This window comes from Lissotriton helveticus, chromosome 7 (genome assembly GCF_964261635.1).
Source record: "Lissotriton helveticus chromosome 7, aLisHel1.1, whole genome shotgun sequence".
NCBI lineage: Eukaryota > Metazoa > Chordata > Amphibia > Caudata > Salamandridae > Lissotriton > Lissotriton helveticus.
Genome location: NC_136068.1, coordinates 1,122,522,801 through 1,122,594,889, shown reverse-complemented (window position 1 = coordinate 1,122,594,889; position 72,089 = coordinate 1,122,522,801).

The window sequence follows — 72,089 nt, the reverse complement described above, 5'->3', positions numbered from 1 at the left end:
AGTGATTCTGTATCAGATTCCCTGGGATGCTGAGTGGTTCACTGTGATAGACCTATGTCATGCATTCTTTTCCATTCCCTTGCATCCAGATAGCAAATTTCTTTTCTCATTTGCCTTCAATGGTCACGTGTATGTCTGGAACAGGGTCCCTCAAGGGTACACAGAGAGCCCCTCTATCTTTAATCAGATCTTGAAAAAATGTTTGGAAACTTTGGTCTTACCTGGGAACTCTGTCCTAGTGCAATACATAGACGACCTCTTGGTGGCGTCTAAAAGTCATAGGGATTGTGTGATTGACACCATTGCCCTACTGAATCACCTGAGCGAGAAGGGACATAAAGTGGCCCCTGACAAATTACAGTTCTGTGCAAAATCAGTGAAATATCTGGGGCACCAGATAGAGAAAGGTGTCAGAAAAGTGACATCAGAAAGAGTGAGAATAATTCAAAAGATGCAGTTACCCCGTACTCAGAAAGAGATCAGAATGTTCCTGGGAGTGATAGGATACTGCAGGCAGTGGATTCTGGGATTTGCAGTCCTGGCTAGGCCTTTGATAAAAATGACCAAGAGAGGAACACCCGATATTGTAGAATGGGATGATGAAAGCTTAACAGCCTTCACCAAACTACGAGATTGTCTGTGTACAGCACCGGCATTGGGAATGCCAGTATTTCCAAAGAATTTGCCCTATTCTGTGACACTCGCGATAATTGCGCGTTGTCAGTCCTGACACAAGATCATGGTACAACCAGAAGGCCTGTGGCATATTTCTCTGCCACCCTGGATCCAGTGGTTGCTGGATTACCGGGATGTCTGAAAGCAGTAGCTGCTACCTGCGCAAGTTTAGAGCAGAGTGAGTCCATTGTCATGGGACATCCTGTAACTGTGTATGTTCCACATGGAGTGGTAATTTTACTGACCAGAACGAAGACTCAGTATCTCACCCCTAGTCGGCTGACTAAATACGAGAGGATTCTTGTGGGTGCTGCAAATGTAAACATTGTTAGGTGCAGTATTCTGAACCCTGCCACCTTGCTCCCAGACCCAATGGATATGGAAGGTGGGGTGGAGGATGAGCATGATTGCATTGATTTAACAGAATTCAACACCAAGCCACGTCCAGACATTAAAGAAACACCATTGCCTGTGCATGACAAGGAATTATTTGTGGATGGTTCATGTATAAGACATGAACTAGGAGGCCTGAGTGCTGCCTATGCGGTAGTCTCCTTAACCAAAATTGAAGAAGCAGGTTATCTATTTGACGTAAAGTCTGCACAAGTAGCCGAATTGGTAGCTATGATAAAAGCTTGCAAAATTGGGAAAAACCTACGCATAACAGTGTATACTGACAGTCAGTACTGTTATGGGGTTGTGCATGACTTTGGCCAGTTGTGGCTACAGAGGGAGTTCCTGACTTCATCAGGTACCCCTATTCGAAATGGAAAGGTTGTACAAGACCTTTTAGAGGCAATCCAGTTACCAAAGGAACTGGCAGTGGTAAAGTGTGTCGCTCATAAAAAAGACATGGACACTGTATCACTGGGAAACGATTTTGCTGATCGAGTGGCCCAATGGTGCGCCAGAGATCGGTATATCGTAAATCCAAAACGAGGGGGGCCAGGAACCAGCTGCCAACTTCAGGTGTTTGAAGAAGTGCCTACATGGGATGAAGTGAAAGAGTGGCAGCAGGCGGCACCTTGGCAAGAGAGAGAGAAGTGGAAGGAGGATGGGTGTAGACCAAGACGTGTGGATGGTGTCATCTTAGGTCCAACTGGTATGCCTGTGTTACCTAGACACTTACTTAGCACAATGGCGAGATTGATACATGAAGGATCACACATTGGTAGGGACGCCACGATTCTAGTGTTCCAACAGACTTGGTACAGTAAAAAGTTCAGGAAAGTAGCAGAGTCCCTCTGCCAGAGGTGCCTGTCATGTCAAAAGATGAACCCAGGCAAGAAAACTGTGGTGGAACTGGGGAAAATTGGGAGGTCAGGGGGTCCCTTCGTGAGAATACAGGTTGATTTCATCACCATGCCCCGTTGTGAAGGGAAACGATATGTCCTTGTCATGGTCTGTTTATTTTCGAAGTGGGTGGAAGCTTTCCCTACTCCCCAAAATGACGCAAAAACAGTAGCTAAGTGTTTACTAAAAGAACTGATACCTAGGTTCGGGGTTCCAGTCACTATTGAATCAGATCAAGGCTCACATTTCCAGAATGAGGTGATCGCCGAACTCTGTAAGGCCTTTGGAATCTCACAAAAGCTTCACTGTGCATACCGTCCAGAGGCTTCTGGAATAGTGGAACAAATAAACGGAACTATCAAAAACAGGCTAGCAAAACTGTGTGATGCATCTAAGCTGACCTGGGTGAAGGCCCTGCCCCTGGTCCTGATGGGACTCAGAAGTGTTCCTGACCGCAAGACAGGCCTAAGTCCCCACGAAATCATTATGGGAAGAGTGATGAGACAAGCATGGGTACCGGGAAGCAAACTGTTGAGTATTACTGATGATTTGGTACTTGAATACTGCAAGAGATTGGGTGACCAAGTGCGTTCTATCTCTCGCCAGATCGGAGAAGACGCCATCCTCAATCCAACGACTCCTCTCCACAAACTGGTCCCGGGAGATTGGGTCAAGATAAAGAAGCATACTCGGAAGAGCTGCCTGGAGCCAAGGTGGGGAGAGAAACATCAGGTGATCCTGGTAACTACCACAGCAGTAAAGTGTGCAGGGGTTCCACGTTGGATACACGCCAGCCACACCCAGAAGGTATTACCCGACGAGGAGCCTGGAGAAGAAGGGCGTCCAGCAGAGGACTCTGCAGAAGCCAGACCAGAAGTAGCTGACGACGTACAGCCCAGTACCAGTCGAGCTGCAGAATCAGCAGACGTTGGCCCAAGAACAGTTGATAACAAACTACCAAGAGCCCAGCCTGCTGAAGGGGTCCAAGAAGCTGAGCCAGAAGTAGCTGAAGACGAGCTGCCGAGCATATGGCCAGAGGAGTGGATACCATTGATTGATCTCACTGAAGACCCCATTCGAACAAGTGAGCGACTTTGGGAAGGTAGAGAGTGGAATAGAGAGGAAAAGGAAGGCACAGGCGAAGAACCTCAGGATCTTGAGATTCACATCAAAACTGAGGAAGGAGAAGGTCAGACAGGGACAGAACAAGTGATTGATACAGAACAAGTGATTGATACAGAACAAGTGGTTGATACAGAACAGGTGATTGATACTCCTCCACTGACTCCTGATGTCGGGAAGGGACAGACTAGACATAGCGTAATAGTTCGAGCAGAAGAAAATCAAGAGATCGAAGTGCTTGAACAGGATCAGATAGGATTAGAAGAACGTGTTCAGGAAACAGAAACAGAGACATTTGAAAAGCAAAAACAAAATTCTCCTGAACCAGGCCAGATTAGTAACCAGGCAGAAGAAATAGATGCTAGTCCTGGAAATAGTCAGATAGAGGAGGAAGAAACTGAAACAGAATTGCCACAAACTAATGAAACCAAAAGGGCAAGAGAAGAAAACGAAGTCTCGGTACCAACCAAAAGACTTAAGAAAAGAAAGCATATTGAGCCTGGATACATAAAGAAATTGAGACTGAGAATAAAAACAGTAGAAGAAAAACGTGCAGAAGAAAGAAGAAGTGCTCGCATTGCAGAACAACCAGAAGATACTTCCAAGAGAAGGAGTGATCGAATAAAAAGACAAAATAAAAAGTACAAGTCTCCTGAATGGACGCTTGTTTTGGAAGAATTTGAAGATCTTGATCTAACTGACGAAAGCGACGGAGAACCCGCCCCTGAGTACTCTGCTGAAGAAGAAGACGAGCCACCGTGAATTTGCACAAAGTAAGCTACTGGTATAAAGACACAAAGAGGGGTCGAGAAACTTCTTCTGAGCCAAAATGTCTGATTCAAACGTGAATGGTAGACCTAGTTGCAGTCGTTGCAAAACATGCTGCAAGGTATGTGTATGTAGTATAGTTATACTGATATTACTCTGGATAGGACTAACAGTTTTCATTCCTTTTGCGGTGAGCAAAAATACTAATATGGTTCCTACTGAGATTGTAAATACTGACAGTGAGGAGCTGACAACACAGAGTGTAGCAAGACATGAGAGAGCACTTAGACAAACAAATCGAGACTTAGAAGCATCAGATGAGGGAGGACTGCATTATCATGGAGTTAAGAACAAGACGCATTTAAATGTTTTCGCAAACTTGTTAATACACTATGTAGAGACTATGGAAATTGAAGATTGCTATGTCTGCATGAAGCTACCTACATCTGTGGCTGAAGGCGTGACATACCATCACTTGCCTCTGACATATGGAATTTCTTGTAGCATTTTAGCTAGTTTATTTTACAAAAGAGGACCGTTACAGTACTATTACTCAAACAGTGACGTGATCTTTTCTGAACTTCCTATACGTGGGAACTTGAATCCTGTACATACCAAAAGTGACGTTACTCGCTATATGGGCGAATACTTTCTGACTATAGGTAATATAGACCTAGGTGACGCACACAGAGATAACTTGACCTGTTCTTTGCGTGAGCAGGAAAAGATGTTCCTGAACATGGCAGAGAAAAGGAGAATAAAAATAAAAAGAAAGGCAGATGACGAAACACAGAAAAGGCCAAAATGGGCTGAGAACATGGAAGGCACCTCAAATGGTGGAGCGGGTCCTGCTCTGTTGCTGGATTTTGAAAAGAAAGGCAAGCTATGTCTTCACCGCGAGAAGACTAGCTATTATAATAACATTTTCATTGGTTCCAGTGAATGCGAACATAATTACAAGGTAAATGGAGGTTGGGGTTTTAAAAATGGGTCAGAGCCTGTGTTTCCTGGAATTTATTATATTTTAGGGGACAAGGCTTATTTCAAATTGCCGGATCACTGGTATGGAAGTTGCTATTTTGGCATTGTCTTCCCGAAAATATACCATGTGAACAAAGTTGCTGGAAGCAGTGAAAATACTAATGGCTTAGTACGTAGTAAAAGGGAAAGCATAGGTGAAATAATGGGTAGTATTTTCAGTGCACTGATACCTGGAGTGGGAGTTGTTCTGAACACTCACAGAATTTGTAAATTGTCCACTATAGTGGATGCGTTGTCTACTGACACAGCTCATGGATTTCTGCTGGTCAATACCGAAATGGTTGCGATCAGATCAATGGTTTTGCAGAACAGACTTGCTCTTGATACCTTATTAGCAAATGAGGGCGGAGTCTGCCGGATGTTGAAGGCGCAACATTGTTGCACTTATATTCCGGACAAAAGTGTGCAGCTCAAAAGATACGTGAAAAACATTACTAATTTGGAAAGGGAACTCAAACCACTCGAGGTTGACAGTGCCTGGAAGAGACTGGTAGATGGTCTCTCAAATGTAGGTCATTGGTTTGCTAGCTTAGGTAAAAGCTTATTGTTTAAGATACTGATGCCAATTGGAATTATAGGTCTTATCCTATTTTTCATATTTGCCTGTTGCAAATGTCGCAAGCACACTGGAAAGCATCAAGTGAATGCGAGAGGAGTGAAACGAAGTGTGGATGAACTTGAATTAGAGGAAATGAATAATCAGATATACAAAAGGGTGAAGAATTCTCACCCTACCAAAAATGAGAGAGAAAAGCTGGATAGCTTGCTGGAAGAGATAGAGATGTATAAGGTGTGACAAGTTGGCATCTGGTTCCATTTATTTTTGTGATGATAGTAAATATCATCAAAGAGGGGATTGATGAAGCAAAGCTTCGCATTTGCGACTTGTTTTTGTCATGAACCTCGTCCATGTATAATCAAATAATAAGTTGTACGTCTTACTAACGTTTATTCTATGTTTAAACGAGGTTCCCCGACGCTTGCCTATGTGTTTTACTAAAATAATTAATTCGAGTCTTTAAAATGGCCGCTGCTTTGAAATAGTGTCTGCGCATGCGTCAGTCACACTCACGTGTCCTGACGTGTTTGCAGGTTTGGAGGGAAATAGTTGCGCATGCGTAATACATAGCTTTGCCAGTAACATGGTACTGCTCGTGCCACTGCTCTTGTACTTGTTTATATGTAGCTAACATTTACACTGCATAAGTATATTTCTTAGTGATAAGTTGAAAGTACAAGCCCTGTGATGTGTTTTCATAACATTATTTCTATGTATTAATTTGTTCTCGCTTACTTTTCATGTACCGCGGGAAATGGGGGTCTGACTGAGCCGAAAGCCATCTTGGAGGGTACTTTTGCGCAGACTCGCCGAAAGTCATCTCGGCATTGAATTGCTGCCAAGGAAGGTTGATGCCAGAAGCCACCCTGGGAAGCAGCACCTTAGCCCCGCAGCATCTCGATATTGTTCTATTATGTTGCAAAAATGTATTCTTTGCCTGTATTATGCGCAGTTTCTCATGGGAACCCCAATCTTACTAGGCGGTGCCCTGAGATGTAAATAAGGCCTCCAAATAGTGTATTCTGATTGGTGTGTTACCCAAATCCTATCTTAGGACCAATCCAAATTGAGGGATTCTGACACTTTGCAACATTGGGGGGTGGTACACCGTCCCCAAACTGTATATCTACCCTGGGTTCACCTAGGGAAATTGTCCGACTTGTCTGGTTTAGCTGACCTGTCACTGACCCATCGCACTCAATAGGTGACTGAAGATACAGAGGGCTGCGGAGCACTCTGTCCGAAATTGACCATAGACTAAGGTTTTACTGAACCTTAAAGTGCTGGCGAAGCACTTTGCTGGGAGTTCGCTAACCCAATCAGGGTCTTGATCGATAGCTGCAGAGAGGGTGGAGCGCAGGCGTTGCTTCCAAACTGCGGGTGCGGTCCTGTCCTGAGCGGTCCTGTCCTGAGCGGTCCTGTCCTGAGGGGTTCCTGTCCTGAGGTCCCGTCCTGATTCCTAATCTGAGGGTATCCTGTCCTTTCCTGGGTGTCCATTCTGCATCTGCTGTCCATTGAGGGGTATCCTTCCTTGAGGGTTTCCTGTCCTTAACTGACCCGTGGCCAGGGTTTGGTTTCCACACCAGTCTAGGTAAATATTGCTCTAAATTCTTAAAACTTGCACCTTTCTATTTTTCTGTCTTTTGCTTTAATAAAGACATACCTTTGCATATGTTGATTTTTCCATGCTTTGCCGCAAACTATTGAATCATAAAGTCATTTGCATATTTTCATAACGTTTTCCCATGTTACCCTACCTGTTAGAAATCATATTTTGCATTGCAGTTTGTCATTTTCTGATATGGTCTAGAACGGCCTTACTGTCATTTTCCAAAGAACTTTTGCCCTAAGTGCATAGCGTTTCCTGTTGCATCCCATATTAGCATTTCCATGATTACCCTGACTTTATTTCTCTATAGTTATGTACTTTTCGTTATCTTGATTATTGATTGCCTTATTCTTGTAAATCTTATGCTTACCGAGAACGAACTTTAGATAAAGATTTTAAAACTTCCAGTTGTCCGTGGTCATTTACAACAGTATTGAATATCATTTTGGGTTGGTATTTTGCTGCCTTTCCTTTTACAGCTAGCTCCCTGATCCGTTGAGGTCATAGGTACCCGTGCCGGTGGATGGTAAGTCGGGTACACTGAGTAATTACAGTAGGGAATTCACACAAATTGGTAGCAGCCCGTGAAGTCACCCTGTCAATGAATATTGTGAATTGAAAGTATATGAGCCCGAAGCCGGAAACGGCGAAATTATTGGCTAGGTGACCTCGCGCGCTCTATCACTCCCCCCTTATCGGCGGGTTTAATGACAATTGACTTGTCATTCGCCAAAGTTGACAATGCTAGATGTTCACGTTTAGAAAGATTGTTGTATTGTTTGGGGATTGTGTGAAACAACCGCTCAGTATCATTGAGCACTGCTCTTTCAAATGTCAAAACTTCAGGTGGAGTAAGACTCTGCGGTGGATTGAACGTTGATTTGTTGCGCAAGCCAGTGTTCTTATATTTATTTTGGTCATCATGTGTGACAGTCGCATCTTTGAAAAAGGCACGAAGTCTTACTTTCCGAAAAAAGACAGCCAGCTCTTGTCTCGTCTCAAATGCATCACCTCTGTATGTAGGCACAAATCCAAGCCCTTTCTCTAAGACCAGAGTCTCATCTATTGTCAAGATGCGTTGGCTTAGATTGACGATTAGACTCGTGCCGTGCTCGGTCCTGGTGGAGCCGATTCCTGTTGGTTGCTCCTGGTTCGTGACGCCGGTGGAGGGCTCCAATGTACATTGGTCTGTACTGATCGCCTCCTGCCTCTGGATCGGCGTTGGCCCTGGCCTAAAAAATGCTGCTGTTGTGGGTAGTTGGTGAATGGTTGATAGGGATACATTTGTCCCGGAAAAGGTGGATAAGCAAAGTCATAAGGGCCAGGTGGCCACCATTGTGGTGGAGGAGGTTGTTGAAATTGATTTCCTCTCCTTGGGCCTCGAGATCTACGGTTCCCACCCCTCCCTTGATAGTTAGCAGAGGAGTCAGAATCTGTAGAATTCCCATCACTCCCAGAGGTAGAGTAATTCGAACCAGGTCTCCTGCCTTGCTGGTTATACACTGGCGGAACGTAATTATCACTGGTATATGGATATACCTTGTCCATTGCAAACTTCGCCAAATCCTTCTTAAATTTGGCAATCTTTGAGGCCAAGATATTTTCTTTGAACTCCTTACTGGTTTTATCATTCTCCTTGGCTTGTTTGTTATAAATGGTCGTGGTAATTATCACCGATTTAATTTGTGACTCTAGCGTTTGTATTTCTATGAGAATGTTGTAGGCTATTCTTTTGGCCGTGGTGATTATTAAAATCAACCAGTCCCTAGTGCATCGCCATGCAACTAAGGACCAGTCTTTAAGAAAAGCTTTGTCTTCAAGGAATAACCTAGGGGCATTTGTTACAATTAGACCTGTTGGTGCACAGTCTGCCCTTAGATATTCAGTCATAATCGCACCGTGTACCTGGGTACGTGAATGTGATCGTTTTAAAAGAAAGACCTTGTTCCAATCTTCATTATTGGCTAAACTCTGATTTATGGTGTTATCAATTATGCTAGGTGTAATCAATATGTCCAAAGCCATTGCATCGTCAAAGGCTAGACCCTGCCTCTCTGCCATGATCAAATCGGAGTGGGGTTTACCCGGAATGAGTTGGAAGGGAAGATTCTCGGGTCCTAAAGGTACCTAAACTGTATAATTTGGGATTATTTGGAAAAGACTAGATTCAGAAGGCGCCGTGCCGGCCCCGATGCCCCGCGAGGGAAAGTGAAGGAGCGGCCCAATACACCAAAAGATGATTGGGACTAATAGATCAGACCCGCGGCCGTGGCCGCACACAATTCAATAACAACAAAAAACTAATGGGGGTCTTATGTACATCATTGACGGATTGTTTTGTCCTTGTTTTAGAGCGGGGCCTCCTTCCCTGAGTAATGAGCCAGGTTGAGGTGAGGGCGAAACCCAATTGTTATGGGTAAGTGATAAAACTCTTGTAATGTCACCATGAAAGGAGAAATGTATAAGCGTTCTGTGACGCTAATATGCAGTGATTGGAAGTGAGTGCAGTGAAGGAGCATTGTTCTGACATATATAATATATTTGTCTATTACAGGTTCCGGTTAATGTATCCATAAAGCATTCGAGTTGGACATAACCGGTGGAGTATTTTATACACTATCATCTTTGCACAATTATAATTTTTCACTTTTGTAGCAGCAGCCGTATATATTTGTAGCCTGGTCCTGAAGAATGCCCCGATACAGTTAGATCTGAGTGAGGGCAGAAACATGTTGACCTTCCATTCTGGTTGACGTCTTGAAAGTCTCGAGCGTCAGCATTCTGCTTTTTAAATGATGACAAGGGGACTTGAGGAATAAAGTTGTTATGAGTACTCCTTAGCCATTTTTAGAACACCATTTTTCTAATTTTTTCGTTGCGCTGCACTTTTCACTCCTTTTTGCCTATACACATCTGATCCTCTCACCTTCTTAAGTGAGTCTCTGGACGCCAGCAAGGACTATGTAGGGTGGCCAGTCATCCCGTAGTCTTCCTTTGTGTCAAGGTTTTTCCGATCAATTACCAAGATCGGTTTTCCTTGAGAAGGATTGTACCAAAACCCAGATGATGAATGACATTGGGTGATTGATGGGTCTTGGCAGAAGGGTATCTCGCTCCCACTCGGAACACTGGCACTCTAGTTTTTGCTCCGGTCAGCTGACTCACTTCTCTTTCACTCTCGTGTGTAGACCCAGGGTGTTCTGTAGTTGTTAATATGTGAATAGGGGATATTCACCTTGCAGGTCTTTAAAATCATCCCTAAGACCCCCATTAGTTTTTTGTTGTTATTGAATTGTGTGCGGCCACGGCCGCGGGTCTGATCTATTAGTCCCAATCATCTTTTGGTGTATTTGGCCGCTCCTTCACTTTCCCTGGCGGGGCATCGGGGCTGGCACGGCGCCTTCTGAATCTAGTCTTTTCCAAATAATCCCAAATTATACAGTTTAGGTACCTTTAGGACCCGAGAATCTTCCCTTCCAACTCATTCCGGGTAAACCCCACTCCGATTTGATCATGGCAGAGAGGCAGGGTCTAGCCTTTGACGATGCAATGGCTTTGGACATATTGACTACACCGAGCATAATTGATAACACCATAAATCAGAGTTTAGCCAATAATGAAGATTGGAACAAGGTCCTTCTTTTAAAACGTTCACATTCACGTACCCAGGTACACGGTGCGATTATGACTGAATATCTAAGGGCAGACTGTGCACCAACAGGTCTAATTGTAACAAATGCCCCTAGGTTATTCCTTGAAGACAAAGCTTTTCTTAAAGACTGGTCCTTAGTTGCATGGCGATGCACTAGGGACTGGTTGATTTTAATAATCACCACGGCCAAAAGAATAGCCGACAACATTCTCATAGAAATACAAACGCTAGAGTCACAAATTAAATCGGTGATAATTACCACGACCATTTATAACAAACAAGCCAAGGAGAATGATAAAACCAGTAAGGAGTTAAAAGAAAATATCTTGGCCTCAAAGATTGCCAAATTTAAGAAGGATTTGGCGAAGTTTGCAATGGACAAGGTATATCCATATACCAGTGATAATTACGTTCCGCCAGTGTATAACCAGCAAGGCAGGAGACCTGGTTCGAATTACTCTACCTCTGGGAGTGATGGGAATTCTACAGATTCTGACTCCTCTGCTAACTATCAAGGGAGGGGTGGGAACCGTAGATCTCGAGGTCCAAGGAGAGGAAATCAATTTCAACAACCTCCTCCACCACAATGGTGGCCACCTGGCCCTTATGACTTTGCTTATCCACCTTTTCCGGGACAAATGTATCCCTATCAACCATTCAACAACTACCCACAACAGCAGCATTTTTTAGGCCAGGGCCAACACCGATCCAGAGGCAGGAGGCGATCAGTATAGACCAATGTACATTGGAGCCCTCCACCGGCGTCACGAACCAGGAGCAACCAACAGGAATCGGCTCCACCAGGACCGAGCACGGCACGAGTCTAATCGTCAATCTAAGCCAACGCATCTTGACAATAGATGAGACTCTGGTCTTAGAGAAAGGGCTTGGATTTGTGCCTACATACAGAGGTGATGCATTTGAGACGAGACAAGAGCTGGCTGTCTTTTTTCGGAAAGTAAGACTTCGTGCCTTTTTCAAAGATGCGACTGTCACACATGATGACCAAAATAAAGATAAGAACACTGGCTTGCGCAACAAATCAACGTTCAATCCACCGCAGAGTCTTACTCCACCTGAAGTTTTGACATTTGAAAGAGCAGTGCTCAATGATACTGAGCGGTTGTTTCACACAATCCCCAAACAATACAACAATCTTTCCAAACGTGAACATCTAGCATTGTCAACTTTGGCGAATGACAAGTCAATTGTCATTAAACCCGCCGATAAGGGGGGAGCAACTGTGATTCTTGACACAGATGCATATAACATCGAATGCAGAAGACAACTGGACAATAAGAAATTCTACCGTCCATTGAAATTGGACCCTACTCACAGGCTCAGCACTGTCATCAAGAGAATGGTGGAAGAAGCCAAGGAGGAGGAGTGGATTACGGATCTTGAGGCATGCTTTCTGATTACCGCACATCCTGTGGTTCCGTATTTCTACATACTGCCCAAGATACATAAAGGACGAATACCCCCTCCTGGAAGGCCCATTATCTCTGGAATAGGTTCCTGTTAGACCTGACACCTTTTGGCGTGGTTCTTCCCCCATCTTTTTGCCTCTGACTCATGTGTTTTGATGCTGTGCTGGATTTCGTTTTTGCTGATTTAGATGCTTTGGACACTCTGCCACTGCTGATCAGTGCCAGAGTGTAAGTGCTCCCTCTGTGAATTGTGATATTGATTGAATATACCTGATTGGCATATTTGTATCACCACAAAGTCCCTAGGAAAGTGCACTGTGTGTGCCAGGGCTGGTGATGACAGATGCTACTAGTGGGCCTGCAGCGCAGATTGCGCCACCCACATGAGTAGCTTTAAAATAGTGACTCAGGCCTGCCAGCGCAGGGCCTGTGTGCAGTCAGTGGACTGCCCTGTCCCCCTGGCCAGTGTCTCCACTGGCTGGGCCTAACCCTTCCCTGTCTGTGCACATCAGTCACCCCTATGGAAGGCTCAAGGTACCCCCCTGGGCAGGGTGCAGTGTATGGATAAGGTAGAGCATGTACTAGTGCAGGTCACATGCTCTAGTAGTGGGCTGCAGCCATTTTATGTGCTCACTGCTGTAAGGCTATCTTGCTCCATAGAGTAACATGGAGGAGGCTGGGCCCATGTGATACCAGCCTATCTTCCCATAGGAACAAGATGGGACATAAATGAAAGATATCCCTGAACTCAGAATTTAATGACACATCTTTTAGTGAAGGGTGTTTTTAAATCCTGTGTTGGAGAATAGCACTTTTAGAAAGTGGCTGTTCTCTTGTCTAACCCTTTCTGTGTGCCTGGGTTTGTGGAATGCTTGGGTGTGACAGGGGGGCTGCAGAGCCCCCGGAGGAGAGGGTCGGAGCCAGCCCGGGGATGAAAGGGCACATCTGCCTGCCTGGGAGGTGGGAGGAAGGAATGCCTGATAAGTACTGGGCTGTGCCGGCCACCTCCCCCATGCTAGCTCCCTCCTGGTGGTCAACTGACACCTCTGGCCCTGAAGCTGACAGGGAGAAGAAAACCAGAGACACCTCAGTGCTCCGCAACCCCCAGAACTGGTTTAGACTGGACCCAGGGCCTCCTTGCACAAAGACTTCAAAGGACTTCAAAGACATTGAGGGGTATAAGGAAAGGACCCCTGACTACAGAAGTTTAGATTCCGAAATTCTGCAAGCAAGAAGGAACCTTTGCTGGAAGGAGGACAGCTAGAGAACTAAAGGAAGACTGCCTTGCTGTGTGCTCTAAGGGTTGACCTGTTCTACTGTCCAACTGGAAGCTAAGGAGGAGAAAGGGACTTTGCTGTGTGCTGTGACCCTGCCTACTTGAAACTGCCAAGACTCTGCTGTGTGCTGTGTCTACAACTGAATCTCCAAGGGCCTGAGAAGAGCTGGCCTCCTGTTGGGAACCCAGGGCTAAAGGTTCCTAAAACTGTCCCAGAAAACAGCTGAAAGATTGCGCTGTGGTGACCTTGGACGAGTGGCACTCGACCGGGAGCGTGAGGAGGGGATCGGTGTGCTCATCGGCATATTCCCAGCGAGGGTTGGAGGCTTGTGGTGCCTCCCCTCGTGAAATCCGCTCCCAAGGGGTTGTGAGCCGAGAGGGGGGTCTCTTCGTGACCAGCGCCCTCGAAAACCCTTTGCCGCCAAATCCCCATCGCGGCCCGGGGCCAGGAATACCCCCCAGAAGGTCGCCGATCGTTGGGGAGCTGAAGCGGCGAAGAACGAAGCCGCCGCGCTCCCATTGGCTGAGGGAGCCGAGCCCCCTCACTAACGCCGCGACGGGATTGGCCCGTGCGGCGCAGCGTCATCAGTGGTGGTGGGCCGTGATTGGCCGAAGGAGCGGAGCGTCATCGTTGGCCTGTCCCGGGAGCCGCACTGCCATTGGCTGACTCCCGGGTGCTGCGGGATGCGCGACCCAACGCCGCGACGGGATTGGTTGGTCCCGGCGTGGAGAGGAGGAGGAGAGGAGACGACCCCTCAGCGAGAGCCGACCTCGCCGGGGGAATCTGAAGCGTCCCGCACCCCTGGCCAGCCGTCCCCCACCAGGTACGCAGCACCGCCTCCCCCGCCGCTCGTTGGATTGTCGAGAGCGGGCGGGAGAGGACAGGGGACCGGCCGGGGCGGGGACGCGTTCTAACTGCACGGCCTGGGGCGTGTGAGGCCCAAGAAGGCGCGAGGCTGCACCTGGGGAGGGAAAGAGTCCCCGAGCCTCGCGTAACAGCGCATTTGCAGCGCTGGAAGCCCCCACATAGCCTGGCACGTGGGCAGTAGCGTTAATGTTCGTTTTTAGAGCTAAGTTAACATAAATCCGTGGCATTATTTCTCATGACTGATTAAAGAGACTTGAGACATTATTTTTTTTCCATAAGAACTTCCTATTTACAAGTACCATCCTAAAGATTAAGTGCAACCCGTAAGATTGAATGCAACATTTTTCTAAAGAAGTGATTATCATGCAACTGCTTTAATTACTTGCTGAAACTAGATAAAGCTATATATTTTTATAAAATATACTTACCTGTGTGGTCTCAGTTTGTGGTGGATTGGGGATTATTGTTGTGTTAAGTGCAAATGTTATCCACATTGCCTCTGTTTAGCCTAGACTGCTCGCGCCATGCTACCTAGAGGGTGAGCAGGGGTTATCTCAGAGGGTTATTCCTTCACCCTGACTGGAAGCTAGGGTCCCTACTTGGTCTAAGGTACTTACCTCTGCCAATCAGAGACCCCGGGTTCTAACAGTTCCTTATTGGAACCCTTATCCACTTTTGTGGACTTTTTTCTCAAACCCCTTGTCAAGCAGATGCCAACATACATACAGGATACTAAAGACCTGTTACGTGTATTAACGACTATGTCATATGATGAAGACCAGGATTTTCTTGTATCCTTTGACGTAGAATCCTTATACACTTGTATACCACAGGACGAAACTCTCTCTGTGATAGAAACACTCCTGCAACAGACAGATTTAGATAGCCTGACTCCAGTTAGTTTCATTATGGCATGTGCATCTATTGCCATGAAAGAAAACTTTTTTCAGTTTGAGAAAGACCTGTTTCTCCAAGTTTCAGGTACATCAATGGGCAGCGTTTTTGCCCCCTCGTTGGCGAACCTTTATGTGCACCATTTTGAGCAGACCCATGTACTCTGTAACATCAATCCATTTCTGGGCCACATAGTGACCTGGAAACGTTACATAGATGACGTTTTAGTCATCTGGAGAGGAACAGCTGAGAGCTTAAATGAATTTCACAACTGGCTGAACCAGCGGAACCAATTTCTGAAGTTCACCTGTGAATTTTCTAAAGAGAACCTTCTGTTCCTTGATGTGAACATTTACCCTCAGAATGGGTCTCTAGGTACTGAACTGTATAGAAAGCCAATGGCGAGAAACTCACTCCTGCATTTTCAGAGCTATCACCCCCAGGCACTTCGTGAAAACCTACCTTTTGGGCAGTTTCTGAGGGTGAGACGGAATTGTTCCGACACTGCGAAATACAAGGAACATGCAGAAGCACTTTCTGGACAACTGCGGGAACGACAGTACCCAAAAAAGACCATTAAAGCCTCAATGAAAAGAGCGTCCAATAACAACAGAGATGCGCTACTGGAACCTAAATCAACATCTCTTGACGAGCCGGACAAACAGAGGATGACATGTGTGACCACCTTCTCAGGTCACTCAAATGCCCTGAAAAAAAGTATCCTCAAACATTGGAAGATTTTGGAGATTGGAGGAAAGACACTACCCCCGCCTCTTTTTGCATTCAAGAGAAGCATGAATGTCAAAGACCGGCTGGTACATACCAGACCACGAGAGCCGAAACCTGACCATGAAGTGGGAATATGGGGCTTACAACCTGTGAAGGGTCACTTTCCATGTGGCAACTGTTCAGTATGCCCCCTGACTAGTCACACTACAGAGATAGATATAGGTACTACTAGACCTTGGAGCTTAAATAAACACACCAATTGTAACACAGAGAGGGTCATTTATCTCATCACATGTCCCTGTAACAAGAGGTATGTAGGGATGACATCCAGAAAGATCAAGGTGAGAATTTCCGAACACCGTAGTACAATACGGTGTAAGAAAAGTGCCACCAAACTAACTAACCATTATATAGAGGTGGGACACTCTGACACGGAACTTGATTGGGTGATCTTAGAAAAACCATATATCCCCACTCACATTAGAGATATCCAGAAATTTCTCTTGCAACGTGAACAACGCTGGGTGTTCCGATTACGTACAGATGTAGATGGGCTCAACGAGGAAATTCCGTGGTTGGCACTACACTGAACGACCATATACATACTCAGTATTACACATATGTACAGGGTACTAGAATAAGACAGACTGGGTCGATACTTAGCCATAATAACATCCTGGGTACAATAATGTAGCGAGATTGTATGGGTATATGACCCTACTACCGTTGGTTCTTGTGCCTACAAATGATTTGAAGGGTATCCTTTCCAATACCAGTACAGGACATATGGCTTACACTAAGCTTCTATAACTAAAAGAAAAAACCTTGATAAATATGAATTAAACAACATTCTCAATTGATGTATACAGTTTGTAAACAGACACATGCTAGATCAACAACTTTATTAGAAATGACGGGCCGAGTGAACACTACCTCGGGTCCGGGCATGCTCGGATCGATGAATGGATCTCGGTCTCGCCATGAGTATATTTTCTGCGCACATGCGCGGTGCAATTGTCATTTAAGCCTGTATAGCACTAGATAGATGACGTACTATAGTAAATCAAGCAGAGCAAGCGCTTTGTAGTGTATGTTGTCTCGCGCATGCGTGGTAAAGTGGTAATGGGCGCACACATGCGCGGTGAATATATCATTGTTGCCTATCTAACGCTTGGATCAGGTAGATGACGTATTACAGCAATAAGAAGCTCTCTTCAAACGGAGCGTGCGCGATATAGTGTTAATTTTACGCGCATGCGCAGTGATGGTGCAATGACTGCAGGCATCGCCGCGGTCTGCCAGTTGATGAAGGACCCAGCGAGGCTGGGTAAGCCTTTCAAACGACATAAAAACATTCTAGAAACGAACGTCGGTACCTCCGGTCATTACTCCTGACGGCCCGGGGTACCGACGGATAGGTGAGTCATGGTGCAGGGGTAATGCTCACAAACGTAGACTCTTTTGGCAAAGGGTGACGTGCTAGTAATCTAGGTGGGGGAATACTCTGCTTTGTGTTCTATTTTGTTTTGGACGTTTTAGCCGGTCTGAGCAATAGGATACTTTACATTACATAAGGGCTATAAGATACTAAGAGGAAGAGAGGAGGTTTAGTGAATTGTTCCTCGTCGTGAAGAGGACGTTACCGGACAACCCCTGACAAACAAGAGTCTCATTCTCTCACAGGATGGGCACTCTCTTAAGATTAGACTAGAGGTGCTGTGCTAACTTTTGGCCCTAGCCAGGGGCGAGTTGAAGTAAATACAAGACTTATGCAGTCGTGGTGTATGTACATCATTGACGGATTGTTTTGTCCTTGTTTTAGAGCGGGGCCTCCTTCCCTGAGTAATGAGCCAGGTTGAGGTGAGGGCGAAACCCAATTGTTATGGGTAAGTTATGGGTAAGTGATAAAACTCTTGTAATGTCACCATGAAAGGAGAAATGTATAAGCGTTCTGTGACGCTAATATGCAGTGATTGGAAGTGAGTGCAGTGAAGGAGCATTGTTCTGACATATATAATATATTTGTCTATTACAGGTTCCGGTTAATGTATCCATAAAGCATTCGAGTTGGACATAACCGGTGGAGTATTTTATACACTATCATCTTTGCACAATTATAATTTTTCACTTTTGTAGCAGCAGCCGTATATATTTGTAGCCTGGTCCTGAAGAATGCCCCGATACAGTTAGATCTGAGTGAGGGCAGAAACATGTTGACCTTCCATTCTGGTTGACGTCTTGAAAGTCTCGAGCGTCAGCATTCTGCTTTTTAAATGATGACAAGGGGACTTGAGGAATAAAGTTGTTATGAGTACTCCTTAGCCATTTTTAGAACACCATTTTTCTCATTTTTTCGTTGCGCTGCACTTTTCACTCCTTTTTGCCTATACACATCTGATCCTCTCACCTTCTTAAGTGAGTCTCTGGACGCCAGCAAGGACTATGTAGGGTGGCCAGTCATCCCGTAGTCTTCCTTTGTGTCAAGGTTTTTCCGATCAATTACCAAGATCGGTTTTCCTTGAGAAGGATTGTACCAAAACCCAGATGATGAATGACATTGGGTGATTGATGGGTCTTGGCAGAAGGGTATCTCGCTCCCACTCGGAACACTGGCACTCTAGTTTTTGCTCCGGTCAGCTGACTCACTTCTCTTTCACTCTCTTGTGTAGACCCAGGGTGTTCTGTAGTTGTTAATATGTGAATAGGGGATATTCACCTTGCAGGTCTTTAAAATCATCCCTAAGACCCCCATTAGTTTTTTGTTGTTATTGAATTGTGTGCGGCCACGGCCGCGGGTCTGATCTATTAGTCCCAATCATCTTTTGGTGTATTTGGCCGCTCCTTCACTTTCCCTGACCCATCGCACTCAATAGGTGACTGAAGATACAGAGGGCTGCGGAGCACTCTGTCCGAAATTGACCATAGACTAAGGTTTTACTGAACCTTAAAGTGCTGGCGAAGCACTTTGCTGGGAGTTCGCTAACCCAATCAGGGTCTTGATCGATAGCTGCAGAGAGGGTGGAGCGCAGGCGTTGCTTCCAAACTGCGGGTGCGGTCCTGTCCTGAGCGGTCCTGTCCTGAGCGGTCCTGTCCTGAGGGGTTCCTGTCCTGAGGTCCCGTCCTGATTCCTAATCTGAGGGTATCCTGTCCTTTCCTGGGTGTCCATTCTGCATCTGCTGTCCATTGAGGGGTATCCTTCCTTGAGGGTTTCCTGTCCTTAACTGACCCGTGGCCAGGGTTTGGTTTCCACACCAGTCTAGGTAAATATTGCTCTAAATTCTTAAAACTTGCACCTTTCTATTTTTCTGTCTTTTGCTTTAATAAAGACATACCTTTGCATATGTTGATTTTTCCATGCTTTGCCGCAAACTATTGAATCATAAAGTCATTTGCATATTTTCATAACGTTTTCCCATGTTACCCTACCTGTTAGAAATCATATTTTGCATTGCAGTTTGTCATTTTCTGATATGGTCTAGAACGGCCCTACTTACATTTTCCAAAGAACTTTTGCCCTAAGTGCATAGCGTTTCCTGTTGCATCCCATATTAGCATTTCCATGATTACCCTGACTTTATTTCTCTATAGTTATGTACTTTTCGTTATCTTGATTATTGATTGCCTTATTCTTGTAAATCTTATGCTTACCGAGAACGAACTTTAGATAAAGATTTTAAAACTTCCAGTTGTCCGTGGTCATTTACAACAGTATTGAATATCATTTTGGGTTGGTATTTTGCTGCCTTTCCTTTTACAGCTAGCTCCCTGATCCGTTGAGGTCATAGGTACCCGTGCCGGTGGATGGTAAGTCGGGTACACTGAGTAATTACAGTAGGGAATTCACACAAATTGATAGCAGCCCGTGAAGTCACCCTGTCAATGAATATTGTGAATTGAAAGTATATGAGCCCGAAGCCGGAAACGGCGAAATTATTGGCTGGGTGACCTCGCGCGCTCTATCACTCCCCCCTTATCGGCGGGTTTAATGACAATTGACTTGTCATTCGCCAAAGTTGACAATGCTAGATGTTCACGTTTAGAAAGATTGTTGTATTGTTTGGGGATTGTGTGAAACAACCGCTCAGTATCATTGAGCACTGCTCTTTCAAATGTCAAAACTTCAGGTGGAGTAAGACTCTGCGGTGGATTGAACGTTGATTTGTTGCGCAAGCCAGTGTTCTTATCTTTATTTTGGTCATCATGTGTGACAGTCGCATCTTTGAAAAAGGCACGAAGTCTTACTTTCCGAAAAAAGACAGCCAGCTCTTGTCTCGTCTCAAATGCATCACCTCTGTATGTAGGCACAAATCCAAGCCCTTTCTCTAAGACCAGAGTCTCATCTATTGTCAAGATGCGTTGGCTTAGATTGACGATTAGACTCGTGCCGTGCTCGGTCCTGGTGGAGCCGATTCCTGTTGGTTGCTCCTGGTTCGTGACGCCGGTGGAGGGCTCCAATGTACATTGGTCTGTACTGATCGCCTCCTGCCTCTGGATCGGCGTTGGCCCTGGCCTAAAAAATGCTGCTGTTGTGGGTAGTTGGTGAATGGTTGATAGGGATACATTTGTCCCGGAAAAGGTGGATAAGCAAAGTCATAAGGGCCAGGTGGCCACCATTGTGGTGGAGGAGGTTGTTGAAATTGATTTCCTCTCCTTGGGCCTCGAGATCTACGGTTCCCACCCCTCCCTTGATAGTTAGCAGAGGAGTCAGAATCTGTAGAATTCCCATCACTCCCAGAGGTAGAGTAATTCGAACCAGGTCTCCTGCCTTGCTGGTTATACACTGGCGGAACGTAATTATCACTGGTATATGGATATACCTTGTCCATTGCAAACTTCGCCAAATCCTTCTTAAATTTGGCAATCTTTGAGGCCAAGATATTTTCTTTTAACTCCTTACTGGTTTTATCATTCTCCTTGGCTTGTTTGTTATAAATGGTCGTGGTAATTATCACCGATTTAATTTGTGACTCTAGCGTTTGTATTTCTATGAGAATGTTGTAGGCTATTCTTTTGGCCGTGGTGATTATTAAAATCAACCAGTCCCTAGTGCATCGCCATGCAACTAAGGACCAGTCTTTAAGAAAAGCTTTGTCTTCAAGGAATAACCTAGGGGCATTTGTTACAATTAGACCTGTTGGTGCACAGTCTGCCCTTAGATATTCAGTCATAATCGCACCGTGTACCTGGGTACGTGAATGTGATCGTTTTAAAAGAAAGACCTTGTTCCAATCTTCATTATTGGCTAAACTCTGATTTATGGTGTTATCAATTATGCTAGGTGTAATCAATATGTCCAAAGCCATTGCATCGTCAAAGGCTAGACCCTGCCTCTCTGCCATGATCAAATCGGAGTGGGGTTTACCCGGAATGAGTTGGAAGGGAAGATTCTCGGGTCCTAAAGGTACCTAAACTGTATAATTTGGGATTATTTGGAAAAGACTAGATTCAGAAGGCGCCGTGCCGGCCCCGATGCCCCGCCAGGGAAAGTGAAGGAGCGGCCCAATACACCAAAAGATGATTGGGACTAATAGATCAGACCCGCGGCCGTGGCCGCACACAATTCAATAACAACAAAAAACTAATGGGGGTCTTATGTACATCATTGACGGATTGTTTTGTCCTTGTTTTAGAGCGGGGCCTCCTTCCCTGAGTAATGAGCCAGGTTGAGGTGAGGGCGAAACCCAATTGTTATGGGTAAGTGATAAAACTCTTGTAATGTCACCATGAAAGGAGAAATGTATAAGCGTTCTGTGACGCTAATATGCAGTGATTGGAAGTGAGTGCAGTGAAGGAGCATTGTTCTGACATATATAATATATTTGTCTATTACAGGTTCCGGTTAATGTATCCATAAAGCATTCGAGTTGGACATAACCGGTGGAGTATTTTATACACTATCATCTTTGCACAATTATAATTTTTCACTTTTGTAGCAGCAGCCGTATATATTTGTAGCCTGGTCCTGAAGAATGCCCCGATACAGTTAGATCTGAGTGAGGGCAGAAACATGTTGACCTTCCATTCTGGTTGACGTCTTGAAAGTCTCGAGCGTCAGCATTCTGCTTTTTAAATGATGACAAGGGGACTTGAGGAATAAAGTTGTTATGAGTACTCCTTAGCCATTTTTAGAACACCATTTTTCTCATTTTTTCGTTGCGCTGCACTTTTCACTCCTTTTTGCCTATACACATCTGATCCTCTCACCTTCTTAAGTGAGTCTCTGGACGCCAGCAAGGACTATGTAGGGTGGCCAGTCATCCCGTAGTCTTCCTTTGTGTCAAGGTTTTTCCGATCAATTACCAAGATCGGTTTTCCTTGAGAAGGATTGTACCAAAACCCAGATGATGAATGACATTGGGTGATTGATGGGTCTTGGCAGAAGGGTATCTCGCTCCCACTCGGAACACTGGCACTCTAGTTTTTGCTCCGGTCAGCTGACTCACTTCTCTTTCACTCTCTTGTGTAGACCCAGGGTGTTCTGTAGTTGTTAATATGTGAATAGGGGATATTCACCTTGCAGGTCTTTAAAATCATCCCTAAGACCCCCATTAGTTTTTGTTGTTATTGATTTGTTTGTTTTGTACTTCGTGTGTAAACTGTATTCTGTCATTGATTTGATTGAGGTTGTCTAGTGCTTCCATTAGTGTTCTTTCTGCCCATTCCATACAACAAAAATGTTGTCAATGTATCGCAAAAATAGTTTACTGTGCTTTTTCCATGGATTCTTGGTTAGTATATGGTCTTGCTCAAATTGATTCATAAACAAATTGGCATACGCCGGTGCGGCGCAATTTCCCATGGAAGTACCTGTCGTTTGTAAAAACCATTGGTTTAGCCAAGTAAAATAACTTTGGAACAGCGTAAAATGTAACAATTCCATGAGGAAAACTTGTGTTTCGTGGTTCAACTCTGAGTGTAAGAGTGCTTATTCTACTGCTTCTATCCCCATTTTGTGCGGTATTGAAGTATACGGTGACTTCACATCTATGGTACACATGAATATTGTTTCATCTATGTCAATCTTGGTGTTTTGTAACTTATTCAAAAAATCTGTAGTGTTCTTTACAAATGTTTGCATTTTGAACACTATAGGTTGTAAGTATCAATCTATAAATTGTCCGATGGGTTCATGTATACTTCCTTTGGTTGACACTATAGGCCTGTATGGTGGATGTTTACGGTCCTTATATATCTTAGGAACCATATAGATGGTTGGGCTTTTGGGATGTTCCTTTATGAGAAACTTTTTTGTCCTATCATTGATTACTCCGTTGTCATAGGTGTGGTTAATTAGCTCTTTTAACGTCAAGTGAAAACTTTCTGTGGGGTTCATGTCCATTTTGATGTATGTGGTTTCGTCCGAAAGATGTTTATACACTTCCATTTCATATTGAGCATTGTTTAATATGACTAATGCTCCTTCCTTATTGGCCTTTTGGCATATTATTTTAGGATTGTTGGACACATTTTTTATAATCCCTTACTGTTTTTGTGTGAGGTTGGATTTTGTCCTTTTAAGCTAAAGATTCAGTTTTGAAAGGTCCTGTTTGACTAAGCTTTCAAAGGTATCCAATGTTCTATGACTAATGGGTGCCATGTATGAACTAGAAGGTGATAATCCTCTTAGTTGATCTGTTTTGGTGTGAATTTGTGGTGTCAGTATGTTTTCAAAGTAGTGATGCAGTACTAACTTTCTCATAAGTTAAAAAAAACTTACTTCGAGTTCCAGGTTGTTAGTGTTGGTGGTGGGAACATATGACGTGCCTTTCTGTAATGTCTGTAATTCGACTTTGTTGTATTGTTGGTCGGATATATTAATAACCAAGCTCATGTTGCTGTTTCTTTCTTAGTTTTGTCCGTCTTGCCACCTGTGGTGCTTCTCGTGTTGGGTGTTTCTTTTTCTTTGACTCCTCCTGGGTCGCCTTTTTTCAATTGGCCTTCCTCTAAAAAAGGCTGTCCTGATGTTTGTGCTTGTACTTGGGTTTGTATGGCTCCGGACGTTGGTGGAATGTTGTTTCTTGGTGGTCTCTGTGTGGTGTCACTGTCAGTGGATGGAGTATCTGTGTTTTGTGTATATGGTTTACTCTGCCTTCGTCTGCCATATACTTCAGCCCAGCTGTAAACTTCACCGTGTTTATAATCTACTGTATCGCGACGGAACTTACGTATTCTCCTTTCGTTGATTTCCTGAGAATGCTTTGTCAGTTGTTCATTTACATCCTCTAAGACTTTGGTCCATTTGTCTGCTGACATTGAATTTGTAAGTTCATTGGATAGTTCCTCCAGGATGGTAGATAGCTCTTCGATTATTAATAAAAATGAAATCTAAGGAGCATTTGTTAAGGATCGCATACCAGCGATCCCTGAATTTTTGTGTGTTTTTACAAAGAGATGGTTTTAGTTGTATTCTCAATCCTCGTGGTACACGTTGTGCCCGATGGTACTTGAGTAATGTGCTGGCATGTATTCGCTGGTTGATTTTGCATTTGGACAGATATAGGAGTTGTCTTATGTTCTGTTGTATATTTTGGTTGGTGGTTGTTTGTGATGTTTCCTCATGTATTAATCTGTAAATTCGTGACACTTCATCTTCCTAAAAAGCAAATGTTTCTGCTTTTAAGTCGGTCATGTTTGAAATCTCGTCACATGCCATGGTTATGCTGTGTGTGCTGTGTTTTGCTTGAATGAAACAGTAGTACAATTCTTAGGTTGGAATACGAGCTACTACGTTATTTATCATAAAGTTGTTTGCTTAATTTGTACTAGCTGGTGTGTGCTCCCGGGGCGGCATCTTCACTCTGGACGTCTTTATTTGAAATCAGATTTGCACTTCCTTCATGGAATGTGTCCCCTTTGGGAACTACTTCAGTCCTTCAAAATAGGCTCTTTTTTTGTAAGGAAAAGTAGTCCACTACTAGTTGAATTCAAATAAATTCATGTATTTTATTCATTCGTTATGTTTTCATTTCAAAATTGCTTTCACAACTCATAATATATGGACTATTGCTTCCAATACATTTCGGGTATTGGTTTACCCTTCATCAGGGATTAGTCCTAGGATAAATGTAAGCAACATGAGGGACTGTTTTTTGAAAACAATATTCATATCTGTTACATGCCAAATTGAGGTACATCATGCTGGATATTAATAACTACAGGTTCTGTCATTACATGCGTTTTTAGAAACATCTGATTTTCGGCGTGAACTGGCTTCAAGACGAGCATTAAAGCAAAAAAGGTGATGGGGTTAAGAAACGTGTCGCGATACATAATGTAATGTGGAGAAAATCGTTGGTCAGCGTCGGAGGGTTGAACCGGAGCCGGCATACTAAAACGAGTGATGTTGAGTGTCCAGTGAAAACGGGTTTAAAACAAACGTTGTGCTCGCTGTATTCCGTGGTAATAATGTTAGAAGATTAACACGCGGTGATGATGTTATGAGTTTAGGCGCATAACACCCGGTACATTTAAATGCGGTCAAAAAGCAAATGAAGCTTGTTCTTGGATTTAAAGAAACTTAGTGCTCGCGGTATTCCGTGGTGATAATATTAGAAGATTTACACGCGGTGATGATGTTCAGAGTTTATGCGCATGACACGCCGTATATTTAAATGCTGTCAAGCTTGTTATCGGTACAAGTTTATCGTGCGTTTTTTTTTGTTTTTTTAAAAAGGTGTACGAAGAGTTTGCTACTTGAAAAGTGCTTATCTACTCAGCCATAAATTCATCGTGCCAAGCAGTTCATATACCTTACTTTGAGTTGTTATTCCCTATTCCCTATTCGCAATCCGCTGTGAGTGCAGAATCATGCTCTGCATGTTGTGATGTGATTATAAATATCAAGGTTGTGAGATAGATATAGGACTAGAAAAATGGTAGTGGGCGACATCTTACAGTGGGTTGTAATGGTAAAGGAAGGACTAAGGGTGATGTGTCTACGGCGGCCATTTTAAACTGCGTAGTGCTTCAACTGGTTTTATAGTTTAAACATTGCAATAAAAATGATAGGAAAACGTATTTCTGTAATATAGGAATAAGGCGGACGCCTTTAATGGTCTTTCATTGTCTGAATTAAAAATTGTACAAAAGCAATTATAAACAATTATGCAATACGTTCATTCATTTCGAATGGATGTAAGCGCTCAAGTGTTTCACCACATTTCACCACTACTAGATCACGTACTACGATAGCAGAGGCAGGTGGTGGTGGAACACTGCTAGTGAAGCAAGTGAAGGATGAATGCCTTTCTGTTAGCCTACAGCTAAAGGAGGTGATGTGATTGTGCATGGCCTACCTCATCTGTGTTACCTGGCATGAAGTTCCTATCTGACTCTTCATACCCTGTGCTTAGTTTATATAACATTTAGTCGTTGTTGAATCCTTTAATATTAACAATTAGCAGAAAGTGGCTTGGTGCCCTTTTGCTTATGTCCATTCTTCAAGACTGTTCTTTTTGAACAACAACAATAAACAAGACATATAATTTTCAGCTTTCCATGAAATTTTGTTTACAACTCAATAACAATGATTTAGAACAGTCACCTCAGATTAAATGCTGTGAATATATTCAATCAATTTTGATTATCACGTTGTAAAAAAATGACATAGAATAAATGTACATTCTATGCCAAACACGCACATTCAATTCCATATGATCAACATGTGTAGCCTAAGAGGAAGATATCTAGAAGAAACATAATATTCATCACTGTCATTGTCAACTGTCACTGTCAACAAGAAACTACTCCACAAGCTCCAGAACATCCAGAACCCCACAGCCAGATTAGTCCTAGACATACATCGCCACCACCACATCACTCAACACCTCGTGATCTCCTCTGGCTCTCCATCGAAAGAAGAATAACCTTCAAGCTCCTCACCCACTCTTACAAGACCCTCCACAATATTGGACCAGCATACCTAAACAACCGCCTCTCCTTCCACGCACCCAAGAGACACCTCCGATCAGCCGACCTCTCTCTGGCATGCATCTACAAATCCAAAATGGGAGGGAAGTCCATCTCCTACCTATAGCAAAGACCTTGAACGACCCCCCCCCCCCCCGCCTCTGGCAAACTCCACACTCCCCCAGTTCAGGAAAGACCTCAAGACCTGGATCTTCAGATTCCCTTAGTACAATATAGAGCATTCCCCTCCCCCTTTTTAGTGCCTTGAGATCCTCACAGGGGAGTAGCTCTGCTTTACAAAACCCTGATTGATTGATTTGTTGCCATTAACTTACTTCATAGATCACCAACACCTGGTGTTGCCATCATTTCATTTCACAATGATGATTGCACATTTTTCTGCTGCAGGCATTGCCATATCCAATCAACTGTCCTTCCATTTCGGTCAAGCCTCTCAATTTGTGTTAAACTTACAAAATAGTAAAATAACATTATCAGTGATTGTTCCACATTCAATTGTTTAAGTTGTCTTTAGTGATATCTAGTCATGATTTGGTTCCCCATTGCTGTATAATTCCAGTGCCCTGCCTATATATATTTTTTTTAATGTGGACAAATTCTTGCAAGACATAGTCTGGATAACAGAAGAGTAGGTTTGGAGTTTAAGAACACCATTTTCAATGTTGTTTGCTTGGGGTGGATGCTAGCTATAAATGAGGACCAGTGATGGACTTGGTGAAACCTGGGTTGTGGCTACTATCTCTTTTCTTGATAGGGCTCTTCGCTTCATGTTTGGCTTGGATGGAAAAAAAATAAATCTATCTACTTGTATAAACTGTCAGATCGATATTACTGTTTTATGAACTCCAAAAGCATTATGTGGTCAACTGACTCAGAAAACAATTAATAGGGGGACTATTCACATTATTTTTGGAAAATAAATGTGCATGCACAATATAGTGCATGTCATAGTGGTTTGAGGACATGCTGATCTCAAATGAGTGCTCAAGAAAGTCCTGGTATTAAAAAGGACTCTTTCAAAAATCAGATCGCTATGATAGATTGTATAAATTTATAATCATTTTAAGATAATGTCAGACCTTTTCTTCCACCCCAAAGGTTGCACTTGCTTCTTACAGATGTGGATAATCGATAGTTGGTCTTAGACCAAACACTATGCATTCAAGCCCCTCTTCACCACCCTGCGTCACATGGTAGTATTTAGTGTGTATTTCAAGGGAGCTGCTATAACACAAATAGTACACAAAAAATGAATTTCCACAATAAACAGTGGAAGTAGTCTCAAGAGTCTAACCCTATGTTAAGAAATAAGCAACATATCTAACGCCAACTGTAATAATATACAATGGCTCAGTGTAATAACATCACAGGTCGGCACAGTGGATAGCTGCAGATCTGCCATGATGCTAAAAGTATTTAAAATTGAACTCCATAGAGGATGGTGTGTTGTATGATAGTATAGAGTCACAGGTAGCAAAATATCACAGCACCTGTAGGTTACTCACTATAAGCTTCTCCAAACATTACGCCCATTACTGTTATATAAGAAATAAACCCAAATTCTTTGTTGGCTAAAAATCCAGCGTGCCCAATTCTAACTTATCAATGTCAAAAAAGTTAGCCTTCCTGTGGTATTATGTTCTTCCACTTGTAGTGTGAGCAGGGGGTCAGAATAAGCTACAAGACAGCTCATTCATAGTAGTGGGGAGAGGGGTGGGGGAGAGAGGTTGGGGGAGAAATTCAAAATATCTTCCCCCTCTCCTGTAGGGCAGGTGACTCAAAATCAAAAAATAGAAATATCTCAGCAACGTCTGGTCGTGGCCTTTAAGTTACAACTGAATAATTCCACAGCGGGACCTGTCTTCTGGAATAGGGACAATAAGTGTAGCTCAGGTGTGCTGAGATGATGCAGGAGGGCCCTCACATTTAACACAATGATTTGCTTGCATGGATGTAGGTATTAAAAATAAAGCAGGTGCAACAGCTCAGGAGTGGGGAGGGACACCTTCACTCCTTATAGTGGACTTGTTTAGTTAGAAAAGGCTGAGGGAACCACATTTTCTTGCCTGCAGTAGGGCCCTCCGTGCCCAGCCTCGCAAAGCACTGCCTGTTTGAGAACACGAGAACTCTCACCACCCATTTGCATGTGCACATTTTCATTGCTGCATCTCTCTCTTGTCCCTGTAATAATGGTCTTGGGACGGCTTACATGTTGGCTGGAGGACTATCAAAATGCGTGATTTTGCAGTAGCAGTTGCAGTAGCGTCCCCCCCCCCCACCCCCAGCGCCATGAGACCCTCGCGGGTGAGTAGCGCGCTCTATAAATGTACTGATTGATTGATTGATTGATTCTCCTAGGCAGCATCCAGACAAGCTGTCAGGAATGGACACAGCAGGGCTGGGGCTTATCCTGGTCCAAGACTTTGACATCCAGGCAGCACCAGTCAGGTCTGATCTATTGTAGTTCTTTGAAGTAATAGAGGCACATTTTAACTTTTAGTCTAAGTTTTTGTCAGCAGGTCATGTGGCCCATGTCAACCAGGTTGGGTGGCATGATGCACGTATTGACGGCATGCTTTTATTTTAAATTGTTTCTATTCGTTATATATTAGAACAAAAACATAAACACATGTAACCTAGTCAGTTTAGAAATCTCATCTGAAACAGAGCTACAGACAGAAAGAACGCAATATAGGCATTGATAACAGAAATGATAGGCCCCAGCATTTACAGCACATTCCATTCGTGGAAGTCACTTACACCAGAATGCCACTGTTGAAGTGAGAGATCTAGCTTGGTATTGTTAAAATGAGGATTGTAACCATCTCTGAGAGTACTGACATGATAGGCTAGACACCAATCCAGAGTAACACTAACAGCAGGAAGAATAGTGCCAGACATCTTCTCAAAATATCGTGAAGAGTTGCAAGGCATCCTTAAAAGTAGGAACAACATCTGCAGAGGAAAATCACAAAATGAACGTCTCATGCCCTTGTGCAATGCAGAGGATAAGGCAAAGCTCTCCTCCTGGGACATGAAATAACAAATATTATTTAAGGGGGCATCACCCAAACATGCGGAAAGGATGAAAGTCCCTATCACTCAAAAAAAAGATTCACTGAACAAGAGCTTCCCGCTGTGAAAAAGGTTGTGATCATAATAACTGAAAACGTGGGGTCTTAAAGCAGACTTCTTACCCTCATTTCTGCTGATCTTCACTGTGGCTATTTTGGATATTAATGTACTGACTTCTGGCAGCACCCTATTTTCTATCTTTATCTTGGCCATGAAACACATCCTCAGATTGCTGAACACTTGCTCTTTCTCCAGTTAGCTGAATTGTGTCTTGCTTTTTTGCCTGTGTTATTTTTGGGGTAGTGCATGTGACTGACTTTGGTGTCCCTTATTGAGTGTGTCCCGGTCCGAGGCCAGTAATAGAAATGCATACTTATTACATCTAATTCTACCTGCAGTAAATGGTGCAGTCAATTCTTACACCTGGCTCAACTGGTGACTTTGGATACATAGGGTGAAGCTGACAACGTGGCAGAACCAAATAATTAAATGTAAATGTACTTACGAAATAACATATGCTGCAAACAGATGTTTTCGCAGAATAAGACATTTGTGCATCCTATGCTATATAAATGCTATCACCATCATCCTCATAAAAGGATAAAACCATGATAATGTGGCATGACCGAAGCAACAGAATCTAAGATTTCTCAACTTAACAAAGTGCGTAAGTGATTAAAGCGAAAAGAGGATGCCGAAACAGTGATGTGGTAGATCATGAAATGGAAATGTAGATATTTGGTTGAATTCTAGAGCTAATAAAGATCTAGTTAACAAATTCTGCTTCATGATTTTGCATCAGCATGACTGAGCGTGCTGACCTTTCTCATCTTTTGCATGCATTTTATTAGGTATGAGAACCTTTTGGGATTCTGGTATTCCTTTTATTTGTGCTATGTGGGCATTCTCTTCTTCAATATCTCTGCTTTGTGCATGGTGAATTTGGATTCTGTTGTTTAAACAAACATCTATTTTTTAAAATGTTTACATCTGTTAACAATAACTTTGGGAAAAAACAGGAAGGACTTTTGAGTACTAGTGGTAAGGATATTGTTAAGGGAAGAAAAAATGAAGGCTAAAGATGAAACTAATGCAGTGAAGAGACAGGGGATGCCCCCATTCCTCGCTATTAAAAAGAAATACAAGGGTGTGCCCAGAAATAAGATAATTAAAAAAGGGATGGAAGAGATTTATTAGAGGGTTTTACTAAACGTAATAATCCTGTTTCTAAAATAATATAAAGACGACCCTGCAATTTATTACTCTGAGATTAAACTCAAAGAAATTAATAGAGCAGGAATAATCATATAGAGCTGTTGTTTACACTGTATTCTTAATGCTAAAACACCTTACTTAAAGGTAGAGGGATTGTATAAATTATTGGTATACAATTTGTATGCTTGTTATTAGGTCGTGTTCTCTATTTTTTTAAATCCATGCTTATATTATAGTTAATAGATAATAGGAATTATTCAATACAGATGTGAAATTAAAAAAACATGGTAGACATATTTATAAAGAGCGTGACTACACAAGGATATATTAATGCTACTTACAGATAATAAATGTATATCATATCCAATGCAATTGTGCTCATTATTCCAACATGGGAAGTAGGAAAGCTGAGTGGGTTCACCTAAATTCCAAACTGTGATCATAGTGTTTAACACAAGTTGTTGTTTTGTTGGGTTCCCAAAGCTAACAACAGTTGCCTTTCATTCCCTGAAGTACTTATCTGGGGCAGTAAACATCTGTCTCATCTTCTAGCCCTACAGCTTCTATGTTAAGGTAGTCCCCGGCCACCTTTGTGAATAGTGTAGAGGAAGCGGTGCACGTTGTTGGGTACCTGGGTGAGAATGTGCGGGCCATACCATGTGGGACACCATCACCATCTCGGTTGGTGTGGTATGACAAATGTAGCGTTGAACAGGAGATCACTCATATGGATGCCCATTACCATTTCAAGGCACAAACTGATCACTCTCTTCTGGGACTTGTTTCGACAATCCTAGAAACCAGATTGACATTTGTTTTTAATGGCCTGATGTAATGCATGAGGAATCAGTGAGTCCAACATCTGCTTAAACTTCAGGGAAGAGGGAAATCTGAACATTTCAACAGCTTCATGGCACGTGTCCAACAAACTGGAGTTGATTGAATTAGTTAACATCAAAGGATGCATAAGCCTCTTTGTACAGGAGATGGTATTTTCAATTGAATATGTCTGGGCATTATTGATATTGCACCACGCAGTGCGATGCAAGCGCGACTCAAGCCCAAAATGCGAGTTTTGAAGCCACACAAGACCACCTTGCATGGCCCTGAGTGGCTTTTTAAATCTGTAGTAATACAACACAGCATAAATCGCTGTGTTGCGTTACTTTGCCCTGGGAAGGTGTTCCATGGGCGTTGCGTGGGTCTTCCCACGCAACGCCCAACGGTTTCCCAGGTCTACCATTGCTGGTAGACCTGGGAAAGCTCCAAAAAGATACGCCTTCTCAAGTGGGGCGTAACGAGAAGAAATATCTTTATTTCTCCTCGTTACTTCCTCTTTCTATGTGTGCTGCATTCTGCAGCATTCATAGAAAGAGGAGTATGCCTCTTAGTGGTGCTTTTGTGCAGGAATGTGCTCCTTCCTGCGCAAAAACAATCCTGCATGCAACTGAGGCATCCTTACACCATGGTGCAAGGTGCCTGCATTGGCGCTATGCAGCCAAAATGGCACCAGCGCATTCTTAGCCTTTCATAGTCACGCACCGCAACGCAGCAGGGTGATTTGCTGCGCTGCGTGATTTTTTAATAAATATGACCCTGACTATCAACTTCCCCACCCACCAACCATGAATGCCTAAATGGAGGTTCATAGCAACTCATAGAGCTCAGAGTAATATCTGGTACCTGTAGTACCCAGCAGAACAATAAGGTTCTGTGACAATGCTGGGTTTCCTCGAGTTCCTCAGGTATAGTGAACTGGTCTGACAATGCTTCAGACAGCCCAGACAAAAGTGCGGCTGTGCACACATGGACAGCCCACGAGACCTTAAACGTCATTCTAGTGGCAGACACACTATGCAACCAGTAGTAGCACAGCAGCTCATTTCAAGTTAGAAAACAATTGTTCTGGAAGAGTTCAGCCATGTAATAGCTTAACTGGTTTTGTACATGCCACAGGGATCTGAAGCGGCCTTAAGGTAGTATGTTACATTAATGAGATACAATGAAATAAATAGGGTAGCATCTTGGTAGTGCCCCTGCAGCCTTTCATACTCGGTGATCGATGAAATGAGGAGCATTGAAAACTGTAATATGATTGCTCGTTATTTTAGCGTTAAGATGCACTCTAGTTTCAACGTGCACTATATTAAGGGTCATTAGGGTTATTAATTTCTTAAGATTTTCTTGATCCTTACATGAAAACAAATGGGTTGTGTAAGGATAGGTGCTGGCGGCGCGCCGTAGGTGGCACTTGCGCCGAGTTCTTAGTCCCCAGGCCGAGGATACCTACACCGCTCGTCTCCTCAGGTTTCACCGGGAAGCTTCCGCTGTTTGTTATTCACGATTTGCGCTCGCACGAGGTTTCAAACCTCTCAGATTAAAGTCCCCCCATCCCTCCCGCTCTCTGGTTGGACCAGATGCGGGCCAGACAGGAAACCACAATCAGGGTCTTCCCCTGCTGCTTCACACTGAAGTGACCCCAAACCGTGACCTACCGGGACCACCCTTCTTTGGGGTGAGCCGGAGTTCACGCACAAGCCCTTCCCTGGAATGTCGTGCACAGCTGGGAGGCAAGTTATTCAGTGCGCAGCTCGGTGCTTTTGTGGTGTATCAGTCCGCGATTGAGAGCGGCGCTGCAACACTGGCTAATGATACCCCGCATGCGTATATATAACTCTTGCAGCGTCGTAGCACAGTAGATCATGGTAAACATACCATTACGGTTCGACCAATTAGTTCTTAATAAGAATATCTCATTCGACACCCCTGGACGGATGAAAGTCTGTGTCAAGTGATCCAGTTTCCATGTCGCTCACGATTCTAACATCTGACATGCAATGTGGCAAAAAAAAACTTCTGCGCAGCACATACAACCCTTGAGATATTTTATGAAGTAAAAGTAAGTGGATATCGCATTCCAGCAGATGAAGTTTGCCACGTCTGGGTGGAAATCTATCATCAGCATGTCTATGTCTCCGTATTGTGGTGCAGTCTACAAAGTGTGCATGTCAGAGCCGGGTCCACGCTCCTCGAAGTTACCTGCCGCAGGGTGGCGCGGAGTAGAGATTGAGAGACAAGTCAGGATTGAAAATAAGGCACTCTCTTTGCTTGTGACACTAGGGCGAATCCGGTCCTGGATTGCTTGTGTTCCAGTTCGGTGTGGACCTGGCTGGACTGTTCCTATTGGAGCAGGGTCAAGACTGATTTGCATATACCTGGGTCCAAACTGAGGTGACATGTTGCGCAAAATACTATTCATGTGTTTAATCATCCCCTCACACCCAGTGGTGTGTGAGGCCATCTCGTATATTTTTATAAATAACCTCCAGTTCCTGTTCATAGAAATTGGGACTTCAGGATCATCCTAGATTGGGTCATTACCCACACATTAGGTTGGATGGTTCTAGCATATGAGAACCTACTGAAGGGGCACATTTCTTTTTTGTGTTGGTTGATTCAGTAAAGAGAGAGCAAAGGTGTACCACTATAATTAATTTCTCGTTCCCCAGCCCTTCATTGGATAGGGCATTGTGTGTTGCTGCGACACAATAAGTATACGAAACAGTGAGTAGTTCTCGCGTATTAGATCCTATAGAAAGGGCACGTTTGTTTTTGGTGTTTCTTATATATTGTGTCACCCTATGTGGACAAGTATTGCCAGACGTGGGTCCCATACACACTCTGCCACTGTAACCATGCTGTACCTGGCTGATGAATCCATAACTAGGGCGAAACCAGTCCTGGGTTGCTTGTGTTCCTTTTTGTGAGGACCTGGCATGGCAATTCAGGCGGGCTGTTCCTATTGGACCAGAATCGAGACTAGTTTACCTACAGCTGGGTCCAAACTGAGGTGTGCAAAATAATGATGGTTTGGGACTGGACCAGAGTGATTACCAGTGGCTGAGATTAGTGTAAGCATTCCATCCATCACTGTTTTGTGTATCTGTTTTGCCTTAGTCATCCTTTCATCCCTTGAACAATGAGATACAATTTCTTTGTGTTTTTTGTCAGTAACACAGTTTTAGTACAATTTGAAAATTCAACTTTTACTACTGGCAATTCTTATATATAGATTCCTCTTGGAATTGACAGAAAAAAAGAACACATTATTTTAAACCTCACCTAAAATTGATGATAAAGTGCCTAATTTATATATAGGTAGGTGACCTGATTCCCTTGCAGGGAGCGAGAGTAAATTCCTCTGTTAACCTGAGGGAGGTGCCGTCCGCAATATTTAGACATGCTTGCCAAGCTGGCGGTCATTTCTGTAGCATTGGCAGGAACTACAGTTGCAGCGGTTTCTTTCAATGCTGTTTATAGTTTGGTGCAGGGACCTGTCTACATGAAGGAGCCCTACACCAAACTATTTTATTTTTTATTTTTAAAAAGAAAATCTTGTTTTGGGATTTTCTTTTTGAAAATAAAAAAATAAATAGATTTTCTTTTTGAAAATAGAAAAGAAAATGCTTTCCTCACCATCCCCTTGCCTCTTATGTTGCAAGGGGATCATTTAGCAGTTTTCACTGCCCCTGCATGCCAAGGTTTTCCTAGCAGTGACAGGCAGTGAATACTCCCCTCTAATCCCTCCCATTTAAATTAAGCAAGCAGAATTAGAGGCTTACCTCTGATTACACTTACTCTGTAGGACTGTGAAGATATTTCATCATGGCGGGGATGGAATAGTGTCCACCGTGATTAAACCTGAGGTCTGTCTGCTTTTAAATTTAGCAGTCAAACCTTTAACTTGGGGGTACCATACACCGTCACCATTACGATGGAGTATACATACCACCAAGATATAAATTGGGCCCAATGTTTGTAAAAAGAGACCATGTACTTGAGGGGTGCCAATCCCTTGTTTACTATAATTTAAGAATATCTTTATTAAAATGTGCATCTGACCAAGTAGAGGAACATTCCTGATGCTGAACTCTCCTGACTCACTTCCTAACTTGTGCTGAATTCTGTTCAGAGGGGGTTTCTTCCTGCAGCTCTGAACTGGGGCCACTGCCAAGGGGTGTCCATGAAGGTTCCAGGAGTCGTCTTCTTCTCACCTTTCATAACCTCTCTGGGAAACATATTGCCCTTGCAGAGCTAGGCTCATTACCTGTTTGTCAACAACAAATAAATACATCTCCCTCTTAATCCTCACATACTCAAACACTATACAAACTGGGGACCAGGTTTCCACATTGAAATGTAATTGATAATATACACTCCTGAAGACAGTTGAAAACATGGTTATTTTCTATTTTCTACATAATTGCACCACCCACATGCCGTCAGCAGAGCCCAGAAAACACTTACACCCTCAAGTGCAATCTTCATCTTACAACCCACCAATTGCAAACAACTCTACCAGCAAACTGCTTTGATATGCAGGTAAGCTAAGAAGGGCTGATCTATGGTTCGCGGTGGCATTACAAAGATATGTACTTGTATATACAACGTTTCAGGGGTGAGGCCTAAGCTGGCACTACCACATTGGTCCCAGTATATTGAGCAATTTGATATTTGCTGTCTGCAGGAAACCAGGTTGACTACCCCAGTCTTTAGCCCTGGCTATGTCACCTATTGCTGTCCAGCAGTCACCAGCAGATCAGGACAACCAGCAGGTGTACTGCTGATATGTGTATAAATAAACCCTCAATGCATTACCCGAGATCTCAAGATTGAAAGCTCCGACATCCTAGCCATTCACATCAGGGGCAGGAACGGTACAGGACTTGATCTTTTTAATGTTTATGCCCGGGGCACCAAGGCTAGTTGTAGTTCTCCCACCATCCTGGATCTGGAAAATTGCCTAGAGGAAAGGGACTTAACATCACCAGTATTAATAGTAGGGGATTTCAATACCACCTATGAACCCCTGGATTCCCATGATATAACTGACAGTGATAAGGTGGACGAGATGTGTCTAGTTTCCCCTTTAGACTTGCCACCAATTAAAAAATGGACCCGCACAGCTCTACAGCTACATGCCGTGACCCTTGAATATGAGTTTAGAGCAGCCAATGAGGACTAAGTCCGATAGGAAAGGGGCTAACACTCTTAATAGAACCACTATCATGAGCTTAATATATTACATTCTCCTAGATGTTAGATTGAGGCACGGGTGCTAAATATGATTGTTGGGTAAACCATTGACAGTGATCTCAACCCTCTCAAGCTTGATATGTCACCCCCGTGGGACACTAATTTTGGCCACCTGCACACACGATTTACCACTAAGGATATAGTCCCGACAAACAACAATGGGCACGGGTAGCCAACTGACACATCAAAATTAGAGGCCATGAAAGATAAACTGCTAGAGAGCAGCAACAAGCTAATTAGCCTGCTGGAGCAGCATTCGTTTTCATAAAAATTACATCATGCCCCACACGCTTTTTGAAACAGTTAGCTGCACTTTTTAGCGTCTCTTTCAGACAACAGAGTAAATCGAAACTAGCCAGTGCTCACTCCTCCTGGTTTAACCAGGAATACAGAAAATGAAGAAATCAACTGACTATGGCTATTAGAGCCATAGTGGCAGACCTGAAAATAGCGGGGAGATCCTATAAGAATGCCGAGGCCAAAGCCAAAAATGACTGGGAAGAGGACAGATGGCTCCAGATTAAGGATGCCTTTCAGAATAAGGATTTGCAGCAATTTTGGCACCTGGTGACTAGGATAGACTCAGATAGACCGAGGCCCCCCACCAATAATATCGCCCCTTCTTCCTGGCAAGAACATTTCTCTGCAGTCTACACTGGCACAGAAACATTAGTCTCTGAAAGCTTGACTCCAATACCAACTACTGTCCATTCGCCTGATTTTTTCACCCTAGAGGAAATATTATGTAGTATACACTCTGTGATAAGGAATAAGGCTTCAGGGCCTGATGGCATCTCTGGTGATGTCTTACTTGCCGACACAGTTAATTGGTCCAAACATATATGGGCACTTGCAAATGTTATCGCAGACGTGGCAATAATGCCACCTTTGTGGAAGGAGGCAGAGGTCACCCCGGTATTTAAAAAGGGTGACGGCTCACTCCCCTCCAATTATAGGCCCATTAGCTTGATTGATGGTGCCCAAAAGATCTTTTCCAATGCCTTTCTCATGAAGATCACAGAATGGATGGAGGCTGCTAACATCTTATCTCCCTTCCAAGCGGGGTTCAGAAAGAAAGTAAGCACCATCAATCAGGTTTTTCGTTTTTCACTACTGGCCTGGAAAACAGTCACTATATAGAGGGGTAATCTTTACACAGCATTTATCGACTTAAAGTCAGTCTTTGACCTCAACCCCAGACAAAAGTTAAGGCAAGTCCTGCAGGAGATGGGCTTTCCACCACCACTCCTTGCGATGGTTATCTGCCTCCATGAGGATAACTTCGCTAGTGTGCGCTGGGAGAGCAAAGGTAGCTGACAGATCCAATCAGAGTAGATAGAGTGGTCAGACAAGGTTGTGTGTTGGCGCCTACCTTGTTTTTGGTCTTCATTAGTGGGGTGGTCCATCACTTAGTGGAAGTTCCAGCTTATCCCCCCTCGCTGGGGAAGGTCAAAGTAATAACTCTGCTATTTGCAGATGACACGTTGTTGGTCTCGAATACCCCCATTGGCCTCCAGCTGCTGCTAGATCACTTTGATTCCTTCTGTGAGTCGAGAGGCCTGGAGATCAACACATCAAAAACAAAACTTTTAATGTTGAACCCCCACAAATCCTTTAAAGGTAAATTGACACTTGGGGGGGTTCCCCCTCGAGAGAATATTCACTTTTGACTACCTTGGTGTGACTCTCAGAGAAAATGGCCTGGAACCACCACATAGTAAAGCAGTCTCTTCAGCAGAAGCAGACCACTGGGGCCCTGCTGAAGGAGCTCAGATGCTCCCAGTCAAGGCAAATAGCAGCGCCACTACAGATTTATGACCACAAAGTAGTGGTTTCTGCTTTCTATGGGGCTGAACTATGGGGGTTCGAGAACCTAGAGGGTCTCTTAATTATTGGCAACAAATTCTTGAGATCCCTCTGTTCTCTTCCCTAAAGTACCCCACTGCAATAATTAAAGGTCCTTGAGCCAGGTATATAAAACACGCTGAATTTAATGAAGCTTAGTTCCAAGTTAAGTTGCAGGTAATAAAGTAGAATATAACAAAACTCCACCAGGAGCAGCCTCCCTGCCGCTCAGCCTGCCTGCCATCAACTGCCACTCCACACACAAGCCAGGCACCAAATATTCCATGATGTCATCAGGCGTTTTCAATACCCACACCAGCTGAGCCGCAGGGAAGTCACACAAGCCAACTATAACACATCCCCCTTCCTTAGGGAAACAACAAATCACAAGTGAAGGAAGTAAATGTAAACATCCATCAAAATATACAATCAAAATATACAATGCATTGTGAAAAGAAAGCATTTACATTGCATTCTGAAGACATTGAAATTAACCTCCCAATATATGCAGTGCATTCTCAAACTAAACATTTACATGGCCCAATCCCCCTGCCTCAGTGATTTTTTTTAAAAAAAACAAGTATTAATGGCACTGGTTGGCTTATTACTAAATGCATGAAATCTGGTAAACTTCCAGAAATAAAAATAAACTGCACTGGGGCACTTACCACCCCGCAAACTATCCGCAGTAGGGTACTCACCACCCTAAAATTAACTGTATGGGGCACTGACCACCCCAAAAACTCACCACCGTAGGGCACTTACCACCCTAAAATAAACTGCGCTGGGCACTCCCCACCCCAAAAACTCACCACCGTAGGGCACTCACCACTCTAAAACAAACTGCACGGGGCACTGACCACCCCAAAAACTCACCACCGTAGGGCACTAACCACCTTAAAATAAACTGCACGGGGCACTGACCACCCCAAAAATGCACCGCCAAAGGGCACTCACCACCCTAAAATACACTGCACTGGGGCACTAACCACCCCACAAACTCACCACCATTCCCAAAACTAAAAATGAGACACCAATAGGGGCACAACACCTACCAAATAACAAAACTCACCACCCTGCAACCACCCTAAAATAGACTGCACTGGGGCACTCACTACCCCAAAAACACACCATTATAGGGCACTCACCACCCCAATCTTGGCACCCACAACTACATTCTGCATTGTGAAAAAAAATAAGAAAAGGAAAGTCTTGCAGATGCTGAAAGTTCATGACCACCGGTGAGCGATCTCTCACCCGATGTCTCCTCCCAGCGTTCCACACTGCCGCAGAGAACTCACCTGGTGCAGTGTAAATAAGACGGCTGAGTTCCTGTGGTGAACTGAGGCTGGACACCGCCATTCAAGTGCAGTGCCAAAACTTCACTCTGAGAGGAACACCTGATCCACAGTCAAAAAGTTTGATTTTCCTCTCCCACGATATGCCCAACGTCCTTTCTTCCTCTTGTGCCACTGGCAGTTTGCCTCCGGGTAAGCTTGGCAATGCGGTTAGCAAAGAAAGCAAACCGCAATGAAGATTGCCAAGCGGGGAAGACTTCCAAATACAAAATGTACGCACGTTTCTTGACGGCATGCCGGGTGGCTCGCAGCGCGCTGCTGCATGCAAGCGTGACTGGGCAGCAGAAGGTAACGATGAAAGGAGGACATCATCATGCCTGAAAGAGAGGAAGACGTCACAGAGACTCCCACGTAAGGACTGCAGGGCTGCATCACTAGGTAAGTGTGCACGCGACATGTGCAACATGCGCCTGAATTAAAAAAAAATCCAAAGTGAGGGCAACTGCCAAATGTCTACAGTTGCAGCGGAGGACAGTCTTTTTTTACTGTAACTTTAATAATGCACCGCAAGCAGACCCATAAAAATGTATATTCTGTGTCGACTTTCCAACAACAGGTTGCTTCCCCTGCAGTAGTCTCTCTCCACAGTGTCAAACAGACTGAATCTTCTTCCTTCAATATTGTAGGTCACACTTAGCTTGCCTCAATGACCTCAAATGCAAAATGAGCACAGTCTTAGAGGTCACACTTCGTCATTAGACATCCGCCGGAGCCCTTGCACACCGCACTAACTGCCTTCCAAAAACAAAGTAATGGGGAGCTTTTTCTCTGTATCTCTGTCGCAGTGGGCACAATTCACAGACCAACACCCCCTTAACCGCTCCTTACCAGCCAGTTGAGAGGTAAACAGTGCTTGAAAACTTGTGCTGCTCCACACTGTCTCATGAAAAATCCTTTTAGAAGCGCTATTCCTGACGGGCTGCTTGACGCTCCACACAGCTCTTTGTCAACTTGGAGACATGCGCATCTGAAATCGTAGGCAGATTCCTCTTACATCAGCCGCAGTCTTCACTCAGGAGATATGCGCCCAACATCCCACCCTCGTCGCCAAAAATTTAATAATTAAAGGTCCTTGAGCCAGGTATGCACAACACTCTGGATTTAATGAAGCTTAGTTCCAAGTTAAGTTGCAGGTAATAAAGTAGAATATAACAAAACCCCACCAGGAGCAGCCTCCTTGCCGCTCAGCCTGCCTGCCATCAACTGCCACTCCACACACAAGCCAGGCACCAAAGATTCCATGATGTCATCAGGCATTCCAAGACCTACACCAGCTGAGCAGCAGGGAAGTCACACAAGCCAACTATAACACCCACTTCTTCCTCTTAGGTTTGATATGGGTAGGCAATCCATTGAGAATAAGGCACAACTTCGCCCTTTGCTCTTTTGGTTGTGTCTGAAACAAACCTCAGAGCTTTCACATTATGCAGCTGCGGCCGATGAAGTTTGCAAACTCTACCATTTTAACAAAATCTGGTGGTTTACCAAAGTTAGATCCCTACTCACAGTAATAGGTTTGGGGAGTTCATGGAACGCCAATTAACCTTGATCTTTACCTAGTAAAAGGCTGCTTAAATTGCAATATTGGAACTGGGTGGCTCAGACGAATGCTACACAGTCACATGGTGGTCGCCTCACAACTGAATTTATGGACTTCAAAACCCATAGTGGACATGAGCAATACTCAGAGGCCATTACAATTCCACAGGATAGAAAGCTCTATATCCAGATTTGGATCACTTCCTGTGAACTCCTTCACAGCTGAGTGGAGTCGACCCATATCAGGGCAGCTACATTGCCCTGGTTGCGTCAAGTACACTGAGACAATCAGACACATTTTTTTGTCTGCCATTGTATACCTCCTTGAGACGCAAATGGTTGGCACCCATTTGTAGGCTGCTGGGAACACAATGTCACCAGGAAGCACTGCGTATTTTAAAATCGGCTTCAAGAACACTTGTTGCCTGTGCAGTAGCTAATTTTCTCTGAAAAATGTGGATACTCAGAAGGCACACACTTAAGAAGTGATAATGTTTTCCTGAGCGTTCTTCCTTTCCATCTTCTTAACTCACTACTCGAGAACACACCAACAACATTAGGATTTTGAAAATTGCATGTGGTCCGATATTTTTATTGTAATTCTATAGTGGGACCTTTAATGCATTTTAACAAGGTCTTCCCCTTGGCTAATTCAATGAACATTGTCATGTATTCAAACCTGAATTTCTAATGGAAGAGAGATGCCACACAATGCTGGATAATTTGGAGGACTTGAATATAGTCCACAACTGCAGGTGCCAAATATCTATACAATCTGACTGCCTCTTTACATCTTATTAAGACATTGAGATATAGGATGAAAATAAAAATACCCATCCCAACCATTCTCTCCACTACCTACTGTCTTTGCTTGTTTGTTTCTCTAGTATGATTCAATAAAGTTAATGCTACAAAAAGGATGAATAGAAAAGCGACTGGAGAGTTGTTATTTTCTCATTTCAGACCTTGCACTTCAAAGAAGACAAGAACAGAACAGCTTTCACAAGAAGGGTTGGTTTGGGTGGATTTTGCGGAGTTCTGCTATGTGGATCTCCGCGAAGTTCCCCAAAAAACTATGCTGCGCTATGCAGAGTTTTGCAAGCGGCGGAGTGCGGTACGTTGCTCTGCTCGCTCTGATTTTTAGCACTAGGAGTTTGTCCAGCTCTGTAAAATCAACGTGAATGGCACTACTCGTCGGACCAGAGGGCGCTGCTTCTTTCTGACGCTCATATAGATATTCTACTCAAGCAGCATCTTCCTCAACGCGAGCGGCAGATTTCTCAATGTGAGCGGTCATGGCCTACCCCAACCTCCGGTATTGAGAAATCTCGCCAGGAGGGGGTCTAGCGAGCAATTTTTCTCGCTCACCAACTTAGCAAGCTGTGCACGAGAAAAATCTCTGCTATGCGTCACTTCACGGAGTTTTGCGGAGTTCTGTACAGAGCGCGGAGTGTGTAAAACTCTGTGAACTTTGTCGGTAAAGCTGAATTTTTTACCCACCCCTAAAGAAGACTTAAATGGTTTTTCAGAGATCAGCCACCTCTTGAAGTTTATCAAGGCTGCAGTCATTGGGCCTGGATGCTGTCTTCAGGACCGCAACTTGGCAGAGGCATCAAATCTGTTGAGACCTTGAGGCTTTCATCGTCCTCCATCAGGCCTCATTTTAATATCAGAAGTTTGGTTTAGTATCAGTTATTTGGAAAAAACATCACTTTATAGATTCCAATTCCTTCTATCTTTTTGAGATGCTCTTCTGTTTTATGGACGTGTAAGACATAATTACATTTTTTTTTCATTTTATTTTATGAATCTTAAAGTTCATTTGTTTTTTGTTAAGTCTAGGGCATGTTTTGGTTTGAACACTTTTTTCTGGTTGAATAGCAAAGCGATGACGTACCTACAGCAGATATCAGTAGATAATTTACATGCCAGGGACTTCACCTCTTAGTACCTCAAAGGCCAATATGGTAGCATTTAATTGAAATTATTGTTTCAATTCAGGGTGCTTCTCGGACAAAGTATTTTTGGCGGAACATATTTTCGATACCTATCCAATAGAATTGCACCTGCACTTCGATGTGTCCCAGGATGCAGGCCGAAAGTATATGGCACGGTCAGTAGACGTGGCTAGAAAACAGCATCAAGTGGCAGCAACAATATGGAGAACAGCCATTCAAGCAGTAGAGCCACTAATAACATCATGCTCAGAATACCCCAATACCACTTTGCTACATTAAAGGATTATACAAAATTTCTATTACTGAAGGATGGGTTCAAGTCTGTGAGCAGTCTCCAACAAGCCAGGATTCCAGAAACTCCAGAGCGAAAAGCCTTTTTACAATAAGTAGCAGTATTGCTTTTACTATGGTAGGACAAGACCCAGAAGAGAGGGAACCACTATTGCCCTGGAAAGATTTATCACAAACAGGGCCGACTTTTGGCATGGGCGAGCTGGGCCCAGGATGCTAAATTTAGAGGGGCTCACTGATCTGTCCGCATGAAGGTTGGGCATGCACTAGTTTCCCTCTGACCGGGCTCCGGTTATTCTTCCTAAACTGCTTTTAATCTTATTTTCTTTTAATATGCTGCAAGCACCGTGTTAAGCACCTACTAACACCCACAATTCCTCTCCCATCTCCCTCTCATTCACCTGCCTCCCCACATATTCACACCCTATCACTCCACCATCACCTTGTCACTAGTGTGAAGGAGGTAAGATGTGGGCGATTAAGATGGGGTTGTGGAGGCACAGAAATATTTGTGTCCAGAGGCAGTTTCTGCATGAAGTAACAACTGACCTGTGCATAGAAATGGGACCACCTGTTGCTTGTTTTTATTTTTTGGCAATTTTATATAGCTTGAACTTGACTTGAAGGCATTTAAGCACTTTACATGAGCAACAGTTACATGACACAAGGGCACAATATGTTTTCGTGGGCACAGGAATAGTAAGTTATTTGCCCAAAATCACAGGATATTGAGCTGACGCTGAGACTCCAACCTGGTTCAACCAGCTCCAAAGTAGGCAGCTCTCGCCATTACGCCACAACCTCTTCCTTTAGTAACCAGCAACAGCCTGAGTGCCAAATGTCCGTCCACCCAGGATGCTATCTGAGCAAAGGCCAGTTCTGATCACAGAAGACCACTATCCTTTTCTAAATTCTAGAAGTAGTACTTGACACATCAGCTGAAATGACCATGGTGTGCCTCAAGTTATGGGCTCAAGACCCTCCTGTCCTAACACGGTGACCAGGAAATCGCCAGAAGCTCCTCCTCTGTATTTATTTTAATGGGCAAACGTTGGCCAGCTCAAGAGGCTTATTGGCTAGTATCATGCAAGTCTGCAACTGGAAATTTACAAGGCCCACCGAGTTGTCTATCTCAGACAATTGATTGTGCAAACATAGCCAAAGGCCATAGAGCACTGTGCAACATCAAAGGGAAGGATACAGTCAAGAAGTGATTTGAAAGAGCCCGGTTTGTGGACTCTTACTGGTAATGTGCAGGAGAGACTGCCGTAAAATATGGAGAGGCAGTTCAACTAGCCACTCTGCATTATGCTGCAGGTGGTGCCCAGTGTGCCTTTGGAGGTAGGCCAGGGAGGTCTGTGACTGCATCCTCTAAATGAATGGGAGGTTTGTGGTTTTCCTGATGCCCCCTGTGCCTACTTCCTAAGGATAACATTGGGAAAACACTAAACATTACTTCTAACTGGCGCAGGTAGGGCCTCATTATGAGTATGCCATTAATTCTGATAGGTCCAGTAACGTGAGATAGCATTTTGATTAGAACATATATATTTAGTGGCATATGGAACCTCCTCCCTCCAACTATCAAAGAAAGCTTAGACCTTCCAGTATTCAGAAAAAAGGAAAAACCTGGCTCTTACAAATCAACATTTAGTTCTCACTGGTCATTAGTGTTGCACTCCCTGAGTCCAAAGCACCAAGACGCCTCCGGGCATTCGTTGCGCTCTACAAATTTATAAATCAAATCAAATCAAATCATATCTGTAAAAAAAACAGACAGTGCAGCAAGCCACCTTGCTGTGTTTGTGCATTCTGTTCCTTTACCTGTGCTGGCACACAATGTTCTGCCTAGCGCCAAAGCATGCACCCTTGCACCATGGTGCAAGGTTGCCAGCTTTGTAAGCAGGACTGTTTTTGTGCAGGAAGGGACACCTTCCTGCACTAAAACAATCCTCAGAGGCATTTGTTCTCTTTCTATGTGTGCTGCAGAATGCAGCATACACAGAAAGAGGACGCAACAAAGAGAAATAAAGATATTTCTCCTCGTTACTCCTCACCTGGGGAGGCTTAGCATTTCAACACATTCCCAGGTCTACCAGTAATGTGCCATAGTCCATGGGTGGATGTGTGGGAACACCCATGCTCTACCCATGGAACGTCTCCCTGGGGCAGAGCTACGCAATGCAGTGATTTGCACTGCATTACTTTGGATTTATAAAGCCAAGCAATGTCGCCTTGCATGGCTTGATAAATCTTACTTAGTAGTTGCATCGCCCTTCCACCCATTGCGTTACACAAGAGTGATGCAACTACTTGATAAACTTACTACCTACCGGTGAATTCCTGTTGTCTTACTGCTTTTAAAGCCTGTGCAGGTTGTGGTAAATTGTTGCCCACCTGAAATGCTTAACCCCTTCGGCGCTGATGACGAGCTCAGCTCGTCATCAGTTGCGCCGCTCGCACGCTGATGACGAGCTGAGCTCGTCATGTAACGCGGCTTTTCGAAAAAAGCCGCGTAGCGCGAAAATCGCCGCAGCGCGCATGCGGTTAAAGTATGAAAGGCAGCTGCAATACATTCTGAACGAGGGGGACTAAAGGCATCCATAAAAGCTATTCAGTGGCTTCTACACGGTGTGATCGGACAATCAGAGGCTAGTGGGAGGAGCTACTACATGTTTGGCATTGCCCTCCTCTTTTCTGTCTCGTGCAAACCCTGTGACTAATCGAGTGTGAGCCCCATGGACTAAAAATCAAGCAGGCGCATTTCTCCTGGTGGATATGGCACTTGCAGGAGATATCGTCCTGCAGAAACATTGGCAGACAGCAGACATGCAAGATAATGTGCAGTATAAGTGACGAGAGTGGCCTTTCCGTTTCAACTTTGTAGATGTCTTGAATAAAATAATATCTCCAAAAATATTTTCTCAGATCACAAGACTTCTGCCGTATCATCATTATGCTAATAGTGATTTTTTAATTCTAAAAATACCATACTTTTTTTACCACACTATGTTGGCAAGTATGCACTAGGCCTGGGTAGTAAATTCTGTTCTGCTCACGGAATTTGCGGAATTTGGGTAATTTTGCATTCTGAGGAGAACGCGGAATTGCCAAAAATTCTGCGACTTCGCAGAATTTTTTGCTTGTTCACGCTTTTCAAAATGTGTGTTTGCAAGATATTTTCCCCCGAGCATGCAAACTGCATTCGCAAACAGGAAAAAAGCATCGTAAACGGGTGGAAGATTTTTTACCGTTTCGCAGGGCTTTGCGTAGCGCGACTAAACAAATTCCGCCCACCCCTAGTATGCACAATAGATTAATATATTTAAGCATTTGTTATGTGGTTACCGCATTTGGATGCATTTATTCAGGAATGGTTGCTCTGCTGAAAGCATTAGGGATCGCATCACTTAAGGCAGAGGTCTTCAAACTTTTGAAGGTTGAGCCCCCCCCCCAGATGAATTTTTTTAAATGTCGGGCCCCCCCACCGCCTCACAGAAATTTCTGAAATCTGGTACACTACATAATCGACCGCCACCTGCATATCCCGGGCCATATCCGGAAAATAATGTTCAAAACAATGAGTGTCTCCTCCTTCTCCATGAATTCCCTCACTACCACTCACCAACAATGCACCTCATCTCTCTATGGCACCTTTCTGGTAAACATATAATTTTTTTATAATGCTACTCTTATTTTCATCATACTCAGGGGCATATGTACAACCCCCTATAGAAACCACACCGTCACTTTTTACAACGTGGTGGCGATAGGGGCATTTCCCTATTTACAAAGCAGAGTTAAGCCACTTAACTTGGCTTAACGCTGCCTTGTAAATAAGGCCCCCTTTCATGCTATGCTTAGCGTGAAAGGGTGGGCAGTGGGTGTTGCGGTGGGCGCTCCACTGCAACAGGTACTGATTTTGATGCTGCGCCCTATTTACAAGGGCAGCGTAAAAGGGAGGCAGCGTTAAAATTAAGAAAAGGGAAACCCTGGTCTTGAGCTGGCGAAACTAGAAGAAATGCATTATTTCTCCTCATTTTCGCTCCATCCATGTGTGCTGCCTTGTGCAGCACACATGGAAAAAGCAAAATGCCTTGTATTGGTAATCTTTAAAACAAAAAAAAATTGTGATTTCCGTGTGTCCTGCATTAAGCAGCACACATGGAAGTGTGACAAATGGCATTTAAAGATTGTTTACGTACAGGAAGGTCCCCCTTCTGTACATAAACAATCTTTCCCCTGCATGCAGACACCCTTGCACTATGGTGCAATGGTGTCTGCATTGGCGCCACACCGCCTAGTGTAGCGCCAGCGCAGGGGAAACACAAGGCTGCACCATAGTGTTGTAAATAGGGTGCAGCCTTCCGTTTCTGAAGTGGCGAAGAGAGGCCTTAACCCATGACTGGTAACGCCTCACTCCGCAACTTCCTTGAACTTATGCCCCTCAGTTCTTTGATCTGCATGGTACACCTTCTTTGTAGCAGGCACATTAACCCTCTGTGAGGGTGGCAGGAATGCTCATGTGAGTGCACAGTGAGGTATGCGACAGTGTGAGAGTAGGATAAGTGGAGTGACTGCAGGGTAAGTGAGGTGACCATATGAATTTGGGTGTGTATGTTAGTGCAGAGTGGGACTAATGAATGCATGGTTAGTGATGGGTTTGTTTAAGTGAGATTGCAGATTGAACATTGATGGGGACAGGTGAGTGAAGTGTCACATGAGTGCAGGGTGGGTAGTGTGCTTGTGTGGCTGCAGGTTGAGGTACAGGGAAAAGCACGCAAGTGCATTGTGAGAGAAGAGTGATCACTGAATGCAGGGTAAATGGTGTGAGTGCATGGGGGTCAGTGTGAGGGAATTGTGATCGCTGTGAGTGCACGGTGAGCATGAAAGTGAAGGGCTAGAATGAGGAGTGAGTGTAATTATGAGTGGCATTTCAACAACTATGAGTGACACCTTCTCGCGCGCAAAATCAAGCAAAGAGAAGGGAAACATATAAATATCAGAAATTACATCCATTTAAGCAACGAGAAACTGTAAGAACATCTTAAAATGGTGCAAAGCACCAGAAATGGAAGGGCAACAGTCCACTGAATTTGGGACTCAACAGTCAGCCCATCGCAGGGCACTGGACAAGCCTCAGAAGAGTAAAGACTAGATGCCAAGTTTTGAGATTGCTTATATGAGACATTTTCATGGTTTCAGTGTACTTGTCACATTCTACTACTAAATTTGTGATACTGAGTGACACTTTCTCACAAGTAAAACTAAGGAATTAAGTCCAAGTAAAGAGTTAAAGTGTCGTATGTGTGAACATCTAATCCATATCCTTCACATGCATTTCTACCTTGGAAACACTCATACCAAAGGGGATAATAAATGTGCAAGCACGTTGAATTTATGATCTTGGAAGTGACATCTACAGAATGTAAACATTCTCCTCTTTTTAATTTGGGTTGAAATGTGTGTTCAGTGCCCAGTTTCTATGTACATAAATCACACGTGCTAAGGGTTTTTGGACATTGTTGCAACCTGCCATCCTATTTTTTTCTGTTTAATATGGCCCACTTCAGAAATCAGTATGAACCCTCTGCGCTACTTTATTAGTGAGAAAACTGCCACTAAGCTAAATGCTGATCTCTGCCACAAAAAAACATTATTCACTAGAATTATCTTGGCATTTGTATTGTCTGAAAACGTCTGGAAAACAAGGAATTCAGCCTCACTGTCAGGTGGTTTTAAACTCATGTTATTTATACAAAAGTACAAGTTCCACAAGTAAAAAAAGAACGATCTCTGTGAGAAAAGTAACTCACAGGTATCATCAAACCTCATAAAATACAGTTTGCGAATATACAACTTGACTCGTACACATACACATACACGTTCCGACTTTCCAGCAGGGATGAACCCTTTGCGATAGATAGTAAATCATATTGAGCCAACTGCCAGTACACGAAAACTTCGACATTAACATAAACATTTATAGGACTCAAAGGGCTTCAGCTTCACCCCCTCCCCCCTCCCATTGTGTGTGTCAGCCCGGGCTGAAACACCTTCTCGGGCACGTACACAGCCCCACCCGAGCACTTCACAGTCTTTTAAAGACCATTCACTTGTTCACAAGGCTTTGATGGTTTTCACCCCTTCTTAGGGCCCCTGCAGCTCCACTCTGCCATTTGCTTGTAGAATCAGCCCCCTGACATTTGACTCTAGGACGGTGCCCCTCTGCCTGCTGGTGAAGTAGAATTGAGGACAAAGGTGAGATTTTAAGGTGGAGTGTGCGCCCCCCTGAGACGGTGTCGCGCCCCCAGGGGGGCGCGCCCCACAGATTGAAGAACTCTGACTTAAGGTGAGTGCCAGAAGTACTAATTTAAAGTGTGGTATCTGCCACAGGTTGGGTTGGCAGGACTTAAATAGTTCATGTAGCAGGATTTTACCATCTTAGTTGGTGTTAAATACTTGTTTTGAACTAGTGGGCTCATTTAAAGCACAGTAGAAAGGATACTCTGTCACAAAGGAAACAGACTATCTTTTCCGCCAGACGGAAGGTCTACCTGCCTCATTTAGAGTCAAGCAACCTTCAGTATTTTCAGCAGCAGAGATAGTCTGTCCCCGCTGCCGATATACACCTCAGCCCAATGGAATAAGGGCCATCAGAGGTTTTGCCATTTGACTGCTCACCCAATTTATAGTGGGCGGTCAAATGGCCACTTTTCCCTACCCATCACCAACAAGTAAAACCTGACTGTAAGGGATCCAACGCCATGGGGCAAATGTCCCATAGGGAGTCATTCCACTTATTATTTTCAAAAACAAGTTCCACTTTGGGATTTTGTTTTTGACAAAAAAAATTTCATGGTTGCCATTCGGCTGCATAATTGTTGATGGAACTGGCTATTAAACTTTCAATGCATTGACAAGAACCACCATTACAGCAGTAAAGTCAGAGATGGCTGTAGGGGCAGTAGACATCTCTAAATTCATTTGAAGCGTACGTCATCAGAGCGACAGAGTACATTACTCCGTCGCCCTGACATAATAATTGCCGCCCACCGAACTCTAAATCAGGCCCTAGATCTTTAAAGTAAAGGGTTGTGTTTAACTGGAGATTTAGCACCATTTTTTGCACATAAAAACAATAAAGAACAAAACACAATATCATAGCACAAGGCAGAATAATAACACTATGTAAACATAACTGGGCACAACATAGCAAAAGAGCAGCACAACACCGCTCGTCAATGCAATACTATGACACAAAACATAAACACCACATAGGCATGCAAAACAACAAATATGCACAAATACTCTTGTCACATTTTACCACCAGCACAAATCTACTTTTATGATAAGATGGTAAAAAGTGTTTGCAGCAAGCACTTATTTACAATTTTGAGGAGATGTGATAACACCAGGCAAAATATGTTGTGATCTAGCCCAAGCAATTGTTAATTTTGAATGCCGAGTTTGTGCTAGACTTACCCTCTTAACCCCTCCCATGCTGGTGACGAACCCCAGCCGTCACGCCCCGCGGTGGGTGAGTGCGGATGACGGCTGGGGTTTGTCACGGCCCCGCCCTGTTCTTTTGTTTACCGCACAGCGGAAAAATCGTGGCCGCAGCGAAGGGGTTAATGAGTGCCTACCATTACACATCTGTCAAGCATAGTGAGGTAGGGTCTACTAAGAAGAGAGAGAGGACACAGGCAGAAAAGTAAACAAGCAGGGGCGTATCTTGTTCAGTACATTTTGGGGGGAGCTTCAGATTTTCCAACAATCGCGCTAGCATGTATTGTTAAAATACAATATGTGACAAGCAGGGTGCATGAGAGTGGCCTATCTGGCAGTGGAAAGAGAGAATAGTGTGGATTGGTAGGAATATTAACTGAGACGGAACACAATATTTTGTAAAATAACTAACATTTCTTAGGACTTTTGAAACAGAGAGAGAGAGTTAGTGTGTGTGTGTGTTTCTTATTTATCAGAAAATACATTTATTAAGGGGTGTAACACCCCAAACACCCCCTCTAAAGCTGCACCCCGTAAATACGTTTATATTTTATAATTATCTCCCAATATTATTGCAGTCCGTATCTAGAGCATAATATTTGCCCTGAGATGACTGTAAACATATCCAGGCATACATAATTATGCTAAATTACAATTACAATATGAGACTTGCTGACAAAATAGATAATTTCCAGACCAACTATGGTTTGCATACCAGTGACCATAGTGAATTTCAAACAAGATTTACCAGCATTTGGGTGAATTTGAAGATAGAGGTTTCAGGCAGAAGGACATAATTACGAGTATGCTCAAGAGTTATACCAGGGTGGTACACTGCTCTGGTCATTCTTCCCTGGCCTGCTGTACCCACACCCAGGATGGCTAAATGCAGAAAGACTGGCCTGATTTTGTCAGGTGCAGATATCCGCTCAGTAAAACTGTAACACCTGTAGCACCATGAGCGTGAAGACAATGCTTCCACCTGGCACCCTTGTCGCACGCTGCGCGCCGCCCTCACGCCACTCCACTGACATTTATCACTAGTTCATTACAGGTGGTAATTGCCAAAGAGATAGTCCCCAGGAAAGTGGCAAACATACAGACTTTCACTTAGTGTTCACAGGCCTGCGTGGTTCTTTCTGGTGCCTTCTCCTCCTCTTGGAAAAGGGAACATCGTGCAGAATACTACATAGTAATTCTGTGTCTGCACAGTTATTTCCCATACTCCTAATAGAAGTAAATATGTGTAGAAATGGTGGTAATAATTGATAACTCCAGTCACCTGTAATCATCGCACATATTTACTGCTAACCAGTGGTTGAAGTGGGAGAAAAAAAGTAGGGGAACTGTGGGTGGAGAATCAGGGGGCGGGAATAACCGAAGTTTAATCAGTGGGCGGGGTCAGGGGTGTGGCTAGAAATAGCAAAACATACAAATTTTTAGTACGTTTAGCATTTCACTGACCAGTTACAGCTTATAACGTTATTTAATTAAAACAATGGATAAACATGTTTATTTGAGGTTTAATTCAGGAAAAAGCAAACACTCATAAGGAATACAAGTTTATGTAAAGCGTGTGAAACATAAGCCGGAACGACATGTTACCTTAATGCTTTTACTCTCATTGTTCAGAAATCCATGATTATTTTTTGTCTCAAACATTGAGGTCATGAATACAGGGCTCCTCCTGTACACATGTGTTAAGCAGGGCTCAGAAGAGAAAGGGACTCTTCAGGAGAATCTAGACTCAAGGAAACCCACAAAGGCTCCTTCATATTCATGTCAGCCAGCTAGCTGCTCAATCATAATATAGCAAAAAGAACAACTGAATGCAGAAAAATATCATACATTCACCCCAGTACAGAGATCGGGGCCTAAATCCATTGTTTCTTTGCTCACCATGCCATTCCAGTTTGGACACAGCCATATGCAAATCAGTCTTGATACTGCACCCAATGCGAACAGGGTCCTCCCTGGACGGGAAACAGGCATCCTAGGACCAGTTTCGGGCTTTCAGCCCTCATCAGCCAGGATAGCTTGATTCTAGTGGCAGGGAGAGCACGGGACTCATGTCTGACCATACCTGTCCCACTCGGGGTGACAAATGCAAAAAGAACAATTGATGAACAGAATGAGGAACAATGTCATATATTCACCCCAGTTCAGAGATCTGGGCTTAAATCCATCGTTTTTTGCTCACCATGCCATTCCAGTTTGGACCCAGCCATATTCAAATCTTGATCCTGCGCCCAATGTGAACAGTCCAGCCCGAACTGCCAGGCCATATGTATTCAAGTGTCCTTTCATTTGGGAAGTGAAAACAAAGCAGTACCCCCTGAACTATGGACATAACATATTGCTCTTTGATATGCATGGTACATGTTCTTTGCAGGAGGCATATTACCCCTCTGCACTACCTTAGATGAGGCAAACAGCCACCAGACAAAACATGCTCCCATCTCTCTCCAGCAGGTACATTGATCACCAAAGTTATCTTGGCACTTGTATTGTTGACCAAAACCTGCTGAATATACAAAGAAATTTGCAGTGTTTTTAAAACTCCTGCACTTATACAAGACCGGTCCCCCCCAAACTAAACTGGCCCCCTACCCTTCCAGTCGCCCTGGGAAACGCCTGCTCCTGTCCTTTCACTGCTCCTGTCCAGTCAGTACTCCTGCTCGATCAACACTGCGGATTCGTCAATTCCCCTGTCCCCTCCCTTCTCCTGCCCTGTTCACTGCTCCTGCCCTGTTCACTGCTCCTGCCCTGTTCACTGCTCCTGCCCTGTTTACTGCTCCTGCCCTGTTCACTGCTCCTGCCCTGTTCACTGCTCCTGCCCTGTTCACTGCTCCTGCCCTGATCACTGCTCATTTCCGTTCCCCTCTCCTGCCCTGTTCACCGCTCCTGCCCCGTTCACTGCTCCTGCCCCGTTCACTGCTCCTGCCCCGTTCACTGCTCCTGCCGGCTCAGAAGAGAAAGGGACCGTTCACTGCTCCTGCCCGGTTTCCACTCCTGCCCCATCACACCTCCTGCCCCCTCGCCTCCCCTGCCCAGTCGCCTCCCCTGCCCAGTCGCCTCTCCTTTCCTGCAAAGTTCACATATTGCCAAGAAGTAACTCAGTTCTGTGAGACTGCTGTACAGACTGCCCACTCAGTTACTAGCACCCACCTCAAGAGCTGTAGCTTTAGGCTCGCTGGCCCAATGCTGTTAAATTTCACACCAGCTGAAATTCGTTTTGGCAAAGAGCCTTCTGCCCAGTCCACTACACAGCTCCAGACCCTGCTGTTCATATACAATCCTTGGGACAATTAGGAGCTTAGCAGGGAAGTGTATGTTCTTTTGTGCAGTTTATCATACCCAAATCCCCCTCAACATGCACAGCTACCAAATTAAACATTGATACCATCTCTGGTGGTACGTGCACAACACCCCAAATTAGTGATACATGCTGAGACGTTTGCCCGAATCTCCCATCCACCCCCCCCACCCCACCCCTCCACACGCCCCCCTTGGCCTACGAGGCCTGCATGCAACATTTAGTAGCCCGATTGGCTCCTGTAAGACACAGCCCTCTACTGACTTCAGACAGAAACACTTTTACTCAGCCATCAACAAAAATCAGGATTTGAGTGCAGCTGGAATTAAAATGACTAACAAACAGCATCAGTAATCTATGCGTGTGAGTGATGCAACCTACTTTCTATTGGTGTCTATTCAAGGCAATTGGTTTCATATTGCGTGGTAAAAAACATAACGTATATTTTGCAGTGAAATACTCCTTACGAATGTGCTGCAGCTTCTGCCTCAGAGTTCAAACAGCCTTTCACACTGATGCATTCGTTGGCATCTCAGCACGCCCGGGCTGATGAGAAGTGAAATTTGAGCTAAAAGTTTACTCGAGACTTTGACATAAAGGGCGTACATAATTAATAATTATAGCATCTGTTCGCGACGCCCCTGTTTAGTTTTAAAGGCACACCAGTGGCGTCACTAGGGTTGGTGTCACCCGGTGCGGGTAACTCAGGGTGTCACCCCCTCACGACTTACCGCATGGACCTCCTCCGCTCCGAATCCACCAGTGGACACAGATGGGGAAATATAAGGACTAATATAAATGAGAAAAATTGGTCACTCAAGAGGATGCTTAAATATTAGCATCAAATGCCCTGCCATTTATAAGGGAAAATGAAGTATTATTGGCAGGCCCCAAACTGTGGTTGTCAATTTCTTTTCCCAAACTTCCCATTTTGAGGTTCACTTTACCTTATAGAAACACAGACTTTATAATTCCAATTGTTTGTATATTCTAAAGCCTCTCTTCAAGCACATCACACACTGATAAGCCCACCCAACTACGACTTAGTTATTTCGACCAACAGTGCAACACTTTTTTGAGAAATCTATTTTTTCTCTTTCCTAACCCTATTCAGTCCAAAGTTAATGCTCCTAAACATTTCCAAATTACGTTAAGCGTCACAGTGGAGCTGAAAGTGGAGAAACTGTATTGTGCACCAATTTAGGTATTTTTGCAAATCTGGAAATAGAGCAAGCAGGATTTACACCAGGAGAAAATGTATTGTCCGTTACTTGTTTGTATATTATGAAATTAAGCGAACACAATGTTATACACTTTCTAATATGACAGAATGCTCTAAAATGAAGGAAAAATCTGTTTCATACGATTTTAATTGATTCACTTTTTTTAAATTTAAGCAGCAAATTAAACCGTGAAAGCTATTTGGTAGCTCATTTTTAACATATCTTTTTAATAAAGCATGAATTTTACCTTTATCTCTTCTGCAGAAAGAAATTATTTGAAAGGAAAATATGCATTCTATTTATTTTGTAATAAAAAATTGGTTTCCTTCATTTCCCCCTTTGCAAAACTGTTTATGCTGTAATGGCTGGAGCGAAATATATTTGTTACATTGCCCATCCTGCTTGAGACAAAAATGTAGCCAAAATGGATTCATGCCTTGATTATAAGTTCAACGTATCATAGGTTCAGATTTACTTTTGAGAGTCTTAAAATGTGAATTTACACGTGCAAATCAGTTTACTCACACATAGTATTACACCGGATGGTGTACTACTCTGTGGAAGTAAATCTACCCAGAGAGGTGGCAGTGGACGTTCCAGGACAGGATTGCCTTGCCGAATCGGTGATCACCTACATATCTATGAGTCTGTAACTAACTGCATCTCTGGAAGGCGGAGGCCTGTTACCATCCTGGATATGATGTGAGTTGTACGACTTTCAAAGGCGGCACCAACGTTTTGTCTTGGGATAGCATGGTGAAGAACAGCGTATGGTGGGGGGGTTTTGCTTGCTGAAGTGATCTAAGAGGCACAACATGTGCACTACAGAAATCATGATTACGCACCGGTGCCTATCATACGCAATGCTGCTGGGAGCTCTAACACCCATTCTGCCCCGGGACACTGGTGTGATATGGTACCAGGACTATTTTGGGAATTAAAAAAAGCTTAAACTTAGTACAGTGATAGGTGAAGCTTAGGGTGCGTGCCCCCCAGCCACACTGTGACTGTCTTCTTGGGCCGGCCTTGGTGGGGACTGTCTGGGAGTAATGCGATTGTGATCTGATTGTGTGCCACTGCACTGCCACATTTCTAAGTAACTTCATTCATATTTGTAAATTATATTTCTCTCTCTCACCTCGGCCTCCGGACCCAAGTCAGTCCCAAATTTGAAGGGGATACGACGGACGGTGCTCGCGATATCAAAGAAGGAAGGTGACAACCATTAATTCTTATTCTAGCAGCGCACCATCGCACGCACTCCCCTGCGCTGCCGGGTCTACTCCCACAGACGTGGTGCTGGCGTGCGACCGCCACGACGCGTCAGAGGAGCACAGCGAGGCGCGGGGGCTGTCCCAGGGCTGTCATTGGTAGCGCTAAAGATTGACGGCCCTGGGACCCACAAACTGGGTACGCCATCGCCGCGCATCCGCATCGCACCACCATCATCACATCACATCACCACTATAGGTGGTGCGTGCGTGCGTGTGTGGCGACGTGCTGCACTCACTGCACTGACTGGCTGCAGTATTTTAATTTGTAAGCAGGTGCAGCCTGCAAGTGTACACCAGCGTGGGATCTCTAGCACTCTCAACATAGTGTACTTCACTTTAGCACACTGTACACAAAGGCAGTTTCCTACAGCCACCGTGTGGCAAGAATACACACTGAGGCCAGGTTGGGTGGTCATGGGTAAAGAGTGTACCAAGATGCCAGTGTGGCCTCTGTCCCCACACCCTAGAGGCCAGGCACAGTTACAGGAAAAAGCTGCTGTATTGTTAAGCAGTTGTTTTTAAACAGCCTAATGTTTCTCACTCGTTTTAAATTAGAAGAATTATGAACTTAAAGAAAAGGAGAAATAAATAAACCTTGTTTCTACATTTTTGCAACACAAACATGCGCTGTGATCATTTATTTAGAGTCAGAGAGGTTTGATTGTTTTACTGGCCAGAAGAAATATGGACAGGTCATTTACTAGCCACCATTTCCATTCCAAAACAAGCACCCTTGCGCTACAATGAAGACAAATCTCATATTTTCACCTCTCAGGCTGGGCCTCGCTGCAGTAAACAGCCATGTTTTCTTTCATGTCTGCATGTGCTCTGGGCCTCTTTCCATCAGCCGCTCATAAACAAGGGATGTGCACCAGAGCCTGTACGCCTCATGTCCAACGAGCAACAAAGACAGACATAAACACACTCACAGTAGACGACTTCCGTATTCTTAATGAGGTAACAAGCAATGGAAAGGATGTATGAATGCAGCCTTGTGCTGATGAGCCTGGAGGCATAGCCTAGGAAAACTAAAAAGTTTACTAATATTCTATATTGGTTTTACAGGTGACAAAACGTAATTAATAGTACCATTTTAAAGCTGACACATGCAAACACACAAATTATATTGCCGTTTTCCAATTCAAACTCTGCTACCAGTGCCTAACCCACTGAGCTAGCCTCACAGATGTCAGCTTCACGCTGATGAACTGAGCTAAAAGTTCATGCTTTGCAGATTGCATCACTGTGGGTTTTTAATGTAATGTACTTTGTTTTTATGAAGTGCTGTATCCAAGGCTGTGGCTTTACAGCACGTAGGCAAAGGGCAGGCGCATTGTCATTCGAAAGGGGCTAATCGGCCTCAATCGGAATGACAATGGGCCTGCCCTCAGGCTGAGAGCGCTCAGGGAGGGGCTACTGCAGCCTCTGCAGTCACAGAGAAGTGCGAGCAGCCCCTGGAATCGGGATGGAAAAAAAAAGTTCTCGTTTTTATTATTTAGGAGTATTCTTGCCGTCCTGGGATGCTTTGTGGAAAGTAAGAAGTAGGGGAACGGACTGAAAGAATTTTTAGAAGTAGGGGCACGCCGTGCCCTTCCGTCCCCGCCCACTTCTATCACTGCTGCTAACTCATAATCAGACCTTTCCCAGAGATGGATCTATGGACGACACAATGTGCCTTACAGCCTTAGCATGTAGACTGTTGAGTCCATTTGCATAATCAACCTGCCACATGACAATAATAAGAATAGGCTGCAATTTCTTTATATACCTTAGATCAGGGTTCTACATAGTCAGTCCTCGAGGGCTGGATCTATGCCAGATTTAAAGCATAAATTAAATAAATAGTAAAAATCTGGCATGGATCCGGCTCTCCAGAACTGACTTTGGAGAACCCCGTCCTAGAAATAGTGTTCAAATTGTTCAATGCACTTCTTGTGACTTCACTCACATGTAGGGTCACGGATAGGTTATAGTCAATGATCACAGGGACAGAGCAGACAAGATTCGCTTACCTCGGGGAGAAAGATCTAGGGAAGGGGCAGAATGTTATGAACATGGAAACTGTTGAGCCCGGTGTATAGGAGACTAGTGCTGAAGTGCAGGAGCTGGGTCTTTCATGCCCGACAGAGGTCAGCCAATCACATTGCAGCATAAACACATCACGGGTAATTTAAACAGCCGGATGGCAGTAGAAAGTTGACTCAAGCTGCTTGGTTGTATGGTTTTTGCTCACTTCGCTGGATTACTGTATTCACATTTCCTTGCACCTTTGTTTTGGCTATCTTTTCGCTAGGGTTTCCCTTTGTTCTTCCTTCAAATGCCTCTGAAGATCTACCCACCATTGACTTTCATCTCCTGTGTGATTTTGGACATAACCACCACTTGTCAGCATCTCCTGGTGCCCCCGAGCTCGGTGAGTGTAATTGGGTGCTTCCTGTGTTTGTTATAGGCTTTTCCTCATGGAGCATCAGATGGGAGCAAAAGTGCTAGGAACTGTTACCAGTTAGTATAATAGCACCTCTAAGATTATTTACCATTTGCCCATGAAGTTATAACCAGACCAGTGGTCTGTGTGGTTTCTTTAAAGACCTCCCAGAGAGTACCAGGATAAACCATCTAAAACACCTGAGAGACATGATGTCCAATATAGCATATCTCTCTCTCCTCATTCCCAACCCCAATGTGCTGCTATTATGAATAGTAGGTTGGAAATTCCTCTTCCTTCACTTACTGTTCCTACTTGGCAGTGAATGGTGGACTAGCATCGGAATTTCCACCTCCTACATAGCTCCCACCATGACATCACACCAAGGTTTTGACCTACTCTGATATCATTGGTAGCGCCCTAGTTATTTGGGTTAGATCGTTATAGGCTGGTCATTATTCCTTTGGCACTAGGTCATTTTATTAGTTCTGCATGAATTGAGCAGGAATGTGTGAAATATGTGTCATTTACTTTTACATAAATATGTAAATTGTCTGTAAAGTTATGCATAAGTATGTGAAATGCAAATCTGTCATTTAGGGCTATATCTTAGCTTGCAATATCTTCTCATGTTGTCATCGTTGGGGTTAAGCACTGTCTGCTGCATTTTACGCTGCATTTTTAAACTTTGTTTGTTGCACTCTGCTGCACTTTTAAAAATGTTGCTGCTCTACTGCCTAATTTTAAATCTTTGCTCTGTTGCACTCACCTGTTCAAAACTCGCTTGTTGCACTGGTCACTTTGTTTGCCAGCGCCCCGTTCCACCATGGGTTTTCCCGCTTGCTGTGGAGGGCGCTGGCACAGATTGTTGGTCTCCTCCTCATTGGAGACTCAGGGTCACACGCTAGCCTCTCCTACAGGCGCAGCCCTATTTAATTCTCATGACCTGCCCTCTCCTTAGTGGTCATCGTTGGGGGAAAGCACTGTCTGCTGCATTTTACGCTGCATTTTTAAACTTTTTTTGTTGCACTCTGCTGCACTTTTAAAAACGTTGCTGCTCTACTGCCTAATTTTAAATCATTGCTCTGTTGCACTCACCTGTTCAAAACTCGCTTGTTGCACTGGTCACTTTGTTTGCCAGCGCCCCGTTCCACCACGGGTTTTCCCGCTTGCTGTGGAGGGCGCCGGCACAGATTGTTGGTCTCCTCCTCATTGGAGACTCAGGGTCACGCGCTAGCCTCTCCTACAGGTGCCGCCCTATTTAATCCATATGACTTCTTCCGCGCTCAGCGGACGCGCGCCGAAGTCGCGCCAAAGTCCAGCCCGTCTGCGCCTGTCTGCGCTGAGCCCGCGCCTGGGGCTTGGGAGGCTGGACCCTATATGGTCGACGCATTACTAGGTGCATGCTATTCTAGACAACTTATGTATGCCCTTAAACCATTACTAAAGCCCTGCCATCATTCATTTACACCTGAGGCTCTTTTAACTGGGACTGGCTGTGGATGTGGTAGCAGTGGGTATGGAGATGGTAATTGTCGGTCTGCTACGTCCTGTCTAGTCGTCCCTATGCCCGGCTCGAATACTATCTCGGAAAGAGGTTTTCTTATCAACGCCAGATCTCTAATAAAAAACAATATTGCCTTCAGCGATTTTGTTTCTGCTAGGAAACCCACTTCGGTTTTTATCACAGAGACCTGGGCGTCTGACTCTTCGGGACCTGATCTGATAGATGCCATTCCTACTGGGTATGCCCTCGCTAGGCTGGACAGGATTGGTCGTTGCGGAGGAGGCTTAGGGATCCTTTATAAAGATACTCTCACATGTGGCACTGAGGCTCTGTCTTCTCCCTCTTATGCCTTTCAGGCTCTTTATTTTTCTATCAATTCCACCCCGTCCATTTCTTTCTCTGGCCTACTGTGTTACAGACCTCCGGGCCCTAGATTCTCCTTTAGTCAGGACATGATCAAACTACTAGAGCCATTTGTTGAGAGGTCCAACATCACCCTTCTTGGTGATTTTAATTTTCACCTGGAAAACATGGAATCCAGTGATACTAAGACTTTACTGGATACACTGGGCTCCTGTGACCACACGCAGCTGGTGGTTGGTCCCACCCAACTGGCTGGACACACCCTAGACGGAGTCTTCTCTAATGATTCCAGGTTGAAGGTGGACCTAGCCTGGTCTGACCACCTGGCTGTCCCTTTGGAGTTGTCTCTTTTGGACTTATCTCCCCCTCTCCCGCACACTACGAAGTGGGAACTTAGGAGGAACCTTAAAAACATCAATAATGAATCCCTCTCCCCTTACCTGAATAAACTTACGCCCACTGAACTGCAGGATGCCAATTCTGCTGCTCTTGAATTGGCAAGCACCTTCTCAGGGGCGTTAGAGATCCTGGCCCCCTTTAAGAAACATTACTCTGCTAGAAAGAACCCTTCAGCCCCCTGGTTCTCGGACAAACTTAGGTTGCTGAGACAAGGGTGTCGTAAACAGGAGAGGCGTTGGAGGACTAAGCCAGAATCCCCGAGAGAAGGAATTACATAAACTCCTCCTTAAAGATTATAAATTAGCTGTTATGGAGGAAAAGAAGGACCATTTTTCTAAGATTACCGTTTCCCTCAGCTCTTCCATGGATCTTTTTAAAATCATAGATTCCCTGTCCTCCCCTCAGGAAGCCGATCCTATAGTGGAATCCCAAGATTTGTGTGATAACATCTCGGTCTTCTTCCACTCTAAGATCGTGGATATCTATAGCTCCCTTGGATTATCTAAACAGAGTATGATTCCTTCTGACACTCTGGCTTCATCCAGAGCTCCGAGCACATCTGTTGGATCCCCGCCCAGTCTCCTGTCCTCCCCCTTACTCACTCCTGAGCTGACAATTCAGCTCTTGGACAACATCAAATCAGGGTCCCCTTTGGATCCCTGTCCGCTTAAAGTTCTCAAATCCTGCCGGGATGTTGTGACTCTCCCACTCATGAATGTCACGAATCGTGCTATTTCTGAGGGAGTATTTCCATCCTCCTGGAAATTGGCGGTCGTTAAACCCCTACTTAAGAAGTCCACTCTAGACCCAGGGGTCTTGAAAAACGTCCGCCCCATTTCACTCCTCCCTGCCCCGGCTAAGATGTTGGAATCCCATCTTAATCGACATATTAGCTCTTTTCTTCAGTACTCGGCCCTTCTTTATATCTCCCAACACGGTTCAGGAGCTCCCATAGTACTGAGACGGCCCTAACGGCAGTGGTTAACAACATCCGTTCTCAAGTCGATAAAGGCCACACCACCCTTCTGGTCCTATTAGACCTGATGGCGGCCTTTGACAACCTATCTCCCTCTATTTTGATCTCTCGCCTTAGGGAGATTGGGGTTGGAGGCTCTGCCCTGAGCCTCCTGTCTTCCTTTCTTACTGAAAGAGAACAGAGAGTGAAGCTGGGCCAGTTCCTTTCCACCCCGAAGCCTGTACATTGTGGGGTCCCTCAGGGCTCCTCGTTGAGCCCTACCTTATTTAATATCTATGTGACCCCACTTGCCAGGATAGTTAAATCGTTCGGGCTCGAAGTACTATCATACGCGGATGACACCCAAATAATGGTCTCTCTTTCGCAGCCTGTTAAGGACTCGGCTTCGAACTTCAGGAACTGCATGGAGGCGGTGTCTCAGTGGATAATTCAGAACTTCCTGAAACTGAACGGGGAGAAGACGGAGGTGTTGATCTTCGGGAGCTGTCAGGATGTCTGGTCCAGTGACTGGTGGCCGGCTTCTCTCAGGGATTACCCTCCCCCGCATCAGTTTGCCAAGAACCTAGGGGTTCTGATGGACTCGCACTCTCCTTTGACCGTCAAGTCAGCAGGACTGTCTCCAGCTGTTGTGGCATCATCAAGGTCCTCAGAAAAATTGCTCACTATCTGTCCCCCGATGCCCGGAAACTGGCCACTGTGGCCTTAGTCTCTTTGAGACATGATTACTGTAATGCCCTCTACGTGTGCATTAATAAGAGTCTTATCTATCGCCTTCAGATTGTTCAGAACGCGGCTGCAAAGATGGTTCTTGACCTCCCTAGACGTGCCTCGGCATCGGCAGCCTGTAAAAGCCTACATTGGCTTCCTATTCAATCTAGGATTTCCTTTAAGATTCTTTGCCTTGCCCACGGGGCTCTCCATTGTACAGGTGCTGAGGGTCTTAGGTCACTCATACATCCGTATGCTCCTTGTCGATCTCTTCGCTCCTCTAGCAAAAATCTTCTTGAGGTACCTAAGTTCAATAAGGCCAAATGAGGAGGTAGAGCGTTTTCCATGGTTGCACCTAGATTATGGAACTCCCTCCCCCCCGAGCTCTTGAGGCAAGCCTCTTTTGCACTGTTTCGCAGAGCACTGAAAACCTGCTTTTTCTCTGAAGCGAATCTGTAAGATCTCCCCTGTTTACTATTCTCTACCTGACCTGCTTATGCGCCTTGACGCCCTTGGGCTAAGTTGCGCGTTAGAAGACTCCATTCATTCATTCATTCATTAATGTCAATTTTTGAAGCAAAAATGCATTTTTACGCAAAGAAAAGTGTGGAAAAACACAATTGTGCGAACAACAAGGTTGTTCAAATTGTTCCTAAGCTATAATTTTTCCTTGAATGCTGCGTAATTATGCTACGTATCTTTATCGCATAGTTTTGGGAATATCAAGTAACAAGCATATTGTGAAATTCCTTCCAATTACACAATTTATGCCAACATAATTCGAAATTATAATTTAGTTGAAGGAGGGTGTTTACCATCACTTCATCAATGGAACAGGGATACTCATGAAGTCTAGGCAAGTCTGCATACTCAAGGTTTTCTACTTTTAGTACAATCTGTTTGTTGTTAACTTAGTAGTAGTTTAGGGTGAATGATGACACAATCAGGCTTGACAAAGAGGTGAATTTGTGGTTCAAGAGAAATGGAGTCATGGTTGTGCCTTGCTGGACACCACAGCGAGTGGGGTTATGAAATGAACGGAGATATAAATTATTGACACCATGCCTTGCCTAACTTTGCGATAGGAGATCCAAATTAAGAAATTTCCTTGAATGACAAACTTTTCTAGTCTCAGTAGTAGAGACTGATAGTGGGCAATACCAAAGGCTGCCGATAATCCCAAGAGTAGGAGAATTGCCACTCTATGATATTCCCATGTTAATTTTCGGTCATCACAAATGGATATGAAGGTGGATTTTTGTGCCTCAACTTGGGCAAAACATAGCTTACTGGTTTAAGATGATTTTTTCTTCAACAAAATTGAAGATCTAAGGGAAGATAACGCTTTTTCAATCAGATTGTCTACCAAATGTGCTATTTGAGACCAGCCTATCGTTATCTGGTTTAGGTTGGTCAAGATTGTTTTTTTTCAGTTGTCTGAAAGACTAGAAGAGAAAGATCCTGCACTTATGAAGTTATTAAGTTTGTTCCTTTTCGCAGACCTGAACCATTTTCTAAGATGCACATGTTTGAAGATTTGAAGATTCTAGCATGGATGGGTATTGGATGAAGATACAGGTAGCATGCTTGGCTTGATCACTTCAATTAATACAATGCCATGTATGCGTTTGAAGGTGGTCTGTGTCTATTTTTCTGTTATAAATGAACTTTGCAGGTCAGACCTTGTTTGTTTTATTCCTGAGGTAGTCATCTATTTTGTTTGTTTTGAGGACAAGCTCATTGGTAATGGTCTTCCACAAGGTTTGTGATTGTGTTATCTCCAAGTTTGAGCAGTCTGGATTGCAAAAGTGTGAGAGGAGTCTCAGTGGCGTAAAGAAACCAGAGGGGGCCCCCTGCAAGGTACATGGATGGACCCTGTCTGAACTCAATCAGGAGCTCTCAGGCCAGGATACCTCGCCCACCCCCGCAGGGGCTGCGAGGGCCTAGGCTATGCCACTGAGGAGTCTGTGCAGTTTGATTGATGTAAATTTAAATTTTGTGGTCCAGGTAGAGTAAAAGAGAATTTTTGCGTTTTGGGTTCACAAGATATATATTTTATTTTATGGTATACAAAGTGGATTTGTTGGCTTGTCATTTTATTGTGTCTATTGGTGTTCTAGTGCATGAAATTCTATTTTTAGCTTCTTTATCGTTGTCTATGCTTAGGAGTTGTGGATGCCACATCTGGTATATATGGCCAAGCATTTGGTAACCCAGCTTTACAACACCCCTACGGCGGGTTCTCATGAGACTCCTCAATGCATCTTTAACTGAGTCCCATGTGTTACAGGAATGGAAGCATGCAATGGTTGTCCCTCTCCTAAAGAAGGCAGGAGCCGATGTGTCCAACCGTGCCAACTTCAGACCCATATCCTTGTTGCCTGTTCTCTCAAAAGTGCTGGAAAGGCATGTTAACACTCAGTTAAACCATCTTGTGGAAACCTCGGGATTTTTACATTCCTCCCAGTCCGGCTTTCGAGCGCATCATTCCACCGAGACCGCGCTCCTTGGGGTGACGGAGAGTTTGCGGCACGGTATCGACCGCGGGGAGACATCTGCACTCATCCTTTTGGATTTGAGTGCGGCGTTCGATACCGTGTCCCATTCCATCCTTTTGAACTCTCTCCGGTCCCTGGGAGTAGATGGTCCGGCGTTAGCCTGGATTGCCTCCTTTCTAAGTGAGCGCACTTTCCAGGTTTTCTCAACAAAAGCCGTATCTGCCACTTGTTCATCGGCGTATGGCGTTCCCCAGGGGTCCATACTCAGCCCCTTACTATTTAACGGATCACTGACATAACCTCGACAGACCGAATATCGACTGGACAAAATATCGATGACAAATTATCGACTACAAAAATATCGATTGCCTATACTTAAACAACAAACCACAAAAATATCGAAACCACAATATCGACTACAAAAAACAACGACTACAACAATATCGACTAACAACATTATCGATTTCTAAAACATCGATTATCACATATTTAAATAAAAAACAGTCAAAATATCGAATACAAAAATATAGATAGCAAATTTAACGTTTTTTAAAAATATCGACATTACTACATCCTTGAATACATCACTTTATTATCTTAAAATTTTGTCATACTAATCATAATTATTCATATAATGTTTATATAAATCGATAAAATATATTATAACATTTATAACACAAAATAAATACAAACATACATTTTATAATACATAAACAATATTTCGAACAACTAAACATTTCTTACTGCAAATTATATATATTCCTCCACTTTACAAATATAACGATAACATTACCTATACTAAATAAGGCCTTACACTTTAAAAAAAACGTTAATTGGCGTCACCCATATAAGGAAAGCAATTAGTATAACAGGTAAAAAAATTCAAATCCACAAATAAAAACAGACTATCAATTTAAACAACCAATCCTATTTCTGAAACAATTAGACTAATACTATATAAACAAGATTACAGCAAACTAAAAATGCAGCCTACATCTCCTAACTAAAGGAAGACGAAACTCTGCAGGATTTCTGAAAGAAAACTGATTGACTTCAACATAAAGACAGCTACACCTATCTAAAGTAAGTACTACTACATTATTAGCCATCGAAAATGTAACTCTCAAACCTCACACCTATATTTAAAAGCCAAATACTTAAAATATATATATATTTTTTTACTACTTATCCTACAGACAAAAAGAAAATACAGAAGACCTACACAACACCTGGACATCAAAAGTTAAATATAAATAAGTAAGTATATAATTGAAATGTAAATTCGACATTTAATAGATAGGTAACTAAATAGAAACTAGCTAAAAACCTCTAACAAAATATCATAAATAGTAATAAAATATTTGTACACATTTTCTCAACTTCCACAGGTACAAAAAGATATACACAGAAAATAACAGTTTGAAGAACATCAACACCTGAAAAGATCTACTTGAAATCATCACAAGAATTACAGGTACATTAAAAATGTATTAAACTGTATTATTAGAATACAACATTATTTTTACAAAAAATGTAATGGCATTCTCTTTTAATTACCTCCTAGCACTACAATACAATCAGGACTGAAGGAGCTAAATTCATTTATTCACAAAAAGGGAAAATGCTTCTTTGTTACATGGGATATGTCTACACTCAAGAGAAACAAAAAGATTTGAAAGTGTTTTGGAAGTGTACGAAATATTATGCCAACAAATGGTATGGTAGAGCTATAACTGAGGAAACTACTGTTACTTATACTAAGGAACATAATCACCCACCCAATGTAACAGAAATAGAGATTAGACAAATGCTAGATTCCCTTAAAGAAGCTAGTACTAGAACTGATCAACCAACAACTGCAATTCTGAAACACCATTTAAGTGTACTTCCCCAACATGCTTCTAGCCAATTACCATCTATCGAATCCCTTAAAAGAACTGTAGGTAGACAAAAAAGAGCAACATGCACTACTCCTCCCACACCAAAAACTTTTGAAGAAGTGCTAATTCCCCCTGAACTCTCTGTAACTCACAATAAAGAAAATGTTATACTCTATGACAACAAATCTAAAGATAAAAGAATTATACTGTTTGCCACAGCAAACAACATGACTAAACTTACCCAATGCCAAACTTGGATGATGGACGGTACTTTTTCTGTATGCCCCAAACCTTTTTATCAATTATACACCATCCATGGTCATTTCCAAAATGCAAATATTCCATTCCTTTATGCCCTTCTACCAAACAAACAGCAAGCTACATATCAAGAAATACTAACTGAAGTCATTCAACATACTAACAACTATTTTCCACAATGATAAACAGCATCCTTAAAACATACCCTCACACAGCAATACAAGGTTGCTATTACCATTTTAATCAATGTATCTGGCGACATCTACAAAAATCTACCTTGAGTATCCAATATGCCACTGATAGCACATTTGCTTATCAAATAAAAAACTCATCGCCCTTGCCTATGTTCCACTAACAGATGTAACTGAGCACTATAACTTAACTAAGCCCTATGCTTGACTACTTCGAAGACACATGGGTAGGAAGGCTACACAGATCAGGCCATAGAAGACAACCCAAATACCAAATAGCTTGGTGGAATGTCTACCTTAGCACACTAAATAAGGAAGCAAAAACAAACAATGCAGTTGAAGGATGGCACAATGCCTTCCAAGCAACTACAGGCCGAGGAACGCCTACCCTTCACAAATTAATACAATCCTTACAAAAAGAACAGAGTTACCAGGAGCTCCGAATGGAGCAATCAGTAACTTTGATCGGACCTAAACTCACCAAAGAAACTAAAAAAATGTATAACACACTCCAAAGTCAAGTTACCCTCTATCCAACTAGCAAAGGACTAGAATATCTATCAATGATTGCAAAAACTATTCTTTAAAACATTACATAACTATACACGTTAAATTAAGCATTTTCTTTCCTAAATTCCTTGATTTTAACATGTAACAATTTGCAATTAAATTATCAAATACATAATATTAACATATATAAAATGTATTTAGATAATGTATTTACAAAATGTTACATACAACGTAAGTAAAGCAAAAATTAAAACAGTTTCCCCACCCACAAAAATTTTGGTAAATACTTACAGTTCTGTTGCAGCTTCAAACGTAATCCAATTCCAAGCAATCCATACGACACCATTGCAAAAACCCATACAATCCATGGAAGCCCAAAAAAAAAAGCAAAAATACAAGCAAATCCATAGCGACTCCTTTCCAATGTAATAGACATGATATACGATAGAAAACCCGAAAATAGTAATGTTGAAAAAAAAACGCTCCTGGAAAACTTGAAATCCAAAATAATTGTGTGCAAAAATAAGAGTATATAATACTCGTCACACAACTCTGATCGAAAAAGAAGAAACTCCTCCAAAACAGTAAAACGCGACGATAACCTGCAAAAAATAAAATACATACCCACCCACACAAAAACACCCATACATATATAAAAACACATATTTATACACCAAACATATTATCTTTGTAACATTTCAACATATTACCTCACCTCACACACCTACAACTAAAACGTGGTAAAAATCTAATATTGTACACTCTACCTAACACCTAACACACAATCTTCTCTTAATAACCCTATCTACATAAACCTAAACACACCACACATACACTAACAATAACTTCATTAACTTGTAAAATACAATTAAAACAAACTTACCCTCTCTAACGCGAAGCAGCATCCAACCGCGATCTGTTGAAGCACCAAATACGCCTAAGTAACATTACGCGGTTAAAAAGTAGTCCCTGTATACAGCAAAATCCTCTTTAATTTCTATATTCCAACACTTAAAAAAAATACAATGAGTATTATATTAAGTGTAAATAATTATTTAAATTGTAGAAAATTATTTCCTAAATATTCATTACTTTCAAATAATTATTCAACTGTTATGTGATACTTTAAATAATATTTGATCATTTAAATATACATTTTAAAAATAATGTATATGTTAAACAAATTTACATCTATAACTTTGTTACAAATAATGTGTTTATAAAAATAGCAAATATTAGTTTAAACATTATGTATGTATATAAAAATGTTTTTGTGTGTATCTATGTAAAAATTAATATTATAAATATGTTCAATATTCATAATATTAATTTAAAAAAAGATATGAATACTTTGTAAGAAACAAAAATGTTACTGTTACAAAAGAAATGTACATATTTATCTATGACAATATATTCAATGTCTATGTGAATAAAATAATTGTTATTAAATGAAAAGTACATATTACCATTTTTTTTCTTTAACTATGAAAATTACAATATATGTTAATAAACATAAAATTATGTTAATATCATTTATGTGTTAAAAACATATATATGCACTTCATATATTGTTTTGGATAATAAAAACTGTTTACTAAAAACTTTCAATTGAAATTAAAAATAAATCTCTACTTACAATTTATTTTTTATATGTTAATAAACTGTTTTTCATTTATTACATTAAACCCTGTGTATGTTTCCTTCTTTATTATTGTATATAAATATTAATTACATATAAAATATTCTATATAAAAATGCATTTAAAATTTTAATAATTTAAAAAATGTATTAATCTTTTAAGTACTACAATAACAATAATTATAATTATAAAAAAATTCTATGTAATGTTAAAACTTTATTATAGTATCCTACCAATAATAATTATTTATATAAAAAATGTCTTCTTATTTCCACAGCACAAATTATAAACTCAAAAAACCATACTACACATTAAAAGCATACAAATTACAATTCCCATTTCACCAATTGTAAACTCATGGAAGGTGCTGGACACTGAACCCATACTAATTACTATTCCCACTCCAGTGGGTGCAACAGCAGGGAAAGTAAATACTTAATATATTATTAAATAAATAAATAAATAATATAAATGTAATTCTTTTAACAAATGATTAACTATTAAATTTAACATAATAAATAATATATTAAAATTACTAATTAACTATCATTATTTCTATAACTTACCTATTAATACTAAATTACAACTAATTACCAATAATTTATTTGTTAATTATAAATGAATTTACATTTTTTTTCTATTAAATACAATTAAATAAAATATGTATGACATTTGAACACATAATTTTACAACGCATACCTTTACAACAAAACTTTAACAACGCAAATACCATTACACAACATTTATTTACAACGAATGTTTTTACAAAGCAAAGACCTTTACAACGCATAGCATTACAACATAAGTATTTATAATTATATAATATTGTATTTAATGTAAATTAATAGAAAATAATTTAATTAAATGTATTTAAATTTAATTAAATTAATGAAAATGTAAATTTACCTTATTTGTACCCTGTACCCCTCTACCCTAAAACCCCAAACTGACCCTGAACCCTAAAAACACCCCTTTACCCACAAACTGAAAACTGACCCTGAACCCTAAAAATACCCCTTTACCCACAAACTAAAAACTGACCCTGAACCCTAAAAATACCCCTTTACCCAAAAACTGACCCTGAACCCTTAAAAAACCCCTTTACCCAAAAACTGAAAACTGACCCTGAACCCTAAAAATACCCCTTTACCCACAAACTGAAAAATGACCCAGAACCCTAAAAATACCCCT